The 72089-nt window shown below is 36.2% G+C and overlaps 1 protein-coding gene and 1 long non-coding RNA gene across 3 annotated transcripts in view; both read left to right on the top strand.

Moving 5' to 3' along the window:
* LOC127561115 (class II histocompatibility antigen, M beta 1 chain) overlaps nucleotides 1–2529 on the top strand; it is a 5850-nt gene extending 3321 nt beyond the window's left edge. Inside the window, exons 5-6 of the mRNA XM_051996346.1 lie at nucleotides 108–143; nucleotides 558–2529. Of these exons, the coding sequence (XP_051852306.1) occupies nucleotides 108–143; nucleotides 558–574 (53 nt within the window). The 3' untranslated portion in view covers nucleotides 575–2529. The remainder of the gene's footprint in view (nucleotides 1–107; nucleotides 144–557) is intronic.
* A 17643-nt stretch (nucleotides 2530–20172) lies between these two features.
* LOC127561113 (uncharacterized) lies at nucleotides 20173–55216 on the top strand. 2 transcript variants are annotated; one of them, XR_007953460.1, is made up of 3 exons: nucleotides 20173–20317; nucleotides 48360–48443; nucleotides 50716–55216. It is a non-coding gene; the product is annotated as an uncharacterized LOC127561113 (long non-coding RNA). The 2 variants fall into 2 exon arrangements; XR_007953459.1 differs by lacking the exon at nucleotides 20173–20317 and adding an exon at nucleotides 21913–23122.
* Nucleotides 55217–72089: the final 16873 nt, after the last annotated feature.

Genomic DNA, 72089 nt, shown 5'->3' with positions numbered 1-72089 from the left:
GAAGTGCTATCCCTAATGCTCATGCCAAAATGTGGTTCTTATCTCATTCCCTCTCACTATGACATCCCCACAGATCCTTTTCTAACAATGTCTTTCTTCTTTTGTAGACTACACTCCTCTCTCGGGGTCCAATTATCCTGAAGGTAATTCCCATTTCTATGTGTGAATATTGATCTAGCTTTCATTCTCTTGGCTGGTGACACTGAGACTAAAGAAGTATTCCTATCTTCGGGAAGTTGTAAAGTGTTTTTGCCAATTACCCTGGAACAGGGTTTGTAGCAGAGGTCATCCTCTGAGAACTTGAAACTGATATTTATCATCCAAGCAGATATTACAAAATTTAGGAGCCTCCAGGGCATTTGACAAGATTTTTTTTTTTTTTGAACATGGGGAGGGAGAAAGTATAGGGTTTACTTTTTAGGGTTTTGTTTTGGGTTTTGGTTTTTTGAGAAGATGTCATCAGTTTGGTACTTTGGCCTGGAGGTAGACAGGATTATGTCTAAGATGAACTCCTTAACAGTAGATCCCTTGCTATCTTCCTTCTTTTTCTACTGCAGGTAGGAACTTCTCATAAAGGCTGACACTCCATAACCTCTACTCAGTGCTGAGCCTGGGAGCAAGAAGACTTGAGTTCAAATGTGGCCTCAGACATGAGCTGTGGGAGCCTGGGCAAGTCACTTGACTTAGCTGCCTCAATTTTCTTATCTGTAAAATGGGACTAATAACAGCACCTACTTCCCAAGGTTGCTGTGAGGCTCAAATTAGAATTGTAAAGTGTTTGGCATAATGTAAATATTAGTTTTTATTATTATCCTTTCCAATTAGGAATAGGAACGCAACTCTAGTTGGTTACCAGCTAACTTCTACATCTTCCTATACTCTTCTTATTACCCAAAATGTTCCCTCCTTAATTGTCCCCCCCCCCCCTTCTTAGGTTCTGTTCACTTTTCCCTTGAATACCTTACTAAACCATCCCTCTTCACCTTGGGTTACTGAGGGGAAACTCATTCTTGATGCTATTTAAAAACAGGAGGTAGGTGGAAAGTACCTGTCTATAAAATTGAAATAAAGGAAAAGGATGCCATTCTGACTCCTATCTTATTATTAGGGGCCAGATTATTACTAGTCAGTAGTAATCTTTATGGAATAAATCTTAGAGCTTTTTGTGTCTAATTACTTTTCATTCCTGAGACATAGGAAGGGAAGAAAAATGGCTCTGGAATCTAGCATCCTAATTAAAAAACACAAAATATCTAGTTTGTGCAATGTTTGAGGATACAAAGATAAATTCAACAAATTTATTAAGTATTTATTATAATCAGATACTATATTAAGCATTGGGACTATAAAGACAAAAACGAAACATTCCCTGGCCTCAATGAGCTTATAGTTGACTGGAAATTTACACAAATAACAAATTCATTTCATGAGCATTGACAACAGTGGGCAACAGGAAAGGTCTCATCTAGAAGGTAGTACCGAGCTGAGAGAACTTTGAATTAAGCTAGGGATTAATCCATTAAGAGGTGGAGGTGAGAAGGAAGTGCATTTAGAATTAGTGCAGCTGTGCAAGGAGACAAAGGTGAGACATGGAATGTTATATACAGGAAATAGCTAGTAGGCCAGTTGATTAGAATAGTTTGTGAAGAGGAAGAATGAAATGAATGGAAAGATAAGGGAGGGCTGTATTTTGGGAAGCTTTAAGTGCTAAGCTGAATGTGCTATTTTATTCTAATGGGAGCCACTGAAGATTTTTGACTAGAGTATTTTAGAAACAACAATTTGGCACTTGTGTGTGGGGAATGAAGAAGGGAGAATGGCAGTTGGGAAACTAATTGGGAGGCTGTAGTATAGGTAATGGCAGTAAACTAGAAGATAGCTTTGTGAATGTACAGAACTGAATAGAGATAAGAGAAATTCGGGGAATCTGTAAAACAGCAATTAACTGGATGCTTACATCTAGTGGTGAGAGGGAAAAATAAAGTCAACCTGGGTGACTAGGATAACAGTGCTAGTAATAGAAATAAGAAAGTTTGTAGGAAGGGATGTGTTCGGGGATAAATATGAGGTCTGTTTTGGACATGAATTTGAGATGCCTATTAGACATTTAAGTAGAAATGTCCAGCAGGCAACTGATAATGCAGAACAGGAATTCAATAGAGATATTAAGGCCGGATAAACAAATTTTGGAGTCATCTGAATAGAAATGATAACTGAAGCACTAGAAACTACTGAGTTTACCAAGGGACTGGTGGGGGGGAAAAGTCTTCGGGGAAGATCATGCCCAGTAGGCAGGAGCTGATTTAGCAGGGTGTCAGAAGTTTACAAATCAGTGACTGGGAGGAGATGAGATGTATACAAATGAGTATAATACAAATTAGAATATAAAGTCTTAGAGGAGGCCTATTTTTACCTTTCTAGATGCTTAGATTCCTTTTTCTTGTAAATGTTTATGTACTTTATATAGAGCACTTACTTTTCTGTGACTATGTTGTTTTCTCTTGTTAGAATAAAAGTTTTTTGAGGCAAGTATTTTGTGGCTATATGTATGTGCTCGCATCTAGCATAGAGCCTGGCATATATAGTTATCCTTTACACATTATGACTTTTCCCATCATGAATCTGATATATGGTCAGCATAAAAAATTAAATAGGAATTTTTGGAAGTTTGTGGAAGCCTCAGATGACACAAGAAGATCAGCAAATAACACAGAGCCTGTGACCAAATACTTAACCAAATTTTACAGTAAGGTACTATAACCACACCATACATGAAAAAGAAAAAAAAATTCAGCTTGCTCTGATACAAAAGGAAGGCCAAAATTTTTTACATTGATTTTCTAGATCAAGGTTGTACTATGCTTCTAATGCCAGAGATGTGGAAAGAATAACTGTAGTAATGCTTGTTGAATAAAGGGAGTGATCAAAGAGAGTGCTGGAGATTATAAGAAACAGGGATCACTTTTGATAGGCGGAAATAAAGGGAAAGCCTCCTGGAGGTGGCAGCACTTGAATAGGTCTTGAAGATTTTAACAGGAGTTGGGAAAATAGACTGTTTAGGCCTGAGGATGGGGAGGGGAGGAGAAAAATATGAGTACAAATGTATAGAGGTGGGAGAGGGTAAGCTGAAATTTCGGAATATTCTCAATAAGTATTTATTGAGCACTTGCTATGCACCAGGAACTGTGCTAGGTACTGGGAATACAAAGAAAGGCAGAAGATAGTTCCTGCTGTGGAAGAGTTCACAATCTAATGGGAAAGAACAAGTAAGTAAATATGTTCAAACAAGCTCTATGTAGGATAAGTTGGAAATAACAGATGGAAGGCTAGAATTAAAGAGGATTGAGAAAGGCTTCTTGTAGAAAAATGGAGAGTGTCCAGAAAGGAATACATACCTGAAATAAAGCTGTAAAAATGGATAGGAATCAAATTGTGGTGGGCCTTGGATGTTAAACTGAAGAATTTACATTCATATTATTATGTAGGCAATGAAAGGGTTTTTTGGAGTGGAGGAGTTTGAGGGAGGTAGTGATTTTTAATTAGGTGGATAAGATTGCATTGTCAATGGTTTTAAAGGATTGAACTGGGACACTTGAATTCAGAAGAATTAGGAGTTATGCTTCTATCAGGTTATAGAAATAATCAGAATTAGAAATCACAGTAAAGTTTGTGATAGATGAAAAGAAATTTCAGAAGTAGGATCTGAATTTGGTCACTAATTGGAATGGAGATGAATCAAGAGAACACCTAAGATTTCAAGATCAACATGAGTTCTATTTTGGACATGTTGAGTTTGAGATATTGGTTTTAGAGAGATATAGGTAGTTAATAAATGTCTCACTTCTCTTGAGTTTCCATGCCAGCAGCATGGGGTAAGGATACATTTTTCTCCTATTCTCTCTCTCTTTTTTTTTTTTTTTAATTTAATAATAACTTTGTATTGACAGAATCCATGCCAGGATAATTTTTACACAGCATTATCCCTTGCAATCACTTATGTTTCATTTTTCTCCTATTCTCAACAATAAATATAAAAGGTGCAAGTTTATAGAGAGTAACACATTTTGATACAAGAATATACAATAAAGGGTTCCTGAAGGTGGTTTTAGACTGGGAGATTAAACTTTTCTGACAGAAAGGAATGAAAAAGGTTGCTGAAAGAATAAGAATTCTGTTGTAAGCAATGCTAACATTTCAGGTTTGATACTGGGACAGAAGGAAGCACTCAGGAGTAATTGAATAAAGTTTACTTTGTCCAAATACAGCAAGGATACAGGGGCACTTGGTTTTTCTGGATGTGACTTTGTTTTCATTTGGAAACATTTCTGGTCATTATATCATCATGATATGGCAACTCTATGTTCTCAGATATCCATCAATTGTGACAGGTAGTGAATATATGTAGCTGGGACTTTTTCTGCTTCTAAGCCAGAAAGCTTTGCCAGGGAGGCTAGGTCTAATCAGGTGGTGAGGGAGAAGGAAGGCAGAGAAGCTGTATCAGGAAAATGCTGATCCAATCATAATTTCAAGGAGGAGAGAGTGGGAGAGGGTGTGGTGTGTATTTGTTTGAGAGAAAGTTCATGAAGTAATGGGATGTAAGATTTGATAAGGGAGAATCTGTAAAAGGAAGAAAACCTTGAGAGTCCGTTTATATAGGGGAATGAGTAATGAGTAGCCCAAGAAGGAGTTGAAAGTAATGGAAAAATTCTTTTTGAAGAAGATAACATTTTAGACAAAGTTAAAGGGACAACAATAGGCAGTAGAACTCCTGGTTTATGACATTTCAGGCATCGCTTCCTATTTCTAGGACTCTGTGCTTAACTTTTCTTTTTTGCAATATAACCTAGAGAGACTCAGGAAAAGGAGCAGAAATCTTCTATATATGTACATCCCCAACTGCATTGCATGGTCGGCCTCTACATTATGTTCACAACTAGAGAAGTCAGTCCCAGGTGTCTTCAGAGAACATCTTGTCATCCCTAAGGTTCTTAATTCACCAAATCCTGGTCTTTTGAGAAGATTAGGTGTTAACTTTCTCCTCTCAGCTCCCAAGAATGGATTTATTGGTTAATAGTAGAACATAAATTATAAAGGAGATTGGAGATATGTTCTATGAAGGCCATTTTTCTACCTCAGAGTTTCAGTTAAGATTAAGCCTTTTTTTGGTTCTAAGTTCCTTTTCTGACTATTCACAACTGATTGAACTGGTCAAAATGTGAACAGGTCTCAATCAAAAGTTCCCACAGCTCTTAGCATTTTTCACATCCTCTCCAGAGTTTTTCAGACAACTTTCAGACGAATAGCTCCAGCCCTTTAGATTGTAAACTCCTTGTGAGATGGGATTGCTTGTTATAGTTGTAACCCCAGAACTCTCAGCATAGTGGCTAGTAAATAAATTTAACCTTAATGCTTGTTGATTGACTTGGGAGAAGGAACTATTGTCTCATCTCATCTTTTTTCCCTTTCCTTTTATCAGTTACTGCACACTTAGGTGGAACTTAACAAATACTTATTGAGTTTAACTGAATCTCCAGGGACATGGCAAGCCTTCTGGATACTCAGCTTCTAGGAGTGAGATTAGCTATGGCCCACCTGGGAAGAGAAAGGGAAGCTTCCTTCCGTGTGTATGTGTGTGTAAATCCCCTCTCTTCTACATGTGTGTGAGAAATCTGCGCTTCGGTGCTTGTTGGGTCATTTCAGTCTCGTCGGGTTTTTTGTGACCTCATTTGGGGTTTTCTTGGCGAAGATACTGGAGTGCTTTGCAAGTTTCTGCTCCCGCTCATTTTTACAGATGAATTATTGAGGCAAACAATTAAAAGACACATCCAGTCACATTGCCAGTAAGTAAGCATCTGGCTCCCTAATGCCTTATGGGGGAATCTACCTCCTCTTGAAGTAGGGAGGGGGAGAAACCCACCCCACGTAGCTAAGGCTCCAAAGTGGGGTAACCCCGCCTCCTCCAGGCCCAGGCGGGATCTCAGCTGGGACCCACATCCAGTCTCCTTCCCACTGAGGTCCGGAGTTTCCCTTGGACTCTCGCTTAGGGGAACACGTCGGAAGTGGTTTCTTCCCTAGCTCTCCTTACGGGGCCTCAGATTAAGGTTCGAGAAGTAGAGCTCTCTTACACTGTTACCCCCGTAGTCCCCTACCTTTTCCAGTTCAAACCGCCCTTGGGTAACTGTGACTAGCCAATCCCGGGGCTGCTCTGGTTTGCCAGCCGAGGCCGCCCCGCCCCGCCCCGCCCCGCCTCCAGCGGGTGTCTTCCGAGCCACACTCGTTTCCCAACTCCTCTCCGCTATCCCGGTCTACGAGTGCGCGTGCGCCAAAGGGTCCGGGGTGGGGCTGTTGGGGCTGTGGTGCCGTTGCATGCTTCTGTACAGTGCTAGTGCTGTTATGTGCTTGTGGTATGTAGGAGTCAGGATCTGGTCGGGGGCTTTTCTCCGAGTTTCCGGTCGGCGTGGAGCTCCTGCTTTGGCTGGCTGCGAGACTTTGGAAGCATGATTGTTACCGGCCCTCTGTAAAAGGGAAAGCCGTTGCTTTTCCTGGAGGCTGAGAGAGGGACCCTTTATAAACAGCAGTATCAGGATCTTGGGGAATAACTGTGTAACATTTGCCAATGACTGAAGGTATAAATGGTAACGCTGAAAGTTTAACAATCGGTTCCCCCAAACGGGTACTAGCTGACTAAAGCACATCCCTGGCTACACTCTCACCAATGTGCAGTTTTACTATAATAATTTCATCTACTCATTCATCGAACTTCATCCTTTTGTTTTGCAAAAGTTGGATTGAATCCCAGATTTTCCTGTCCTCACTTCCTATACACTCTCTGAAAGGTTTCCAGTTCATGCCCCCCATGGAAGCGGAATTGGGGGAGGAGGATCAGGAAGCAGAGGATACCCCAAAGGCACAGGCCGAGAAACAGAGAAGTTCCATGCCCCTCAAACTTCCAGTGCAGTCCCTATCTCTGTCCCTACTCCATGCACCGTACCCTCTGGGACTGTGGGCGCCATCCCCTGATGTGTTCTTGTACTTCCTTGTTTGACACTCCATGCTAAAAACTTTCTTTTTCTTACATGTGGGATTTCTTAAAGCCAATTTTATTACATTGTACATAAGGAACGTGTCCTTGGGGAGTGAGCCAGGACCCACAGCCTTGTAATATTCAGTTAATTGCTGTCCCACTACCTTCCAAACCTCTTGTTCCAACCCGGAGATTGGAGCCCTAGAAAGCCATGGAGAAGTGTTAGGGACCAGAACTCTGAAACAAGCATTCTTACCAGGTGCTAACTCAATGGAATTGATAAAGACAATGGTTGTTCAGCATGGTGCTTAAAAGTTCTCTAGTTCAGTACAAGTACTTAGTGCTTAATAGAATCCACAAGATTCACACCTGTGATAAGAGAGCATATAAGCTCAGACAAACGCAGCCAGAATCAGAATGGAAGACAGAGACTGTGGTGGTTCTCCCGCCTCCCCACAGAAACCGAGACACATTCAGGAGGACCTCGAGAAGCTGGCAGAAGCAGAGAAGACAAAGGACTGGGGGCAGGAGCTCAAGCTCTCAGAACCAAGCGGAGAGATAGGCCTTTAAGAAAACTAACTGGGCCCAGGGAAAGGAGACAAGACTTTGAAAAAGATAATAAAGGATTTGGACTTTAATTCCTGGCTGCTCATGCGGTGATTACTGAACTGAAACAAAGGCTGCCTCCAGAGACCCCAAGAAAACTCCAATAGAGAACATTACATTTTAGAGAGAACATTACAGAGAAATGCACTCTACAACATCCAAAACCTCAATGATCTGCTTCTGAGTCTCTAAAAAACTTTTCTCTTTCATTAACCTAACTGAACATTCTTCTTATTTCCCCTCAAGAGGGAGGCTCTTTTGTTTGCGCTTGCCCCATTCTGGCTGAAAAATGAAAGTGACTAGATTAGTCTTTACTCAATCTTCCCACATGCCTGGTTTTTTTTGGTTGTTTTTTTTTTTAAACTTAGCCTGTTCCTGCATCCCTGGGACCCATGATCTGAGTTCCCACTGTTCTTGTTAGTTGAGGTTCTGTGCCCTGTTCTCCAGGGCCCTGTGTTGAATGCTAATTGTCTGGACGTGCTCACTAGAGGAGGTACTAGCCAAAATTCTGATCATGGGTGAGGAGTGAAGGGGTGGAACTCATGAAGAGGTCACACAGGAGTCTGTTTATTCAAAATTTTCTCAGCCTTATATACCCTAATACACTGCATATGTGCTATCTATAGGATATGGTCACAAATGAGACCACAAAAACAACTTGCTATTGTGTGCAGATGTTTTCCTTGCCACTTTATTATAACTCTGCTTTAATTACAACATGGTTGTCATGCCCCTTGACTTCTCAGGAAGGCCAAGATGCCCCTAGGGGCAATGGGGAGCCAAATCAGACATATTAGTAGGGTTCCTTTTACTGGACTAAAGGGTCTTATACCTCTCCCAGGGTTCCCCACTATCTGTGACCCTCTACAAAATGAGGTAATATGTAAATAACTATGTACATGATATGCTTAAAAAATAGCAGAATGTATATGTTATAAACAAGTTTGTTTACTTATTACTGGAACCAACTCTGGATGATTTCTAATACCTTTGCTCCACTTGATCCTCAATGAAGTCATCAGATTGTGTCACTTATGTTTTGTCCCTCATGTCAGTTGTCAGTTATTAGTATTCTATTTCCTTGATTTTCTGCCAAAATAATTTCATCTTTGACCAAACATTGCTATACAAAGTCTGTTTTTCAAGTATTAACTACTGCTTCTCTAGAATCATCCACTATTTTTGAAAGATCAGAATAGTTTATTTTATACAAAATCCTGGATTCACAATAATAATGTTGATACCTTTATTGATTAGGGGGGCAAACTTACAACTTCTGCATTTTGCCATCGCATGATATGCATTTCATGAACAATCTCCTAGCCTGGAATACCCTAGGATAGTGCCATAGTATTCACTTCACAATTATACTTATGCAAGAAAGAATGATCCAGAGTTCACTCTTCATTCAACATAGTACCCCGCCTCAATTCACATAGGACAATCCCTTTCCTTTCATAATATCATCCTAGATGTGATCCTTGAAGTCATAAAAGTAGTTAGTCATTAACAGATTGTGGAAAAAAGCTGAGGACAGAGCTTGGGGGACATCAGAGATGTAGTACTTAGACAAGGTAAGAACAAAGCAGGGTGCTATGTCAAAGAATCTAAAGAAGTAAGGGGTAGAAAAAAGAATTGTCAATAGTGTTCCATGCTGTACTGAAGTCAAGGAGCATTTACACTGAAAAAGGACCTTTGTATTTCATCTGAAATAGAGAAACTAAGTGATTCAGTGGACTCCAAGCCTGGAGTCAGAAAGACTCATCATCCTAAATTCAAATCTGGCCTCAGACACCTACTAACTGTGTGACTTTGGACAAGTCATTGAATCCTGCTTACCTCAATTTCCTCATTTGTAAAAATAAGCTGGATAAGGAAATGACAAACTATTTTGGCATCTCTGCTAAGAAAACTCCAAATGGAGTCACAAAGAGATGGAAATTACTAAACAATAAAATTTCATTAGTCAGCCAGCAAGAATTCATTAAGCATTGACTGGGTGCTGGCTACTGTGCCAAGCTCTGGGAAGAAGTATCTATATCATTTATATGTACATGGCAAAACCACATTCCCTCCCCTGAGAGAGCTCATATTCTTATGAGGAAGCAATATACCCAAACCAAAATGAATAATGGTCATTCATGACCATAAACAGAATTGTTTCAGCACAGTGATGCAGACAAAGCTGGACTGCAGGGGCTTGAATCAGTAACTGATGGATGTATTCAGTTGGCTCTTCAGATTTTATCAATGAACTAGAGAAAATCCCCTAGGAGCATCTTGGCCTTCCTGAGAAGTCAAGGGGCATGACAACCGTGTTGTAATTAAAGCAGAGTTATATTAAAGTGTCAAGGAAAACATCTGCACACAAATAGCATAATAACCTGAGAGTAGAAGGACCAAGAAAAAGGTTTTTTTTGGTCTTGTTTTTAGAATAGGACAGACATCATATTTGTAAAAAGGCCTTAGCACAATTTATGGCACATAATTAACACTACAAAAATAATTATTCCTTTCCTCTTCCCCTTTACATCCCTAAAATTCTGAGATCTCTTCCTATTTCCAAACATTTTGATGATGCTCTCAGCCCAAATAAGAGCATTGGGTTTGGTAGTACTCTAGATCTTGTAGATGACAAAATTCTGTATCTTGATCTTTGAAAAGAAATGTAAATGTTGTGTTTTGTTGTTGTTGTTTTTCCTGCCACCCCTTCTGGTGGTCAGGAGTCATCAAACCACAGAGGAGGTCTAGACCTAGTCCTCTGTACTTTATTTTACAATGTAAAAACCATTCTGAAATAAACTGCTAAAATTTGACCCCACAGTTATAGTCTGTGGAATTAGTTAATCACCATCATCTGGTTTCCTATATAAAAGAAGAAAATTAGTGATTAATCATCAGTGGTAGTACCCTTTATCTAGCATGTTGCTATACAAATCATTGATTAACCAGCAAATTTTTTTATTAAGTGCCTACTAAGTGACAGTCTCCATGCTATGTGCTGGAGACATGGAGACAAAATAATATTTTTCTTTCAGGAGCTTACAACCTATACACAAGACATATGTATAATATACATATATATTTTGTTTATTCAGTGCATCCATGTAATGTACATGGGATATGTGTACACATACGGCGGCACACACATGTACATTGCACGTATGTACCAAAACACAAAGCAACAGGTATCCATATACATATGATGTATGTTATATTTATGTATACATATATGTTACACATGGGTGGTGGTGGTGGTGTTACTGCTGCTGCTGCTATTGCTATTTTTATTGTTGAGTTGTTTCAGTTCTGTCTGATTCCTTGTGACCATGATTGGGACTTTTTTGGCAAAGATACTGGAATGTCTTTTCCTGCCATTTCCTTCTGCAGTTCATTTTACCGATGAGGAAATTGAGGCAAACAAGTGACTTGCTCAAGCTCACACAGCTAGTAAGTGTCTGAGACTGGATTTGAACTCAGGAAGATAAGTTTTCCACATATACATATACATTAGATAACTATGTTTGTGTATATGTATGTGTATGTGTGTATATATACACATACGACAGTCTCCAAATTGATAATGCCATGTCTCTATCTGGAAACAACTTTGTATACATTTTTGAGTATATACATATTTGTTGCATGTTTGTATATGCTCATATACAATTTTGCATATACACAAAATGTGTTCAAAGAGAATTTAGCAATATTTATACATATACACAGATGAAGATATACATACAATGTAAATATGTATATACAAATAAATACAAAATAGTTTCAGGGTAAGAGACAGGCAGTAGTAAGGGATAAGGAAAGGCCTCATGTAGGAGGTGGCATTTGAGGAAGGCATTAAAGGAAGCAGACTTTGATGCGAACTACAAGTGAGAAGGAAGAACATATCAGGCAAGAGGGACAATCTGGGCAAAGGCATGGATACAGGGATGGCTAATCTGTTTGGATTGTAGAGCATGTGGAAGGAAGTAATAGATAATAAGCCTAGAAGGGTCATCTGATGCCGGGTGGTAAAAATGTTTTGACTATCAAATTGAAGAATATGTATTTTATTACATTCTAGAAGTAAAAAGAAGCCAATGAAAGTTCTTGATTAAGGGACTGTCTAACATGGTTAAGTCTGTGCTTTAGGAGTATACTTTTGGTAACCATGGGAAGCATGATTGGCAATAAGAGAGAATTTAGGAGACAGACTAAGAGATTTTTGTAATTGTGTAGTCAAGAGGGCATTGAAAGTTCAGATTTAGAGCTGGAATCTTAGAAACCATTTAATTTAGGCCTTTCATTTTGTAAATAGAGAAAGTTAGTCTCAGAAAGGCCTAATGTATTTCCCAAGATCACACAAATGCTAAGTGACAACCAGGATTTAAACCCAGTCTCTTACTTCAAATCCAGGATTCTTTGCTGTTGTGGATTCCACCTCCCACAGGAACAAGGTCTGAAGGATGGTTGTAGGCAGCTGTTAGAGTAGAATAAAGGGGATGGAATGGAGAGAAATTGTGAATTGTGTAAAATATCTATATATATTATAATATTGTAATAATTGTGAACGAATTAATAAGACTACGGCAATCATTAGCTATTTGAAGTTAAGAAGAGTAAAAAAATTAAGTTGCAAACCCAGGTAACTGAAAGAATAGTTAGTGACTGACACAGATAGAGAGTGTTTTCCCTCTCTAAGGGGCAGGGGATGTAAGACACACATTGAATATAAGATGTCTATGGTATACAACAGTGATGCAACATTGGAGTCTTGCAAGAATCTAAGGATCAGTAGTTAGGAGTTTTATGGGAGCTGATGAAGTTAATAGCAGTGATCATTGTCACATTGGAGAGAAAAGAGAAGGTCTAAGATAGAGCTTTGTCATATACCCACAGAGAAACAATAGGCTATGGATGATGATTCAACAAAGAAGACTGAGGAGGAGTGGTCATATATATAGGAAGAGGACCAAGAAAAAGGAATCAGAGATGTCATGGAGACTCAGAGAGTAGAGAGTATCACCCAATCTTTGGTGCTATAAATCTCTTGGATTATCTGAGAATTACTACCTCTTGCCCAGCACCAGGTCTTCTGAAATTGTAGGTCTCTTTGTTACTAGGATCTTTGGTGGAGGCCTAACTCAAGACCCATAGGAACTACAGCAGTATCTTCCTATTTCTAGTCTTTTCTTAACCTGTGCTAGTTACAAAGAGATTTTTTTGGGAGGTGAAGCCAAGATGGCAGAGATGAGCCAGGAAATTGCCTGAGCTTTCCTCACTTTTCTTCAGAAACAACACTAAGGTAAGCCTCTAAACATATTCCCAAGTGACAGCACCCACAAAAATTCAGACTGAAGTACTTTTCTAGCTTAAGAGAACATAGAAAGATTTTAGGAAAGATCTGTCTCACCTGGATGGAGAGCTAGATTTCTTTCTTTCTTTCTCTTTTTCTCTTTCTTTCTTTCGTTTTTCTTCCTTCCTTCCTTTTTTCCTTCCTTCCTTCCTTCCTTCCTTCCTTCCTTCCTTCCTTCCTTCCTTCCTTCCTTCCTTCTTCCTTCCTTTCTTTCTTTCCTTCTTCCTTCCTTCCTTCCTTCCTTCCTTTTTTTCTTTTTTTCTTTTTTTCTTTCTTCCTTCCTTCCTTCCTTTCTTTTTTTCTTTTTTTCTTCCTTCCTTCCTTCCTTCCTTCCTTCCTTCCTTCCTTCCTTCCTTCCTTCCTTCCTTCCTTCCTTCCTTCCTTCCTTCTTCCTTCCTTCTTTCTTCTTTCTTTCTTTCTTTCTTTTTTTCTTTCTTTCTTTCTTTCTTTCTTTCTTTCTTCTTTCTTTCTTTCTTTCTTTCTTTCTTGTTTTTATCATTTTATTTTTTATAATAGCCTTTTATTTTTCCAAATGCATGCAAAGATAGTTTGCAAAACCTTGTGTTCCAAAATCGTCTCCCTCCCTTCCCCCTTTCCCCTCTCTCAGACAGCAAGTCATTCAATATAGGTTGAACACATGCAATTCTTCTGAACATATTTCCATATTCATCATGTTGCACAAGAAAAATCACATCTAAAGGGAAAAATATGACAAAGAGAAAAAAAACAAGCAAGCAAATAACAACAAAGGGGATTTTCAGTCATTTCTGATGAAGAGACTAGAGCTAAACAGAAAATGTGGTCTTCAAATGCAAGATTCAAGAGAAACATAAAAAGGTAAACAGGAAAGAAAAAATGTTATTTAAAGGTTTGACTGTTTACATCCCTGGTGGGAAAATGATACTTATAATTCTTTTTTTATTTATATACAAATTCCATTTAAAATTCATAGATTTATTTTAAAATATTTCATATATACTAATTCTGTATCCTTAATTTATATATTTATTTTCTAATAATTTTATTCTTTCATTTTGTTTTTACATTCAGCTTTTCCTTAGCCATCCCCCAATTTATGCTCTTCCTCACAATAACAGAAAATGTAACCATTTCAGCAAAGTCAACCTACACAGTAATCATGTCTGACAGCTTTTACAAAATACTACATCCATGGTTCCTAATGAGAGGAGGAAGGCTGACATGTGTGCTAATAAAGAGCTTTAAAAAAAATTAATATATTGTATCTTCTCATTAGCAATTATTTTTTATGTACATATATTTATACACTTGTCTTGCTACACAAGAACATCAGATTTAGAAAGAAGGTAAAAATAATTTGGGAAGAAAAACAAAAATGCAAGCAAACAACAAGAGAAAGAGTGTAAATGCTATGTTGTGGTCCACACTCATTTCCCAGTGTTCATTCATTGGGTGTAGCTGGTTCTGTTCATTACTGATCAATTGGAACTGATTTGGATCCTCTCATTGTTGAAGAGAGCCACTTCCATCAGAATTGATCCTTATATAATATTGTTGTTGAATTGTATAATGATCGCCTGGTTCTACTGATTTCACTTAGCATCAATTTATGTAAGTCGTTCCAAGCCTCTCTTGCATTCATCCTGCTGGTCATTTCTTATAGAACAATAATATTCCATAACATTCATATACCACAATTTACCCAACCATTCTCCAATTGATGGGCATCCATTCAATTTTCCAGTTTCTACCCACTACAAAAAGGACTGTCACAAACATTTTTTGCACATACAGATCCCTTTCCCTTCTTTAATATCTCTTTGAGAGATAAGCCCAGTAGAAACACTGCTGGATCAAAGGGTATGCACAGTTTGACAACTTTTTGAGTATAGTTCCAAATTGCTCTCCAGAATGGCTGGATCTGTCCACAACTCCACCAAAAATGCATGTGTCCCAGTTCTCCCACATCCCCTCCAAAATTCCTCATTATCTTTTTCTGTCATCTTAGCCAATCTGACAGGTGTGTAGTAGTATTTTAGAGTTGTCTTAATTTGCATTTTTCTGATCAATAATGATTTGAAACACCTTTTCATATGACTAGAAATAGTTTCAGTTTCATCATCTGAAAATTGTCTTTTCATATCCTTTGACCATTTATCAGTTGGATCACTCCTGATTTTATTGGGAATGGTTACAGTTTATCACCATTACATATGATGCTTACTGATGGTTTTAAATAGATGCTCCTGAGCTATTTTAAGGAAAAGTCCATTTATTCCTATGGGTGTTGGATTTTTTCAAATGCTTTTTTTGTATCTATTGAGATGACCATATGGTTTTTGTTAATGTGGTTATTGATATAGTCAATTATGTTAATAGTTTTACTAATATTTTACTATTTACTAATATTGAACCAACCCTGAATTCCTAGTATGAATCCTACTTGGTCATGTTTTTCTATAATCTTTTTGCTATTATTTTATTTAAGATTTTGGCATCAATGTTCATTAGGGAGATTGATCTATAATTTTCTTTTTCTGATTGCATCCTACCATGGTATCAATACCATGTCTGTGTCATAAAAAGAATTTGGTAGGACTCCTTCATTTCCTATTTTTTTCAAATAGTTTATATAGCATTGGAATTAATTGTTTTTTAAATGTTTGGTAGAATTCACATGTAAATCCATCTGGTCCTGGGGATTTTTTCTTAGGGAGTTGATTAATAGCTTGTTCCATGTCATGGTCTCTTTGAGCAGGGCAGAGAGATCTTTTCCACTGCTCGTTGATAACAGTATATCATTCATTTAATGTAGTATCATGGCATGAAGCCACGCCTTCCTAATTGTCTCTAGCACTTGCACTACATTCGCCTGACACAAGGTGGGGCTACAACACATCCTTTGGGGGAGAACTTTCCATTGGTAGCACAGATCAGATCCTGCATTATTCATGGAGGGAATGGTAAAAACAAATCTTTTCTTATCCTCTGGAGCCAGAGGGATGGAGAAGAAACAGTCTTGTATGTCTATTATGTAACTGACAGCTGGTGGGTACTAGATTAGGATGTAGGGCTCCCATAGGTTCAATAAATAGCATTAATGGCCCGAAGGTCTGCTAGCATTCTAAATTGTCCAGATTTTTCTTTATGATAAATACAGGACTATTCCATGGGCTGGACATTGGTTCTACATGTCCGGCCTTCCATGTTGCACAATTTCACGTAAGGTTTGGGCTTTGTCCACTAGGAGGGCCAATTGATATAGTAAGCCCCCATTCTACATGCTTATTCCTTCCCTTGCTGTCCCACATTCTGGAACAGGCCTCTTGTTAGACAATTGTTGATGAGCCTGTGCAAGGCACAGATGTCTTTACTGATGCCACTAAGAACCACAAGGCCTAAATTTATCATGAGCACTCAAATTGGTGCCCAAACCAGTTTACAATCTTCATTTGTTTTATGACTCTCTGTCCATAATTATCTATTTTTAATGGATTGTGGCTTGCACCTCTTAAAATGCTTCTGATCACTTGATAAATGAAGTGATGCCATTCTGGGATGGCTCCGCTCATTTCTTTATCATAGGAAGCCATCTGATTATTTACTACCTCTCACTTTTAAAAATCAATTTCCAATCCTGTTTGCTTTACTATTCTATAAACTTATTTCTCTAGCACCCCCTGGTCTGGGACCCTATTTTGTTCTATCCCTAACTTTCTACTCTCTAGAGCAGAGTTCTGTCTCTCTTCCCAACCTGTAGGCCTGCTGCCTTTTACGTGGTGAGGTCCTAGCTGCAGAGTTCCTGTTTGGGTACCACTTGTAGCATCCCCTTTGGGCTACTCTAACCTAGTAGCATCTCCTTTGAGCTACCCTAACTGCCCACCCATCAGTGGTACGACTAGGCCAGCTTATCTGCCTTCAAGTTCCAACCTGGATTACATAGAGACAGACCAACCAGGAGGTGCAAGCATTCTATATTTATTCAGTCATTCTCTCAGTTGGGGGTAGCAGGAAGCAGGAGCACAAGAAAAAGAGCGAGCTCTGCTCAGGACTGTCTATTTATGCTGCCTCTCTTCTGGCAGCACTTGTCCCTCAGAAGGGAGTCTTCTGGATTTAGTTCTGGGTTCCAGGAGGAGATCTAGCAAGAGAACACACCCCTTGCCATCTCAAGAAACCTATAGCAGTTTCTTTACCTCCTTCCTGCCTCAGAGGCCAAGACCCTTTTTACTTTCTAGGCCTGCCCTACCAGCTGACGTGGAGTACAGGCTCCCTGACATATCTCAAAGAGAGAGCAGTGCTTCATTGCCCCTTACATTTTGCTTCCCACTCACCAGATTGGCAAAGAAGATAAAAATGGAAAATGATCAAAGTTTGAGGGGTTGTGAACAAAACAGGCACACTAATGTCCATTGGTGGAGCTAAGAATTAATTCAGCTTCTGGAAACCAACTTGGCATTATACTAGAAAAGCCAGAAAACTGTGCAAAACTTTTGATGTAGTAATATCACTAGATAGATAAGCATTTATTAAAGTACTTATTATGTCAGGGACTGCGCTAAACATCAGAGTTATAAGCAGAAACAAAAAAAAAATATTACTAGATGGATATTTTTGAAGGTTTCAGAGAAGAGGAAAATATTCCATACATATATAAAATACTTATGGCAGTACTTTTCTTGTGCTAACAAAGAATGAGAAAGAAAATGGATTTTACTAATTGGATAGTTGTGTGAGTAGCTTGTGCTATGTAAGTGTAGTGGGATATCATGTTGTGAGAAATGATGACCCTATGGAGCAGACTTGAGACATGAGACTAATTAAGAATTAAGAGGGTATTGTAATGATTTAGTAAAAGGTAAAAAGGGCCTGAAATAAAATGGCAACTATGTAAGTAGAGAGGAAGGATCAGATGTGAGAAGTTTTTGGTTTTGGAGGGCAGAGGGGGAAGAAAGGCAAATTGGAATTAGGTGATTTGCCCAGAGTTGCAAAGCTGGTGAGTGTCTGAGTTAGGATTAGATCTCAGATGTTGATTGCAGGATCTGTACTCTGTTGCCACCTAGCTGCCCCAAAAGATGTAGAGATTGCAATGTTAAGCAACTGAATGAGTATGTAAGAGAGAGGGAGGAATTGAGTATAGATCAAGATTATGCTTGGGAAATTAGAAGAATGGTGATAATTTTGACAGAAATAGGGACATTTAGAAGATACATGGGATTTGTTGGGGGAAGGTAAGGACTATTGGATGGACTGAGTTTGAAATGTGTCAAGGAGCTTTAGTTTGATAGTTGGCCAGAGACAATTGGTGATGTAGAATTGAGACTCAGAAAAAAGAATGGGGGTTAGATATATAGAATCACTGACACAGGTATTATAATTACATCTGTGGAAGCAGATGAGATCACCGGAGAGAAAGCAAGACAGTCTTGAGTTGGGGGGGGGGGGGCTTAGATGCCCCACTCCCTCATCTTCCATCTGGCTCCTGGCCCTGTTTGGGGCTGTGGAAGCGTGGCCACCCTCCTCTGACCATTGCTGTCTCTGCCTCTTCATACTCAACTCCCTGCTGCCACTTCTGTTCTGCTCATCGGCCACAGCAATAGCCGCAGTGGGTGTTTCTGCCACACTTGGCCACAGTCCAGTCCCTGCGCAGGGTCTGTCCTGTCTCTCCCCCTGCCCCTGTTCGACTCTTGTTCTTCCTACTCCTGTCCCCCCTCCATCAAGTGGACTTATAGCAATGACTTGGACAGCCTGTTCCAGCTCCAGTCAGCAGACCAGCCTTGTCTCCACACCATATCCCAAAACTTAGAATTTTCAACCTCGGCCAAACCTGAGTCTACATTTCCATTAGGCATCTCCAACCTCTCCAAGGGAGCACAGCAGTGTTAGTTTGATCTGAGTTTTCATTAAGGAACTACTCTAAATATCGAAGGAAAATAAATGTTGCTTCATCATCCATAACAATGCACTTTCTAATGATTTAGATGAAATTGTATTCACTGCAACAGGTGACACCTCTTTACTATGATTATAAAAGAAGGAAATTTCTTTACATCTGATGTGCTTTTGATATCTAATCACTACCAACTTCCCTCATGAGTCACTCAATGGAAACAAAATACTGGAGGATCAGAATGTAGGAATTTTTAGTGGAAAATAACAATGCAGAAACTGTGTATAGACTTAATATCTTACACTGTGTACCAAAGTAAGGTCAAAATGGATACGTTTTAAACATAAAAGGGAATAAACGTTATAGAAGATAGGGGAGCATAAAATAGTTTATTTGTCAAAATAGTTAAATTGTCAAAATTTGTCAGTTTGGATAAGGAAAGAATTTAAGATCAAAAAAGCATACAAGGCATTAACAAATGTAAAATGGATACTTTTAATTATATGAAATTAAAAATTTTTTGCACAAACTAAATGCAATCAAAATTATAGTGAAAGCAAAAAAATGTGGAAAATTTTTTTGCAACAAGTATTTCTGATAAAAGCCTTATTTCTCAACTATATAGAAAATGGAGTCAAATTTATAAAAATATAAGTCATTCCAATTAGTAAATGGTCAGAGGATATGAACAGGCAATTTTCAGAAGAAGAAATCAAGTTATCTATATTTATATAAAAATGCTCTAAATCATAATTGATTAGAGAAATGCAGATTAAAACAACTCTGAGGTACCACCTCACATTTCTCAAAGGCTAAGATAACAAGGAAAATAATGGATATTGGAAGGGATGTGGGAAAACTGGAATATTGATGCGTTGTTGATAGAACTATAAACTGATCCAACTATTCTGGAGAGCAATTTTTAGCCTAAAGAGTTATAAAACTGGGCATAGCCTTTGATTCAGCAATACACTACTAGATATTGTGCCTCTCCAGGACAATGCACCTGCATAACTGAAGGACTCAAGACCATCTTAACCTGTTTTTGACCCCTTCTAAGTGCCAGCCATCAGATCGACAAAGACTGAGGAGAAGCAGGAAAAGTGCACTGGGTGCGTCCTGGAAATGGGAAGGCTAGGGGGTGAGGTTGTATCACTGCAGGATGTCAGGTTTTTCCTTGAACATTATCCTTTCATGTACTGTTTGATTTAAGTGCCTTTTGTTTCCTGAGTGTATTGTGGTTTCAGAGCTTAAATAGAGAGTGCTTAGCTACAGTACATGTCTTGACCATAAACACCAGTGTCTTTCTCTTTTCTTGTTTCCAGGGTCACTGTGAGAGCCGATATAGCTAGCCTGTCTTTGGCATTTCACAGACTGACACCCGAACAGGGACCCAAGTCTTGCCAGTTCTGCATAGTCCATCCCTGGCCCAGGATTCTTCGACAAACACACACTGTTGGTGAGCAGGGTGAGTTTCTTATTCTGCTTTTCCTCTCTCATTTATTTTTTATTTTTGGTTTATACAATGGGGTAGGCTGAAGTCAAACAGACATGCAGAGAAGTGGATGAGATTACACCCCTTTGCCCATGAGTGTCCTTAAGGAATTAAAGGGTGAATTGAAAAATTATGGTCCCACATCTGCACAGGTTAAGAGTCTTTTAGAACAGGTTCAGCACTCTGTCTTACCATCCCCTTCTCCCCATAATTGGCATACCCTTGCTCATGTCTGGGGATTTTCTAACTTGGTCCATACCTTTCAGGACTTCAGGCAGTGGACAACCAGGCTCATCATATCACCCAGAAACAATTAGCTGAGATGGGTCAGTACACTCAATTAGTGAGACAATTGTATTATACTATGCAAGCATACCAACAGATTGCTGCCTGTGCTTTAAGGGCTTGGCAAAAGCTCCCCTCTGGAAAAGATCAGAATGTATCCTGTACATAAATCAAATAAGGACCCACTGATTCTTTCAGTGAATTCCTTGCTCGACTCATGACAGTGGTGATCAGAACTATAGGAAAAGGACAGTCTGCTGATATTATTATTGGCTAAGGAAAATTGTAATAAAGATTGTAAAAAAGCTCTCTTGGGTGGATCTCCTGACATGTATTTTGAGGAAATGATTGAGCATTGTTTTCCCATGGGCACTCAGACGGTTTACATTGATTTGCTGTCAGAGGCCATGGCAGCTCTGTCTGGCCCTAGGGGTTAAGTGACTTGCCCAGGGTTACAGAACTAGGAAGTGTTAAGTGTTTGAGCTCAGGTCCTCCTGACTTCAGGGTTGGTGAAAAACTTTAGTTTTCAAAGATACCCAAGATAAAGCCATGTTCACCATGGCATCATTTCCACTTTTGGTAGCCAATCCTGCCTGTATCTGACCTTTTTCTACTTCCCAGATCAGTATACTAAAGAACCCGACTCTCCCTCTGTCTACCTTAGTTATTACTGTTGGCAGAGGATACAGCCTTTAGAGGATATATTATACTTGAAATAGAAGAGATGCCCATCAGTTAAGGAATAGTTGAAAAATTATGATATTTTAATGTAATGGAATCCTCTACTATAATTACAATGTATTAATATATATACATGTGGCTATAATTGTAACGTTATTACAATATATCAAAATACATTTATGACAGATAAGAAAACTTAGGATTCACTAGTCACACAGGTAGATGGCAGAGAGGGAAGTAGATCGCAGGTTTCCTGAATAGCAACTCCCCAAATCTTAACTTTAGGACTTTTCTTGCTGTCTTTCTTGGGCAGTTATTCTGCATTGGTTCTTTTAAAACAACTAGTAAAAGGAGGCAGAGTTCACATTCAGAAGTGGGGAAAGGAGGCGTTTCTCTTTTAACCGACTACTTCTTTGATTTTGAAATTGTCGTCCAGCATAGACCTCAGCCAATGAGTTTCCGAGATGCTGAAACGTCACTGGTTACTAACTGGTCTGGTTGGGGAAGGTTTCTATTCTAGGAAAAAGAAACTCAAGCTTTCCTTTAAATCTGGTGACTTCCCAATTTCGTGTCCAGTTTTGTGATACAGCCTGGCCTGAGATCCCATAGGTCTTGGATTTTTCTTATCCTTGAGCTGGAGGTGGCAGGATGGGAGGTAAAGTGTAGAAAGGGTTGCTTAACCATTTTTTATGTCCTTGCTGCGATCTGACTAGTGGGGGATTCCTCTTCTGAGAAGAATGCTTTTTTTAAATGAACAAATAAAATACAAAGAGATCTATCTTTAAAGCTATGATTTCCCACCACAACCCCACCCCAAGTTTAAGGACTCCATGAAATCTATCCATGGACCTCTGGGGAGAGGGAGAAGGTTTTGGATTTCAGGTTAAAAACCCTTGCAGCAAGTAATAGAGAAGTAACTGCGATGCCCATTCCTGTTTCTGGAGCCCTCCAGGCATCTATCCGTTGTCCAAATTTATAAGATCAAGCCTAGACACACGGGAGGAGATTTGTGAAAAAGTTCCAGTGCCCTCTGAGGAATGGAGCTAGACATGAAAAACAAGGGAGGGGGCAGTGGCTTAGACATCTTCCAGGTTGATGTAAAAATTTGCCTAAGGATATTTTTGTGTGTGCTTCCGCTGCATATGAAGCCTCTTCATCAGATAAGAAAGGTTCTAGCATAATATTTCTTTATCTTGTCCCTTTTTCGCCCCGCCCCCCTCCACCTCCAGGCTTCCATTCTTCCATTTCTCTTAAACTCTCCCGCCTAATGTCTTCTGGGACAAAATTTACAAATCAGGCTATTTGGTAAAGATACAGAAGTAGCTGAGTAGTGAAATCGACCAAGATTTCATTCATCATTCTAGAAAGAATCTTCATCTTCTGCCGTTTCCCTCTCTCCTACCTACCTTTTTGTTTCCCTTTATTTCTCCACACAATCACCGCCTGTTACACCGTATTTTACAAATGAGGGAACTGAGGCTCGGAGAAAGGAAGTAGCCTGCCCAAGGTCACACCACAATGACCTCAGGTCTCTTGCCTCCAAGGGCAGTGTTTTTCTCTACTATTCCCTTCACCTTTTTGCAGCCTTTTTCTTGTTACAAGGGGAAGGACTTCTGGTTAGAGGGATGAAAGAGGTTGAGAAGTGAGGAGAGGGAGGTGAATCTCACCTTCCAATTAAGGACCTCACCAAACTTCCACTCCCAAGAGGAAGCAAAAGTTGGAATTATTGACTTTTATTGCCTTACAACGGGATGAGAAGAGGGCTAAACTGATCGGGAAAGCTTACATGGAATTTTGCTGTTTAAAGACTAGGTGAGTAGACAATTGTTTGAATTTGGTGCCATCTTCTGGTCAAAGAAAATCTATCGTCGTGATCTCTACCCTTATTCAGACAGATAACTTGGTCCTCTGCTTCTCAAGATAGAAGGGAAAGTACCAGTAGTAGGACCAAACAATATTTCCCTTATCCTTTTGCATTCATTTTACTTATGCAGAAGTTTTTCTGTCTCGTGCAATGAAAATTATTAATTTTGTCTTTTGTAATTGTCTCTATCCCTTCTTTGGTTAAGAATGCATTTCCTACCCAAGGTCTTTGAAAAAAAGATAATTTTCTCTCTATCTCTGTCTCTGTGTGTCTCTTTCTCTTTCTCTGTGTGTCTCTGTCTCTCTTTTCCCTTCCACAGAAAAAAGGGAGATATGACTTTTAGCATTCAGATCAATTTATTTTGAGCTTATTGTGGAATATGGTGTAAGCTGATGGTCTAAGACATTTCTGCTAAACTGTTTTCTATTTCCCCCTGTACTTCTTATCAAATATGGTGTTCATTCCAAGATAATGTATAGTTTTAGGTTGATCATGTGACAAACTAATTGATGTAAATTTCCACAGAATAGGTAAAATTAAATTCTTCAGAAACCTTGAGCAGACAATGAGAAATATTGAAAAGCTAAGTTTCCACAGAATATTGTAAGCTTTAAGATAATGTATCACAAGTTTAAACTGACCAGGGTCAATGATAAGGAGAAAGCTTTTTCATTATTGCCCTTGCTTAATGAGGCTCATGCATAGTATCTTTTCTGCTGGGGTGAGAGTAATAACACAAATCTAGAGGCAAAAGAATGGGGAAGAAGGCATTCCTAGGGCACATCAGGAACTGTTCCTCTAGCCAATTAAAAGTTACGTAGAAGGGGATGGAGAAAGGACTAAGAAAAGCTTTTTCTTGCTTTTGAATCAGTGCACTCGCTTGAGGGAGATGTGCCCATTTCTCTGTGTCCGTCAATCTCTCTCTTTCAATAAAATATCACACTTTGAAATTGAGTTTGGGGTCTTGTTTCTAGCACTGGGTTACACAGGTCCACTGAAGGAGGTGAGATCTAAGTGTGCTGGGAAGAGTGCCCCTGTTGATTTCAAGGTCCTGGTTTTGGGGTTTCACTTCCTTCAGGGATCTCTTAAGTTTGAAAGACAGCAGCAATTGCTACAAAGAGAGGTTGAACAGAAGCAATTCAAGTAGACAGGGGGAGAAATCTCACTGTCAGACTAGGGTTAAGAAATATTCTTTGAAGTTCCTTCCCTGGGGAAGTCTTTGCAGACAGCTTTAGACTATGCCAAGCTTGCCAAATTGGAAAATGAGTGGGGTGGTTTCCTAGGCATAGGAGGAGGAGGCATTTATGGAAAGAAAATTGGGAGGATGTTCCCAGGACTAATTGAGTATGTCAGGCTTTAAGTCTGTATATGAATTCTGGAAACACTGTGTATGGGTGTCAGCTTTGCACTCTGTGTTCTATGTTAAAAGTTAACAAACTTGTGAGAGATAGGAATTCAGCCTCTGTTGCTGACTTGGAGAAATATCAGGCTGAATTACTGGAATTCATTCAGAGTAGTAATTCTTTTAGAATGGCTCAAAATAAGATCTTTAGAAGTTTCAAATCATCCTGTTGTTCTAGTGTCAGGGTTTTAATCTTTGACTCAAAATCCTAAATTCCTACCAGACTTGTTTGCTGAAGGAAGTGGCTTTCTTAATTCCCTTTAAATAGAAGACTGTCCTAGGTTTGGGAAGTGCAGAAGAGTAAGAAAATGTAGAAGAATAGATTGGAATGTCAGATAACTTTGAGAATGGGAGCCTGCACTTTTTGAAATGAGAACTAGCAGGCTCAGTATCTCTCCTGTTTCATGGAATGATAGAGATCTATTCCAAGGCGACAGCTTTGTGATTAATTGTAAACTGAAAATCTTACTGTGGAATGTATGAAACTGAAGTTACTTTGGATGGGTGAGTGTATTGGTCTTTGACCTTGGTAAGATAATTTGGGCGCTAATTTTGGGCCCCTGGGGATTGGTATGTTACAAAGGAAAGAGAATCTTTTTCTCTTTCTCTTCCTATGCCTGATTGCAGTAGCTTTGCAGAAGAGAGGAAAAGAAGGGAAAATATAGTCAGTACAATGAAAATGATAGAGCAAGTAGAAGAGGGTCGGAAAAGCATCAGGTCAAAGTGAGAAAGAAATGCAGTGTGAAGTTTTATTTATTTTATGTTTTATTGTATTATTATTATTATTATTTACTATTTCCTTATTTTTTTTTTTAAATAACTTTTTATTGATAGAACCCATGCCAGGGTAATTTTTTACAGCATTATCCTTTACATTCATGAAGTATGAAGTTTTAAAAGGGCTTTAATTAAAGTCCACAAAGGAATATGTACTTTGTAAGTGACAAAGTTTAATGTATAGGAATAAAAAGAACATGCACTGAAAGGAATTAGAGAGTTTCGGAACTTTTGGGAAAATGGAAAAGCAGTGTGCTACTACTTTAAAAACTTCTACATGCAAGGAGCTTGTAACTTTGTTATCAGAACTCAGGCTTGTGTAACCACGTCAGGAAGAATCTCAAGGTAAAAGCCCATTTGAAGCACAAAACAAAACAAAACACACACATACAAAACCCTGACACTTACCCCTTTCCTGGCTTACAAAAGAGAAAAGGTTTATGTGAATTGGGAAAAAACAACTAATAGATAATTTTGTTTGAATGAAACATCTAGGTAGAATTTAGGGAATCTCACAAACTAAAGTACTGGTTAATTTTAAAATAACTTTTAAATTAATATGTGTGTTAAAATTGAAAACTTATTTGTTTGTGATGGATTCTGTTCAATTTGAATTTTTAAAATTGTCTTGTTTTCTCCAGGAAAAGGGAAACATGTTTAAGGCAACAAGTAGGGAAGTCTTCAGAAAACTCCATTAGGGGTCTTGTTGAAGGCTTAGCCTAAGAAAATGAGAAAATACCAAGCTGGGCTAGTGCAGGGTCAACTTATCAGGTTAATAGATAGCATCATTGAATAAGAATGGGTTCAAGCAGGACTGTTGTTGGTATTTACAAATTCTATTGTGTAAGACTTAAACATATACTGAAACTATGATTGTTGACCATTGCTGAGGACGTCAGAGTGTTTGCTGTCATATGTGAGAATACCTTGACATGTAAGAATGCACAGGAGTGAGTATAAAGATCTGAGGAAACCCTCCCCAGATTTAACTTGGCTGCAGTTCTTTAGGCTTATACGTGGCACTGAGAGCTATAGGGTATAAAAAAGGAGGCAGGAAGAGAGGCAGAGAGAGGAGTTCTTGAACATGTAACAGACTGGCAATAAAGCTGTCTTCTATTTCCCGCTCCTCTGGCTCCTGTCTCTTCTTCTCAAGATAACAGCTGACCATATCTAGTAGAACTCTGAAGACTAGTAATGGTAAGACCCTTGGCTGCCCTTGGTGATAGGATCCCGACACTTCCAGAGTTGTAATAGCTTGGAGCAAGAAAATACTACCTCTTGAGTCCATTATTGAAAGATGAGACACAGTGAACGCTAACTGATAAGTTATGGGTTCTTTCTGAGATTATAGAATCCAGATTTGCTTTATTATCCAGTACCCAGAATCTTATTAGGGTACCAATGGGACCTGAAACTTTAAGCTGAAAATTTAACAGGAGGTGGAAAAAATATGTCATTATTATCAGCTTTTGCTAACCTAGTAAATGTAGTTAGAAGATTAGGTATTTCCAGCTTTGCTTGTGAGTTAAGAGGAAATTACAGCTAATATCCTTTGGTTATTATTTATAAAAATTCTAAAATTGTTAACTAACTTATTTGTAGTTACTCTCATTGTGTTAAAACCTAAAATTGGTAATTATTATGTGTGGAACAAGACTGGTAGGTAAAGCAACATCAGGAGAAGTTCATAGTAGACTGACTTTTTTCTGGGGCTATATGCAATTTGGAGTTACTTAGTGTTTCTATGGTCTTTTGTAGACATGCTTCTAACATTTGTTCCTCAGGTGCAGATCCCAAGATATCATCTATGTGATGTAATAACATAACTTTTGGAAATGCTTTTCTTACTGGAGTAAGAGCAGCAGCAACATACATTTGATACATAGTAGGGCTGTTTTTCATTCTCTCTGGCTGAATTGTCTATTCATATTTTTAATAAGGCTCAGCTAAATTAATGCTGGGCACTGAAAAGGCAAATCTTTTCATATCCTCCTTATCTAGAGGGATAGAATAGAAACAATCCTTAATGTCTATAACCCAAAAAGGCCATTCTCTAGGCAATTGAGTAGGAGTCCAGGCTGAAGAGTTCCCATAGTTTCCATCTGTTCATTTACTTTTCTTAAATCAGCCAACATCCTCCATTTTCCAGATTTCTTTTTTATAACAAATACAGGGGAATTCCAAGGACTTAAAGAAGGTTATAAGTGTCCTTGGTCAAGTTGCTCTTGTACTATATCTAATGAGACCTGAATTTTATCACTTGTTAAGGGTCACTGTTCTATCCACACTAGCGTATCAGTTTTCCATTGAATGGGGACAGGTGAGAGTGCAGGCAGGCCTTCAACAGCAGCCCTGCCTAAAAAGTGGAAGTACTCAACTGTAATCCTAAATGTTATAAGATGTCTCTTCCCCACAGATTGATGGGGATTTTTTCAACTACAAAAGGAGTAAAAACTCCTGTTTCATCTTCAAATGTCTATCTCATAGAAGCAGCACTAACTTCAGCTGCTATTGATCCTCCTATGCCAGACATATAGGTGTTTGCCTTAATCTTTGGCCAATGACTGGGCCAATTGGCATCTCTAATGACTATATGATCTGCACCTGTGTCTATCAACTTCTCCAGTGGTATGCCATTTACATAGATAGTGAGCTTAGGATGGTCAGCTGAAACTGCTGCAGTCAGAAATATTCCTGGATTCTGCTGCTTGACGTCAGGATCTGGACAACTATCACCAGATTGCCTACTAGGAGTCTGTATCATTAAACCTGATGCTACTACTTCTTCTGGTTGATAAGTCATATATTGTCTACCTGTATTAGTGACTGGGATATTAGCTACACATTCTCCAGTTTCCCACATCGGTGTACGAATGAACACTGTTTTATAAGTACTCTCAGGAGGTGAAAGTACTCTTAGGAGGTCAAGCCTCCTATGCCTGGAAGTAAGGGATTCGTAGCTGGAGAGGAACAGATTTCACCTCTCCAGGGGGTATCTCAGTAATCCCAGCTGCATAGAACTCTATTTTTTCCTAATTGCAATCCCTTTTTCCAATCTGATTACTTCTTGGCTGATAGATTATATAATCCCTTTCTTCCATCAGATTGCTTTTTGGCTGATTGATCATGTCTGTTTATTGAATTTCTAAAGACACTCTCTGGGTGTAACCTCAGCTGCCATCATGTCCCAGATGTTTTTTGCATTGTGCCCTGGAGCTGGACCCCGCCTCTCATTTCCCTGAATCAATCTACATTCTGAGGTCCAATGGAAGCCTCTGTTGGTTTTTGGTCTTGTTCTCCCACCCTGTGCTCTCACTCTATCTCTATGCCAACACTGAGCTTTCTGATGCCCTACTTTACTACAATGAAAGCATTGATGAGTCTCCCTGGAAGTCCCTTGCCACAAGGGACCCTGTCTTCCCATGTTCTACATCATAGGCTGGATATAAAAGGCATTTGTGCCCACTGTGGCACAGCGTCTTATGATCTCTAAAGGAGCATCTTTGTGTAGTCCTAGCATAATTCTTCAACAAACGTCATTAGCATTTTCTCTAAAAGTTGTTTTATCATTATTCCTGTCACTGCATTTTCACCAATAGTGAGTATGACAGTTGTCTTCAGACATCCCACGAAATCAACAAAGGGTTCATTTGGACCTTGTTCTATTTTTGTGAAGGCTTCCCCTCTATCTTTTTTCCTGGGTGTCCCATGCTTTGATAGCGGCAACTACAAAAGGAGTAAAAACTCCTGTTTCACCTTCAAATGTCTATCTCATAGAAGCAGCACTAACTTCTATTTGCTCATATCAAAGGGTAATTAATCTGTGCTAAATCGTCTGCATAATGATATATCTGCTAGTTGGTCACAGATGATTGGAGTATTAACTCCAATTTGCCTATTTCGTTGGTCTTGTATTCTACAAAATTCACTATACTCAGAAGTCCACAGCAAGTTTTGTCCAGGTTCTAAACATGTCCTTGCTATATATTTCCAATCACTAGGAGTTAAAATTTCATAAGCCAAATTCTCTAATAACATCTTAACACAAGGCGATGTGGCCCCATAAAGAGTGCAACCCTTTTTCAGATTTTTGATAATCTCCAGATCAAAAGGAGTGTATCTTCTCCATTCTTGACCTGAAGAGTCAAACTCTTGAATAACAATGTATGCTTCTATTCTTAAATCAGATATATCCTGTCCCTTTTTTAGCTTAAACTAGTGCCTTTTGTAATTTTGTCATAGGGGATGGACAAAGTTCTGGCATGGATGGTGCTGATGATGTCACTGCCCCTCCCCCTCCTCCTTTTTCTTCCACCCCTGAAGAGTTAATTGAGAGGGGTAGGTCAGGGGATGGGGAATGCCCTAATGGCTCCTGCAGTGAAGCACCACATTCATTAATTTCATCAGCATTGTACTTAACTCCTTTTTTGTCTAATTCTTCATGCTTTTCAGCTGTTTTATCAGTACCCTCCCCCTTCTGCTCTTTCTTCTTTTTTTCTTATTCTAATACTTATGTAATTCCTTAAAGCCAATTGTATTAAGTTATATGTTATAGAATGTTTCTTTGGGAATTGAATCATTGTAATATTCTATTAGTTGCTACTCCTACTTTCCACTTACCTGGCTCTAATTCTTCTTCCTTAGAGAACCATGGAGATGTGTATTTTAATATTTCAAAGAGTTCAATGATTTGCTTCCAAGTTACAATCAAACCTTGGTTTTTTATTAGCTTAACTATCAACTCTACACACTTCTCTTGGGGTGAGGAAGGCTCTTTTCTAAATAATTGTCCCATTTCAAATGAAAGATTAGTTTAGCCCTTAATAAAGTTTCCCGCTTGTCTATTTCTGTACTCATCCTATTTCCAGGTCACAGATATAGGTCCTTAGTCCCTGTTTGGGTGCCAAAATGTAATATTCTGATTTAGCTTTCTTGGGATCAGCTTTCATTTTAGTAATTACCAGGAGAACAGTCAGGAATAAAGTCCAAAGTCTTTATTATCTTCTTCACAGTCTATCTCAGTCTGGGGAGTCTGGAGCCTGGGGCCTCCAGAATGGATCTTGGTTTCAGTGCAGGAGGCAGAAGAGCCATCAGGAGGCTGGTCAAGTCTTCTCTGTCTCTGGCTGAGTTTGTCTCCAGTTTATATACTCTATTACAATTACATCATTACACTATACTGAGTATAAACCAATCATTATATCACTAAGGAACCATTATTTGTTGTAAAATTAAATCAATTATACTTAACTAGAGAACTCACAAGCTGAACTAGAAACCATTGTGTTGTCAATTCCACTGAGTTAACACCTTGTTGTAGAATTAACTCAATCATACAGATTTCCTGCCCTTTATAGCTCTCCTTGTTTTTCTTGGCTTGGTTTTTAAAAATATTTTATCTCAATCTCTCTCATTTGATTTTTTAAAGCCTTTTTTGAATTCTTCTATGAATTTTGTTGAAGTAGGTAACCATTTAACATTAATCTTTGGGGTGGGAGAGACTTTTTTTGCTTCAGTGTTGCCCTCTGAAGATGAATCCCCAGGTTTCCTATTCTGAGATCACTTTTTATAGTTGGGTTCTTTCTCCTTTGTCAACTCTTTTTTTTTTTTTTTATAAAAGCTTGCCAGTATAATCATTCTGGAGTAGAGGATGTTATCTCTGGCTTCAGGTCTCTCTTCAGTTCTCCTGGCCTAGAACCCCAAACCAAGAATTCCATTCTCCTGTGAGTGCCCACTGTCTTCAAGGTACACATGAAGAATTCCTAATGGCTTTCTCTTTGCCAAAAAGTATTTTTATTTACAAAAAGAAGTTACAGGCAAAATGAAGGTTAAAACACCAAAAACTGAAGAGGAGTAATATGAAATAAATTTTGGAGAGCATATAATTAAAAAGGAAAGGGTTTTTAACAAATACCAGGGGAAAAACAAGTTTCCTAATGGAACTCACAATTAACCAGAAAGAGAATATGCTGTGAGATGGAGTATGCCATTAACTGGATTCGGTCTGTATTCAGTCTCCATAGTATTCTCTCTGAATAAGGATGACATTTTCTATCCCAAATGTAATTAATTGCTTGGATCACTGCATTGCTGAGAAGATCTAAGTTTATCATAGTTGATCATCACACAATCTTGCTGTTATTGTGTTTAAGGTTCTCCTAGTTCTGCTGACTTCATTCAGCTTCAGTTCAAATAAGTCTTTCCAGGCTTTTCTGAATTAGCCTGTTAATCCTTTGTTATAGAAAAATAATATTCTGTTACATTCATATACCATAACTTATCCAGCTATTCCCCAACTGATAGGCATCCTCTCAATTTCTAATTTCTTTCCACCACAAAAAAGCTACTACAAATGTTTTTGCAAATGTATGTTCTTTCTCTTCTTTTATGATCTCTGTGGGATACTGACCCAATTGTGTCAATTGACTTCTTTATGCTCTAAGTTATTCTTTATGAGGGACAAATTGTATATCTTGATAATTACCTCATGGAAAAATTCTCTATAATAAATAAAGTTTGGTCTCTATCCCTTCAAAGTATATAAGAGAGAAGGATGGAAAAGAGAGAGAGACAGAGATAGAGAGACAGAGATAGAGACAGAGAGAAACAGAGAGACAGAGAAAGAGAGAAAATAGATTTTTTAAATTTAGGCATCAACCACCTTTATGCTCAATAGCATATTGAATAGAATATGTATCATGATTACACGAAGTATAGAATACAATTATATATTTTAACTGGCACCAAAATGGACAATCGCATGAAAACCATATATGAAAGAAAAATATACCTATCTATCCTATAATTTTCATCATAAAAATAGCTATGACTTCTGACAAATGGATTCTTTTAGCTTGAAACAAAAGTGAAAAGTGTCATGTAACTTTTTAAATACTCACACAGACTTGTAGTATGTAAGAATGCAAAAGTTGCTTAATTATTACATATGACCAAGAATCAGTTCCCTGTGGTTTCTAACAGCTTAAATCAAATAATTGTTTTTAGCTGCTGTCTGATGAAGTGTGAAAATTAATTCTTATGCCTTCTCATTTAAGACTTTTAATAGAAAGATATATTAACTATTTCACAAAGAAGAGAGTAGGTTGCTGTGCTATCCACCAAATGTTGTTGTAGGTCACAATATCTTCTAAAATTTTTAAAAATTTTATTATTTATTTAATATTTTATTTTCCCTAGTTACATGCAAAACTTTTTTACATATATTTTTAAAAAAACTTTGAGTTTCAGAATCACTCCTTTTCTCCCCACACTTCCCACCTTGAGAAGGTAATGCCACAAAAATTTTTGCATATTTTCTTTGGAATATAGACCCAATAGAAACACTGCTGGATCAAAGGATATGCAGTTTGACAATTTTTCGAGCATAGTTCCACATTGCTCTCCAGAATGACTGGATCCATTCACAGTTCCACCGACAATGTATTAGTGTTCTGCTTTTCTCATATCCCATCCAATAGTTTTCATTATCTTTCCTGTCATATTAGCCACAGATTGGCTGTTTTTCCCCAAGGAGGCATTTTCCATTTTTTCCATTCTTCTTAATTTGTTTGATTTTGATGTTTCATATAGTCATTTGCTTTCATTTGCCCAGATCTAGTTTTTACCTGAGCAAACTGTCTTACATGAGACTGAGGACGGATCCTTGGAGCAACCTTTGATCCATCTTTAAAATAAAGGAACTAATGCAGTGGGCATGAAAAGTCAATTTTATGTCAAGTTTATACAATTGATATAATCTCTAAAGTCATTAAGAGAAGAAGAAGTATGAAAACTGGCAATGTATTGCTTGTGTCTACCAAGTGAATCCAAAGGATAGTAAAGACAATGACAGGTGTAATTACATAAAAATGAGCACAGCATCTTCATGCTTAAAAATATCTGTTCAGGAGGTTGGCATCCACTGTTTTATATTCAGGTTTTCTTTGTTGAGTTCTATTTGATCATTCTACTGCACCAAAAAATGCTTTCTTACGTAGGGAAAAATGCTTCTGTTTGCATGGAGAAATGCTTTTTTATGCAGAAAATGTTCGATTGTGTATGCATCAAATTCTTAATTAAGATGGCTCATTCATTACATTGCACTCACTACATCACTGGAATATTACTGAAAATTGAATGTCTACCATTCTTTCTTTTATAAAAACCAAAAAATGCATGTGATGGAATTGGAATCCTTCATATCAAAACAAACAAGAAACACTTTCATAAAAAGTGAGACTAAACTCAACAGAATGGCAAGTAGAGAGAAAAAGACAAGAGTCATCGATATTTAGAAAGGGAAGAATGGAAAGGTTACTCAGCACTTTGATGGACTCCACTGGAAACTAATCTTTGGAGCAACCTTTGATCCAGCTTAAAAATAAAGGAAATAATGCAGGGGGCATGAAATGTCAATTTTATGTAAATTTTATAAAATTGACATAATATCTAAAGTCATTAAAAGAACGAGAAACTTTGAAAACTGGCAATGAATTACTTGTGTCTCCCAAGTTAAACCAAAGGATCATAAAGACAATGACAGATGTAATTACAGGAAAATGAGCAAAGCAAGTTCATGCTTAAAAATATCTGTGCAGGAGGGTGTCATCCACTGCTTTGTATTCAGGTTTTCTTATCATTGTTGAAGTCTATTTGATCATTCTATTGCACTGAAAAATGCTTTCTTATGTAGCAAAAAATGCTTTCGTATGCATCGACAAATGCTTTTTTATGCAGAAAATGTTCGATTGTGTGTGCATCAAATTCTTACTTAAGATGGCTCATTTATTACATTGCACTCATTACAACACAGGAAGTATTACTGAAAATTGAATGTCTACCATTTTTTCTTTTATAAATCCCAAGAATGCATGTTCTGGAATTGGAATCCTTCACATCAAACCAAACAAGAAACACTTTCATAAAAATGAGACTAAACTCAACAGAATGGCAAGTAGAGAGAAAATGACGAGAGTAATCGATACTTAGAAAGGGAAGAATGGAAAGATGACTGCACTTTGATGAATTCCACCTGAAACAAATCCTCGGAGCAACGTTTGATCCAGCTTTAAAGATAAAGGAAATAATGCAGTGGGCATGAAAAGTCAATTTTATGTCAATTTTACAAAATTGACATAATATCTATAGTCATTAAAAGAAGAAGGAAGTATGAAAACTCGCAATGTATTGTGTCTACCAAGTGAAACCAAAGGATTGTAAAGACAATGACAGATGTTATTATATGAAAATGAGCAAAGCTCCTTCATGCTTGAAAATATCTGTGCAAGAGGTTGGCATCCACTGCTTTGTATTCAGGTTTTCTTATCATTGTCTTATCATTTTCTTATCATTTATTCTATGGAAAATGAGTACTGTTGTGAAATCTTTGATCTAGCTTTAAATATAAAGAAAATAATGCATTGGGCAGGGAGAGTTAATTTTACGCAAATAAAATAGTATTCACATAAATATCTAAAGTCAGTAAAAGCACAAGAAACAATGGGAAAATGTGAGTGAAGCCTGAAATTGCTTTCCTTACCAACTGTTGTTGGATACATCTCCATACTTTTTGCCTTCCATTGGTTTCACTTTGTATTCCAATGACTAAATAAAGAAATATGCTGTGCAAAGATTCAGCTTCATTTTCATTGCTGCCAATGTGATTGGGAACATGCATTTTGATAGAAATTTTCTGTCAATATTACCTAGGTATATTTATAACTCTGCTTTGTAAGTTTTTAAAAACATTGCAAATCGTTTAGAAAAAATCTTGTTTTGTCCTTTAAGAAAATGAGAAATTTTGATTTTTCAAAATGGAAATTATATCCCTGCAGTATCTTCTATCCCATTGAAACTAGAACAAAGCTTTGCAAACATAAAACCTTGCACAATCAACCACAACATTTACAATGAAATCTTGAATCTTCCTCTAGCCTAACATTTGCTTCAGTGTTTTCCTTTCTTCTCAACTGTAAAATGGGCTTAAATGGAGAGTTGAGGCAATGAATAAATGAGACCATTCATTTGTTTTCCTGAACAGGAGCAACTTGTTTCTGAGAAATGGATTTCACACATGCCTGGGGTAAAAATGGTATACTCCAATGAAAGCAAATCCAATCTTCTTAGTTGCACATGGCTCCCCCAAAATTAAATACTTTCATTATCAGATGAATTAAAATGCCATCAAACACTCTTTTTTGCCATATTTATTCACCAGCTTTCTTTAACAAATACAATTGCATTGAATTACATGCACGTGAAGATCAGGGAACAAGTTTCAAACATTGTACTTGTGAAATTTTTTTCAGAATATTTTCATTGATGACAGAAATCCTTTTGCTGATCAAGGTTTTGATACATTTTCCATACTTTTTGTCTTCCATTGGATTTACTTTGTATTCCTACATGTAATTGAAGAAATAATATTTACTAAGATTCACGTTCATTTCTTTTGCTCCTAATGTGATCGAGAACATGCATATTGATAGAGGATTTCCACTGTAGTCAATGTTACCCATTCTAATATTTGCAATGGTGTTAGCCTTTCTTCTTTATTGTAAAATTAGTTTCAATGAAGTCTTCAACTAATGAATAAAGGTGACAATTCATTTGGTTTCTTTAACAGGATTAACTCATTTCCAAGAAATGAATTTAGCACATGCCTGGGAAAAAAACGATGTATTCCATGAAAACAAATCCAATCATCCTGGTGTCAAATGGCTTTCAAAAAATGGATACTTTCATTCTGAGATGAATTGAAGTACCATTGAATTCTTTTTTTGGGGGCATATTTATTAACCTAATTTTCTTCCATGAAGACAATTACGCTGAGGATCAAGTGAAGAGGCTGCAAATTTTTATTTGTTAAATTTTTTTCTAATGTTTTGATTGAAACCTGAAATCGCATTTCTTACCAACATTTGGATACATGTCTATACTTATTGGCTTCCACTGGTTTCACTTTGTATTCACAGGACTAAATGGAGAAATAAGCTATGCAAATATTATGATTCATTTCCATTGCTGCTAAAGTGATTGAGAACACACATTTTGATAGAAGATTTCCACTGCTGTCAATTTGTTACCTAGATAACAAATTGTTTTGTAAGTTTTGTAAGTTTTAAAAACCATTGCAAAACGTTTAGAAAAAATCTCGTTTTATCCTTTCAAAGAATGAGAAAATTCAAATTTTCAAAACTTAATTTATATCACTGCAATATCTTTTATACCATGAAACTAGAACAAAGCTTTGCAAGCAACGACAGCATTTGCAATGAAATCTTGAATCTTTCTTTATTCTAAGATTTGCTTTGGTGTTTTCATTTTTTCTCTCTTTTATGTAGGTTTGAATGTAGATTCAACCAATGAATAAATGAGATCATTCATTTGTTTTCCTGAATAGGAATAAATCATTTTTTAAAAATGCATTTTGCATATGCCTGGAGCAAAAACGATGTACTCCTGTGAAAGCAAATCCAATCCTCTTAGTTGCACATGGCTTTCAAAAAACTGAATACTTTCATTCTCAGACAAATTAAAATGCCATCAAACTCTGTTTTTTGGGCGTATTTATTCACTTACTTTCTTTAATGAAGACAACTGCATTGAAATACATTTGCTTGAAGATCGGGGGAACAAGCTTCAAAGATTGTGCTTGTGAAATTTTTTTCCAATATTTTTACTGATGACAAAAATCACTTTTCTAACCAAGATTGTGATACATATCCATACTTATTGGCTTCCTTTGGATTTATTTTGTATTCTTACATGTAAGTGAAGAAATAATATTTGCAAAAACTCACATTCATTTCCATTGCCGCTAAAGTCATTGAAAACACACATTTTTCAAAGAGTATTTTCATTGTTTTCAAAGTTACCTAGGTAACTTTGAAAAAAGTATACTTATAATTTTGCTTTGTAAATTTTCAAAAGCATTGCAAACTGTTTAGAAAAAAAAATCTCATTTTATCCTTTCAAAGTATGAGAAAATGTGAATTTTCAAAACAGAATAGAAATATTTATAATATATAAAATATATAAAATATATAATATTTTCTATACCATTTAAACTAGAACAAAGTTTTGCAAGCATAAAACCTTACCAAATAAACCACTGCATTGGCAATGAAATCTTCAATCTTTATCAATTATAATGTGTGCTTAGGCATTTGCCTTTCTTCTCTTTTACAAAATTAGCTTCAATGGAGACTTCTGCTACTGAATAAAAGTGAGGATTTGTTTGTTTTTTTGAATAAGAATAAGATTATAAGAATAATTTTTTGAATAAGAATAAGATCTTCCAAGAAATGTATTTTCACATGCCTGGGAGAAAAATGATGTATTCCATGATAGCAAATCTAATCATCTTGGTGGCACATGGCTTCCAAAAAAAATGAACATTTTCATTCAGAGACAAATCCATGTGCCATAAAACTCTCTTTGTTGGCGTATTTATTCACCTATTTTCTTTCCATGAAGACAATCACGCTGAATTACATGCATGTGAGGATGAAATGAAGAAACTGCAAAATTTATATTTGTTAAAAATTTTTCTAATGTCTTGATTGAAGCCTGAAATCGCATTTCTTATCAACAGTTGGAGACACCTCCATACTCATTCCCTTCCATTGGTTTTACTTTGTATTTGCAGAACTAAATGGAGAAATAAACTGTGCAAAGATTCAGATTAATTTCCATTGCTGCTAAAGTGATTGAGCACACGCATTTTGATAGAGGATTTTCACTGCTGTCAATGTCACCTAGGTATACTTATAACTCTGCTTTTTATGTTTCCAAAAGCATTGAAAACCATTTAGAAAAAAAAATCTTGGTTTTATGCTTTCAGAGAATGAGGAAATTTGATTTTTCAAAATGGAATTTATATCACTGAATTATCTTCTAAACCATTGAAACTAGAACAAAGCTTTGCAAGCATAAAACTTTGTGCAATCAACCACAGCATTTGCAATGAAATCTTCAATTTTTCTCAATTTTAACATTTGCTTTGGTGTTTGCCTTTTCTCTCTATTTGTAAAATGGGCTTGAATGGAGTGTTCAGCCAATGAATAAATGAGACCATTCATTTGTTTTCCTGAACAGGAATACCTCATTTTCGAGAAATAAATTTCTCACATGCCTGGGAGGAAAACGATGTACTCCATGAAAGCAAATCCAATTATCTTGGTGGCACATGGCTTTTTAAAAAATGAATACTTTCATTTTAAGATGAATTGAAGTGTTATCGAGCTCTTTTTGTTGGCTTCACTTACTTTCTTTATCTTAATCATGTTCAATTACAAGCATATGAGGATCAAGAGAATAAGCTTCACAGTGTGTACTTGTTTAAATTTTTTCTAATGTTTTGATTGAAGGTCGAAATCGCATTTCTTACCAACATTTTAATACATCCCCCTTGCTTATTGGCTTCCATTAGTTTCACTTTGTATTTGCAAGATTAAATAAAGGGATAAGCTGTGCAATGATTCAGATTCATTTCGATTGCTTTGAAAGTGATTGAGAACATGCATTTTGGTAGAGGATTTCTGTTGCTATCAATGTTACCTAGGTATTCTTTTAACTCTGCTTTATATGTTTCAAAATGCATTGCCAACTGTTTAGGAAAAAAAAATCTCATTTTATCATTACAGAGAATGAGAAAATTTGATTATTCAAAATAAAATTTATATCATTACATTATCTTCTATATCTTTCAAACTAGAACAAAGCAATGAATTCTTCAATCTTTCTCTATTCTAACATGAGCTTTGGTATCTGCCTTTCTTCTCTATTGTAAAATTGGCTTGAATGGAGAGTATAGCCAATGAATAAAGGTGATCATTCATTTGTTTTCCTGAACAAGAATAACACATTTCTGAGAAATGCATTTGGCACATGCTTGGCGAAAAAACAAAGTACTCCATAAAAGCAAATCCAATTATCTTGCTGGCACATGGCTTCCAAAAAAATGAATGTTTTCATTCTGAATTGAATTGAAATGCCATTTAACTCTCTTTTTTGGCTTATTTATTCACCTACTTTTTTTTAACCTGAAGACAGTCATGTTCTATTATATGCATCTGAGTATCAGGGTAACAAGCTGCAAAGATTGTGTTTGTTAAAAAATTTTTCTGATGTTTTAATTGAAGGCTGAACTCACATTTCTTACCAACATTTCGATACATCTCCATTCTAATTGGCTTCAATTGGTTTCACTTTGTATTTATAGGACTAAATGGAGAAATAAGCTGTGCAAAGATTCAGATTCATTTTCATTGCTGCTGAAATGATTGAGAACACCCATTTTGATAGAGGCATTCCACTCCTGTCAATATTACCTACTTATACTTATAATTCTGCTTTGTAAGTTTTTATAAGCGTTGAAAATTGTTTAGAAAATATTCCATTTTATCCTTTCAAAGAATGAGAAAATTCGATTATTCAAAATGGAATTTATATCACTGCAATATCTTTTATACCATTCAAATTAGAACAAAGCTTTGCAAACAGAGGACCTTGGCCAATGAACCACAGTATTTGCAATGAAATCTTCAGTCTTTCTCTAGTCTAACATTTGCTTTGCTGTTTGCCTTTCTTCTCCATTGTAAAATTAGCTTGATGGAGAATTCAGCTATTTAATAAAGGTGATCATTGATTTGTTTTCCTGAAAGGGAATAACTCATTTTCCAGAAATGCAGTTGCCTCATGCCCTGAGGAAAATATGATGTACTCCATAAAAGCAAATCCAATCATCTTGGCGGCAAATGATTTCCAAAAAAATTAATATTTTCATTCTGAGATGAATTGAAATACCATTGAGCCCTCTTTTTTAGCATATTTATTCACCTTCTTTCTTTAATGAAGACAATCACATTGAATTACATGCACATGAAGATTGGGTGAATAAGCTTCAAATATTGTACTTGTGAAATTTTTTCCAATATTTTGATTGATGAATGAAAACAACTATCTAACCAACACTTTGATACATTTGCATACTTATTGGCTTTCATTTGATTTACTTTGTATTCCCACATCAAAGTGAAGAAATCATATTTGCAAACATTTAGATTCATTTCCATTGCTGCTAATGTGATTGAGAACACACATTTTGATAGAAGATTTCCACTGCTGTCAATTTGTTACCTAGATAACAAATTGTTTTGTAAGTTTTGTAAGTTTTAAAAACCATTGCAAAACGTTTAGAAAAAATCTCGTTTTATCCTTTCAAAGAATGAGAAAATTCAAATTTTCAAAACTTAATTTATATCACTGCAATATCTTTTATACCATGAAACTAGAACAAAGCTTTGCAAGCAACGACAGCATTTGCAATGAAATCTTGAATCTTTCTTTATTCTAAGATTTGCTTTGGTGTTTTCATTTTTTCTCTCTTTTATATAGGTTTGAATGTAGATTCAACCAATGAATAAATGAGATCATTCATTTGTTTTCCTGAATAGGAATAAATCATTTTTTAAAAATGCATTTTGCATATGCCTGGAGCAAAAACGATGTACTCCTGTGAAAGCAAATCCAATCCTCTTAGTTGCACATGGCTTTCAAAAAACTGAATACTTTCATTCTCAGACAAATTAAAATGCCATCAAACTCTGTTTTTTGGGCGTATTTATTCACTTACTTTCTTTAATGAAGACAACTGCATTGAAATACATTTGCTTGAAGATCGGGGGAACAAGCTTCAAAGATTGTGCTTGTGAAATTTTTTTCCAATATTTTTACTGATGACAAAAATCACTTTTCTAACCAAGATTGTGATACATATCCATACTTATTGGCTTCCTTTGGATTTATTTTGTATTCTTACATGTAAGTGAAGAAATAATATTTGCAAAAACTCACATTCATTTCCATTGCCGCTAAAGTCATTGAAAACACACATTTTGATAGAAGATTTCCACTGCTGTCAATTTGTTACCTAGATAACAAATTGTTTTGTAAGTTTTGTAAGTTTTAAAAACCATTGCAAAACGTTTAGAAAAAATCTCGTTTTATCCTTTCAAAGAATGAGAAAATTCAAATTTTCAAAACTTAATTTATATCACTGCAATATCTTTTATACCATGAAACTAGAACAAAGCTTTGCAAGCAACGACAGCATTTGCAATGAAATCTTGAATCTTTCTTTATTCTAAGATTTGCTTTGGTGTTTTCATTTTTTCTCTCTTTTATATAGGTTTGAATGTAGATTCAACCAATGAATAAATGAGATCATTCATTTGTTTTCCTGAATAGGAATAAATCATTTTTTAAAAATGTATTTTGCATATGCCTGGAGCAAAAACGATGTACTCCTGTGAAAGCAAATCCAATCCTCTTAGTTGCACATGGCTTTCAAAAAACTGAATACTTTCATTCTCAGACAAATTAAAATGCCATCAAACTCTGTTTTTTGGGCGTATTTATTCACTTACTTTCTTTAATGAAGACAACTGCATTGAAATACATTTGCTTGAAGATCGGGGGAACAAGCTTCAAAGATTGTGCTTGTGAAATTTTTTTCCAATATTTTTACTGATGACAAAAATCACTTTTCTAACCAAGATTGTGATACATATCCATACTTATTGGCTTCCTTTGGATTTATTTTGTATTCTTACATGTAAGTGAAGAAATAATATTTGCAAACACTCACATTCATTTCCATTGCCGCTAAAGTCATTGAAAACACACATTTTTCAAAGAGTATTTTCATTGTTTTCAAAGTTACCTAGGTAACTTTGAAAAAAGTATACTTACTTATAATTTTGCTTTGTAAATTTTCAAAAGCATTGCAAACTGTTTAGAAAAAAAAATCTCATTTTATCCTTTCAAAGTATGAGAAAATGTGAATTTTCAAAACAGAATAGAAATATTTATAATATATAAATATATAAAATATATAATATTTTCTATACCATTTAAACTAGAACAAAGTTTTGCAAGCATAAAACCTTACCAAATAAACCACTGCATTGGCAATGAAATCTTCAATCTTTATCAATTATAATGTGTGCTTAGGCATTTGCCTTTCTTCTCTTTTACAAAATTAGCTTCAATGGAGACTTCTGCTACTGAATAAAAGTGAGGATTTGTTTGTTTTTTTGAATAAGAATAAGATTATAAGAATAATTTTTTGAATAAGAATAAGATCTTCCAAGAAATGTATTTTCACATGCCTGGGAGAAAAATGATGTATTCCATGATAGCAAATCTAATCATCTTGGTGGCACATGGCTTCCAAAAAAAATGAACATTTTCATTCAGAGACAAATCCATGTGCCATAAAACTCTCTTTGTTGGCGTATTTATTCACCTATTTTCTTCCATGAAGACAATCACGCTGAATTACATGCATGTGAGGATGAAATGAAGAAACTGCAAAATTTATATTTGTTAAAAATTTTTCTAATGTCTTGATTGAAGCCTGAAATTGCTTTCCTTACCAACTGTTGTTGGATACATCTCCATACTTTTTGCCTTCCATTGGTTTTACTTTGTATTTGCAGAACTAAATGGAGAAATAAACTGTGCAAAGATTCAGATTAATTTCCATTGCTGCTAAAGTGATTGAGCACACGCATTTTGATAGAGGATTTTCACTGCTGTCAATGTCACCTAGGTATACTTATAACTCTGCTTTTTATGTTTCCAAAAGCATTGAAAACCATTTAGAAAAAAAAATCTTGGTTTTATGCTTTCAGAGAATGAGGAAATTTGATTTTTCAAAATGGAATTTATATCACTGAATTATCTTCTAAACCATTGAAACTAGAACAAAGCTTTGCAAGCATAAAACTTTGTGCAATCAACCACAGCATTTGCAATGAAATCTTCAATTTTTCTCAATTTTAACATTTGCTTTGGTGTTTGCCTTTTCTCTCTATTTGTAAAATGGGCTTGAATGGAGTGTTCAGCCAATGAATAAATGAGACCATTCATTTGTTTTCCTGAACAGGAATACCTCATTTTTGAGAAATAAATTTCTCACATGCCTGGGAGGAAAATGATGTACTCCATGAAAGCAAATCCAATTATCTTGGTGGCACATGGCTTTTTAAAAAATGATTTTAAAATCATTTTAAGATGAATTGAAGTGTTATCGAGCTCTTTTTGTTGGCTTCACTTACTTTCTTTATCTTAATCATGTTCAATTACAAGCATATGAGGATCAAGAGAATAAGCTTCACAGTGTGTACTTGTTTAAATTTTTTCTAATGTTTTGATTGAAGGTCGAAATCGCATTTCTTACCAACATTTTAATACATCCCCCTTGCTTATTGGCTTCCATTAGTTTCACTTTGTATTTGCAAGATTAAATAAAGGAATAAGCTGTGCAATGATTGAGATTCATTTCGATTGCTTCGAAAGTGATTGAGAACATGCATTTTGGTAGAGGATTTCTGTTGCTTTCAATGTTACCTAGGTATTCTTTTAACTCTGCTTTATATGTTTCAAAATGCATTGCCAACTGTTTAGAAAAAAAAATGAGATTTTATCATTACAGAGAATGAGAAAATTTGATTATTCAAAATAAAATTTATATCATTACATTATCTTCTATATCTTTCAAACTAGAACAAAGCAATGAATTCTTCAATCTTTCTCTATTCTAACATGAGCTTTGGTATCTGCCTTTCTTCTCTATTGTAAAATTGGCTTGAATGGAGAGTATAGCCAATGAATATTTTTTTTATTTTAATTTTTATTTTTTATTTAATGATTACTTTATATTGACAACATTATTCCTTGCACTCGTTTCTTTTCCGATTTTTTTCCCCCCCTCCCTCCCTCCACCCCCTCCCCTAGATGGTAAGCAGTCCTTTATATGTTGGATATGTTGTATAGCCAATGAATAAAGGTGATCATTCATTTGTTTTCCTGAACAAGAATCACACATTTCTGAGAAATGCATTTGGCACATGCTTGGCGAAAAACAAAGTACTCCATAAAAGCAAATCCAATTATCTTGCTGGCACATGGCTTCCAAAAAAATGAATGTTTTCATTCTGAATTGAATTGAAATGCCATTTAACTCTCTTTTTTGGCTTATTTATTCACCTACTTTTTTTTTTACCTGAAGACAGTCATGTTCTATTATATGCATCTGAGTATCAGGGTAACAAGCTGCAAAGATTGTGTTTGTTAAAAAAATTTTTCTGATGTTTTAATTGAAGGCTGAACTCACATTTCTTACCAACATTTCGATACATCTCCATTCTAATTGGCTTCAATTGGTTTCACTTTGTATTTATAGGACTAAACGGAGAAATAAGCTGTGCAAAGATTCAGATTCATTTTCATTGCTGCTGAAATGATTGAGAACACCCATTTTGATAGAGGCATTCCACTCCTGTCAATATTACCTACTTATACTTGTAATTCTGCTTTGTAAGTTTTTATAAGCGTTGAAAATTGTTTAGAAAATATTCCATTTTATCCTTTCAAAGAATGAGAAAATTCGATTATTCAAAATGGAATTTATATCACTGCAATATCTTTTATACCATTCAAATTAGAACAAAGCTTTGCAAACAAAGGACCTTGGCCAATGAACTACAGCATTTGCAATGAAATCTTCAGTCTTTCTCTAGTCTAACATTTGCTTTGCTGTTTGCCTTTCTTCTCCATTGTAAAATTAGCTTGATGGAGAATTCAGCTATTTAATAAAGGTGATCATTGATTTGTTTTCCTGAAAGGGAATAACTCATTTTCCAGAAATTCAGTTGCCTCATGCCCTGAGGAAAATATGATGTACTCCATAAAAGCAAATCCAATCATCTTGGCGGCAAATGATTTCCAAAAAAATTAATATTTTCATTCTGAGATGAATTGAAATACCATTGAGCCCTCTTTTTTAGCATATTTATTCACCTTCTTTCTTTAATGAAGACAATCACATTGAATTACATGCACATGAAGATTGGGTGAATAAGCTTCGAATATTGTACTTGTGAAATTTTTTCCCAATATTTTGATTGATGAATGAAAACAACTATCTAACCAACACTTTGATACATTTGCATACTTATTGGCTTTCATTTGATTTACTTTGTATTCCCACATCAAAGTGAAGAAATCATATTTGCAAACATTTAGATTCATTTCCATTGCTGCTAATGTGATTGAGAACATGCATTTGATCAGAGGTGTTTCGCTGCTGTCATTGTTATATAGGTATATTTATTCCTCTGCCTTCTATGTTTCCCAACACATTGCCAGCAGTACAGAAAATTTCGATTTTTCCCTTTTGAGAGAATGAGAAAATTTGATCATTCAAAATGGAATTTATATTACTGCAATATCTTCTATGTCTTTCAAACCAGAACAAACTTTTGCAAGCATAAAACCTTACTTAATTAACCAGTATTTTTACAATGAAATCTTCAATCTTTTTCTATTCTAACATTTGCTTTGCTGTCTGCCTTTCATCTCTATTGTAAAATTGATTTGAATCGAAAGTTTAGCCAATGAATAATGGTGATCATTCATTTGTTTTCCTGAGCAGGAATAACTCATTTCTGAGAAATGCATTTGGCACAGGCTTGGTGGAAAAAAGAAGTACTCCATAAAAGCAAATACAATCATCTTGTTTGTACATGGTTTCCATAAAAACGATTACTTTCACTCTAAGACAAATCGAAATGCCATCGGACTCTTTTTTGGCTTATTTATTCACCTAGTTTCTTTAATTTAATACAATCTTGTTGAATTACTTGCATGTGGGGATTGGGTGAACAAGCTTCAAAGATTGTGCTTATTAAAATTTTTTCTAATGTTTTGATTGAAGGCTGAACTCACTTTTCTAACCAACATTTTGATACATCTCCATACTTATTGGCTTCCATTGATTTCACTTTGTATTTGCATGACTAAATGGAGAAATAAGCTGTACAAAGATTGAGATTTATTTTCATTGCTGCTAAAGTGATTGAGAACACCCATTTTGATAGAAGAGTTCCACTACTGTCAATGTTACCTAGGTATACTTATACCTCTGTTTTCCAAGTTTCCAAAAACATTGCCAAACTTTTAGGAAATATCTCATTTTATCCTTTCAGAGAATGAGAAAATTTGATTTTATATGGATTTTAAAATGGATTTTATATCACGGCAATATCTTCTATACCATTCAAACTAGAACAAAGCTTTGCAACCATAGGACCTTGCCCAAAGAACCACTGCATTTGCAATGAAATCTTCAATCTTTCTCTCTTCTAACATTTGCTTTGGTTTTTGCCTTTCTTCTTTATTGTAAAATTGGTTTGAATGGAGAGTCCAGCCAATGAATAAAGGTGATCATTCATTTGTTTTCTGAACAAGAATAACTCATTTCCAAGAAATGCATTTGGCACATTCCCAAGGGAAAAACTATGTACTCCATAAAAGCAAATCCAATCCTCTTGATGGCATATGGCTTCCAAAAAAATGAATATTTTTATTCTGAGATGAATTAAAATGACATCAAACTCTATTTGGGGGTTTATTTATTCACCTACTTTCTTTAAATGAAGAAAATCACGTTGAATTACATATTACATGCATGGTCAGATCAAGGGAACAAGCTGCAAAGATTGTATTAGTTAAATTTTTTTCTAATGTTTTGATTGACTGCAGAAATCACCATTCTAAACAACATTTTGATACATCTCTAGAGGTGTTTCACTGCCTTCAATGTTACCTAGGTGATGAAGTTCAACTCAGGATAGGGAGTTGTGGGAACCCTTTTCTGGTCAGGCAGGTCCTTTGTAAGTGAATTTACAAACACGAAAAGTTAAACTGGCAAAAGAAGTTTATTATTGGAACTGACAAGCCAACTTTTGCAGGCTTACTTTCTTAGTGGCATGTCCCAACAGAGAAGTAAAGATCTAGCAGAGAAGTCCTGACAGAAAGGTAAACAGGGTCCTATTCGGGAAATAGGTAAGAGACATAAAGAGGGAGTAATGCTGAAAAGAGAATATCTTTTCAGTGGGCAGAGGGCTGCAGTTATGCCAAGGGGAGAGAAGTTCCTTGGCATGATTAGGTCCTCTGCAAGAAGTTGGGTTCAAGGAAGCTTGTTATATGGGTAGTTCTTGCTGGGAGCTGGGAGCAGTTTGAGTGTAAATCAAAACAGAGAATCTTGGAATTTAATGAGTGTTTCTGAACTAATCTCCTACTCAATAGAGTTGGTTAGAAATCTGGATCTCCAGCCTAGGGCTAAGTAGTAGTGGTCCTGGACTCAACTAGTCTCACCCAGGTAACAGAATGAAACCACTTCATCTTGATTCCCTGGGGCAGGTCTCTCAGGGGAGAGCTTCTCTGAGGGAGTTTCCCAAGCTTTCCCCCCAAAGTCCAAGAGAGAGAAAGAGAAAGAGAGAGAGAGAAAAAGAAAGAGAGAGAGAGAGAGAGAAGTGTGAATAGAGAGAGAGAGTTTGGGGGCTCCTCTTGTCATTTCCCCCCCTAGTCACCCCCAAATTCATTTGGGGCAAAGGGATCTACTTTTTCTGTAATTGCTTCAAGCTGGCAAGGGTCACAGAGATATCCCTAGTTTATTTGAGAGGTCATGCCAGGAGGTGTGAGGTCTGAAAATGGCAGCAGGGCATCTAAGGGGTATTTGTCCCAATCAATTGTCCCATGTTCTCCAGGCTGAAAGGCAATTGAAAATCCCAAGCTTGAAGCCTAGAGAAAACAGATCTCAGGAGCAGATTAAAAGTAAACTGTCATCCAATGTTGAGATGATGATGTTTGGGAATGGGGTCTTTTGCAGAAAATGCATTAGGTCCTGTCTGAGGGCTGCCTTTAAGAATGCTGATAGCCCATCTAACAATACTGAATGCCCCCACTGCTACCCAATTGAAAGTAGTTAAGGAGTTAATTGCTGGCAGGGGTATAGAATGCCAATCAAAGAAAAGTAGGAGAGAAAATGCTAGGAACAAAAAGTTCTCATCTATAGTAAAAGTGTTAAGTAGCCTAGAGTCTAGGGTGTCATTGAGAATCACCACAGAATAAGTCACCCTTTTCTTTCCCTTTTTCAGGAAAGCTAATTTCTTCCAGTTGGGTGAAGTCAGGAAGCTGGATGGCCGGATTAAGGGTGTGACGGGCCCAGAGAGTCAGGTCAGGTAGGAATCTTTGATAGATATCAAATCTTGGAATTGAATGAGTGTACCTAGACTAATCTCCAACTCAATAGAGTTGGATAGAAATCTTAATCTCCAGCTTCAGCTAAGTAGGAGTGGTCCTGGACTCAGTTCCCCCCAGATAACAGAATGAAACCACTTTATCTTGATTCCGTGGGGCGGGTCTTTCAGAGGAGATCTTCTCTAAAGGAGTTCCCAAAGCTTTTCCTCTAAAGCCTGAGTTAGAGAGAGTTTCAGGGCTCCCCTCATCACAGGTATCCTTATACTTCTGCTTTGTAAGTTTCCAAATGCATTTGCAACAGTTTAGGGGAAAAAAAATCTCATTTTCTCCATTGGAAAGAATGACAAAATTTGATTATTCAAAATGGAATTTATATCATTGAAATATCTTTTATATCTTTCAAGCTAGAACAAAGCTTTGCAAGCATAGGACTCAAAGAACCACTGCATTTGCAATGAAATCTTCAATCTTTCTCTATTCTAACATTTGTTTTGGTGTTTGCCTTTCTTCTGTCTATTATAAAATTGGCTTGAATGGAGCATTCATCCAAAAAAAGAAAGTGATCATTCATTTGTTAACCTGATCAGAAATAACTCACTTCCAAGAAACTCATTTGGCACATGCCCTTAAAGAAAAATGATATACTCAATAAAAGCAAATCAATTCATATCAGTGGCACATGCCTTCCAAAACAATGAATACTTTCATTCTGAGAAGTAGTCTGATGCCATCCCAACTCTGACTTTGGTTTATTAATTCACCTACTTTTACCTTACATGAAAACAACTGCATTGAATTACATGCAAGTGAGGATCAGGCGAAGAAGCTGCAAAGATTGTACTTGTTAAAATTTTTTCTAATGTTTTGATGACTGTAATCACCTCACTAACCAACATTTCGATACATCTGCACACTTATTGGCTTCCATTGATTTCACTTTGTATCTCCCCTTCAATATAAGAAATAATCTCTGCAACAATTCAGATTCATTGACATTGATGCTAAAGTTATTAAGAACCTGTATTTTGACAGAGGTGTTTGTCTGCCTTCTTTGTTACCTAAGTATCTTTATTTCTCTGGTTTCTATATTTTCAAATGCATTACCAACAGTTTAGAAAAAGTCTTGTATTGTCATTTGGAAGGTATGAGAAAATTTCATTATTCAAACTGCAATTTATATCACTGCAATTCTGCCTTCAATGTTACCTAGGTATTTATATACCTCTGCTTTCTACATTTCCAAATGCATTTGCATATAGTCCAGAAAAATTTTTGTTTCCTACCTTGCAGAGAATGAGAAATATCATCATTCAAAATATAATTTATGTCACTACAATATCTTTACCTTTCAAACTAGGACAAAGCTTTGCACTTTGCTCAATGAACCAATAAGTTTGCAATGAATTCTTCACTCTCTTTTCTAATATTTGCTTTGGCATTTGCCTTTATTATCTCTGTTGTAAAATTGGCTTCAATGGTGCTTTCATCCAAAAAAGAAGGTGATCATTCACTTGTTTTCCTGATCAAAAATAACTCACTTCCAAGAAATGCATTTGGCACATATCCAGGGGAAAAACGACGTACTCAATAAAAGCAAATCCAATCATCTTCCAAAACAAGGAATACTTTCATTCTGAGATGAATTGTGATGCCATCAAACTTTTTGGTTTATTAATTCACCTACTGTCTTTACATGAATACAATCACATTGAATTACATGCATGGGTGGGTGAGGAAGCTGCAAAGATTATATTTGTTAAAATGCTTTCTAATGTTTTGATTGACAGCAGAAATCGCCTTTCCAATCAACATTTCAATAATCTGTATATTCATTGGTTTCACTTTGTATTCCCTCTTCAAAATGAAGAAATAATCTCTGCAATGATTCAGATTCATTGCCATTGCTGCTAAAGTGACTGAGAACCCACATTTTTATTCCTCTGCTTTTTAGGTTTCCAAATGCATTGCCAACAGTTTAGAAAAAATCTTTTTCTATCCATTGCAGAGAATGAGAAAATTTCATTATTCAAAATGGAGTTTATATCACTGCAATATCTTCAATATCTTTCAAACTAAAACAAAACTTTGCAAGAATGCCACCTTGCTCAATGAACCAATGCATTTGCAATGAAATTTTCAATCTTTCTCCTTTTTAACATTTGCTTCAGTGATTGCCTTTCTTCTGTCTATTGTAAAATTGGCTTGAATGGTGCTTTCATCCAATAAAAGGTGATCATTCACTTGTTCTTATAGGAATAACTCACCTCCAAGAAACTCATGGGACACATGCCTTAAAGAAAAATGATGGGGGGACTTCTGGCCAAGATGGCAGAGAGGACACACACATCTACTCAAGCTCTGCATTTTCTCTCAGAATTTATTTCATGACAAGCCTCGGAATCAATGCTTGACTGGAAAAAAAAAAAAAAAGCACAAATAATTACCAAGAGAAGACATCCTTGAAATTCGCCAGAAAAGGTTTGTTTTTGCTCAAGGGTGGGGACGGTTTTAGATTGGGTGCAGGCTGAGGGCAGGCAGCTGCAGTGAGAGCACTACAGGCAGCTCACAGCTGAGCAGACCAGAGTGGAGTAGGGTGTAATCTCAGCCATCATTGCAGGGAGAGTTTTACTACAGTATTAGATACTATGCCCTGGCAGCAAGCCAGTAGACAAGCAGAGAAGCTAAAAACACAATGGGTAAAGAGACCCCAAAAAGCTAGGGTCTCTTGGGACCTGGCCACACCCACCCACAGTGTCTCAACATGCTCTCAGAGTTTCAGAGCACAGGCGCAGCACAACCATTGCTGTCCTGCTAGTGCCTCGCTGCTGCCCCCTGCAGTCCATAGAGTAAGCTCGACCACTCCCCCCAAAAAGCAGACCATTTATTTTTCTTGTTAGTTTGTTTTCTTTAACTCTTCTTTGACAAAATGAGCAAAAAATTCTCTCAGAATTAGATAAATCAAACCACAAAATAATAAGAAAGATGTCAAAGAGGTAAACAAAATACTAGAAAAGTTAGATATGATAGATCTTTGGAGAAAACTAAATGAAGACAGAAAGGAGTACACTTTCTTTTCAGCAGTTCATGGAACCTATCAAACATTGACCATATATTAGGACATAAAAACCTCAGACTCAAATGCAGTAAGGCAGAAATAGTAAATGCATTCTTTTCAGACCACAATGCAATGAAAATTACATTCAATAAAACGCCAGGGGAAAATAGACCAAAAAATAATTAGAAACTAAATAATCTCATACTAAAGAAGATTGGGTGAAACAGCAAATCATAGACATAATTAATAACTTCACCCAAGAAAATAACAATAATGAGACCTCATACCAAAATTTGTAGGATGCAGCCAAAGTGGTAATAAGGGGAAATTTCATATCTCTAGAGGCCTACTTGCATAAAATAAAGAGAAGATCAATGAATTGGGTTTGCAACTAAAAATGCTAGAAAAGGAACAAATTAAAACCCCCCAGTCAAACACTAAATTTGAAATTCTAAAAATAAAAGGAGAGATCAATAAAATTGAAAGTAAAAAATTATTGAATTAATTACTAAAACTGAGTTGGTTCTATGAAAAAAACAACAAAATATACAAACCCTTAGTAAATCTGATTAAAAAAAGGAAAGAGGAAAATCAGATTGTTAGTCTTAAAAATGAAAAGGGAGAACTCGCCACTAATGAAGAGGAAATTAGAGCAATAATTAAGAGTTACTCTGCCCAACTTTATGCCAATAAATTTAATAACTTAGATGAAATAGAAGAATACCTTCAAAAATATAGCTTGCCCAGATTAACAGAGGAAGAAGTAAATAGACTAAACAGTCCCATTTTAGAAAAAGAAATAGAATGAGCTATTAACCAACAACTTAAGAAAAAAATCCCCAGGACCAGATGGATTTACATGTGAATTCTACCAAACATTTAAAGAACAATTAACTCCAATGCCATATAAACTATTATTTAAAATAGGGATTGAAGGAGTACTACCAAATTCCTTTTATGACACAGACATAGTACTGATATCTAAACCAGGTAGGTTGAAAACAGAGAAAGAAAATTATAGACCAATTTCCCTAATGAATACTGATGCTAAAATCTTAAATAAAATATTAGCTAAAAGATTACAGAAAATCATCCCCATAATAATACATTATGACCAACTAAGTTTTATACCAGGAATGCAGAGCTAGTTCAATATTAGGAAAACTATTAGCATAATTGACTATATCAATAACCAACTTAACAAAAACCATATCTCAATAGATGCAGAAAAAGCATTTGATAAAATTCAACATCCATTCCTAATAAAAACACTTGAGAGGATAGGAATAAATGGACTTTTCCTTAAAATAGTCAGGAACATATATTTAAAACCATCCGTAAGCATCATATGCAATGGGGGAAAACTGGAATCTTTCCCAGTAAGATCAGGAGTGAAACAAGGTTGCCCACTATCACCATTATAATTCAATATTATATAAAAAGCTATTAGAAATAATGCATAACTTTAGCAAAGTTGCAGGATACAAAATAAATCCACATAAATCCTCAGCATTTTTATACATCACCAACAAAATCCAACAGCAAGAGATACAAAGAGAAATTCCATTCAAAATAACCATCGATAGCATAAAATATTTGGAAATCTATCTACCAAAGGAAAGTTAGGAATCATATGGGCAAAATTACAAAACACTTTCACACAAATAAAGTCAGATTTTAAAAATTGGAAAAATATTAAGTGCTCTTGGACAGGCCGAGCGAATATAATAAAGATGATAATACTACCTAGCCTAATCTATAGTGCTATACCAATCAGACTCCCAAGAAATTATTTTAATGATCTAGAAAAATTAACAACAAAATTCATATGGAAGAACAAAACATCGAGAATCTCAAGGGAATTAATGGGAAAAAAAATCAAATGAAGGTGGCCTAGCTGTATTTGATCTAAAACTATCTAAAACTATATTATAAAGCAAAATCATTTGGTATTGGCCAAGAAATAGATTAGCTGATCAGTGGAATAGGGTAGGTTCACAAGACAAAATAGACAATAACTATAGCAATCTAGTGTTTGACAAACCCAAAGATCCCAACTTTTGGTATAAGAATTCATTATTTGACAAAAATTGCTTAGAAAACTGGAAATTCATATGGCAGAAATTAGGCATGGACCCACACTTAATATCGTACACCAAGATAAGATCAAAATGGATCCATGATTTAGGCATAAAAAACAAAATTATAAATAAATTAGAGGAACATAGGATAGATTACCTCTCAGATTTGTGGGGGAAGAAGGAATTTGTGACCAAAGATGAACTAGAGACCATTGTTGATCACAAAATAGAAAATTTTAATTATATCAAATTAAAAAGCCTTTGTACAAACAAAATTAATGCAAACAAGATTAGAAGGGAAGCAACAAACTGGGAAAACATTTTCACAGTTAAAGGTTCGGATAAAGGCCCCATTTCCAAAATATATAGAGAATTAACTCTAATTTATAAGAAATCAAGCCATTCTCCAATTGATAAATGCTCAAAGGATATGAACAGACAATTTTCAGAAATTGAAACTATTTCCACTCAAATGAAAGTGTTCCAAATCACTATTGATCAGAGAAATGCAAATTAAGACAACTCTGAGATACCACTACACACCTGTCAGATTGGCTAGAATGACAGAGAAAGATAATGCAGAATGTTGGAGGGGATGTGGGAAAACTGGGACAGTGATGCATTGTTGGTAGAGTTGTGAACTAATCCAACCATTCTGGAGAGCAATCTGGAATTATGCCCAAAAAGTTATCAAACTGTGCATACCCTTTGATCCAGCAGTGCTACTACTGGACTTATATCCCAAAAAGACACTAAAGAAGGGAGAGGGACCCACATGTGTAAAAAGAACATTTTTGTTTGTGACAGTCTTTTTTGTAGTGGCAAGAAACTGGAAACTGATTGGATGTCCATCAATTGGAGAATGGCTTAATAAATCATGGTATATGAATGCTATGAAACACTATTGTTCTGTAAGAAATGACCAGCAGGATGAATACAGAGAGGCTTGGAGAGACTTAGATGAACTGATGCTAAGTGAAATGAGCAGACCAGGAGATCATTATATACTTCAACAATGATACTCTATGAGGATGTATTCTGATGGAAGTGGATTTCTTCAACAAAGAGAAGATCTAACTCATTTTCAATTGATCAATGACAGACAGAAGCAGCTACACCCAAAGAAGGAACACTGGGAAATGAATGCAAGCTGTGTGCATTTTTGTTTTTCTTCCCAGTTATTTCTACCTTCCGAATCCAACTCTTCCTGTACAACAAGAGAACTGTTTGGTTCTGCACACATATATTGTATCTAGGAAATACTGTGACATATTTAACACATATAGGACTGCTTGCCATCTGGAGGAGGGGATAGAGGGAGGGAGGGGAAAAGTTGGAATAGAAGTGAGTGCAAGGGATAATGTTGTAAAAAATTACCCAGGAATGGGTTCTGTCAATAAAAAGTCATAATTATTAAATAAATAAAACACTAAAAAAGAAAAAAAGAAAAAAAAGAAAGTATAGTGCCAAAATAAGTGAACTTTTCCACAGAATGTAAAACTTCTCCATTTGCTGTAACCCATTTGCTGTGCATTGTTTGGATGGAGTACCTGTGTTTTTGTGCTGTTAATTGTTAAATTAAAATTAACACAAGCAACAAAGAAAAAAAAAAGAAAAATGATGTACTTAATAAAAGCAAATAAATTCATCTTAGTGATGCATGTCTTCCAAAACAATGAATACTTTTATTCTGAGAAGTATTGTGATGCCATCCCAACTCTGATTTTGGCTTAATAACGCACCTACTTTCTTTAAATGAAAACCATCACATTGAATTACATGTAAGTGAGGATAGAGTGAAGAAGCTGCAAAGACTGTGCTTGCTAAAAAAATTTCTAATGTTTTGATTGATGGCTAACTCATATTTCGATACATCTGCACACTTATTGGTTTCCATTGGTATCACTTTGTACTCCCCCTTCAAAATAAGAAATCCTGAAACGATTCGGATTCATTGACAATACTGCTAAAGTGATTGAGAACCTGCATTTTGACAGAAGTGTTTAGCTGCCTTCTTTGTTACCTAAGTATCTTTATTCCTCTGCTTTCTACATTTTCAAATGCATTAACAACAGTTTAGAAAAATTCTTGTTTTTCCCATTGGAGAGAATGAGAAAATTTCATTATTCAAAATGGAATTTATATCATTGCAATATCTTTATCTTTTAAACTAGAAAAAAGCTTTGCAAACATAACACTTTGCCCAAAGAACCAATGCATTTGCAGTGAAATATTCATTCTTTCTCCTTTCAAACATTGCTTTGGTGTTTGCCTTTCTTCTCTCTATTGTAAAATTGTCTTGAATGGGATGTTCATCCAATAAAAGAAGGTGATCATTCGCTTGTTTTCCTGATCATGAATAACTCACCTCTAAGAAATGCATTTGGCACGTGCCCGGGGAAAAACGATGTATAAAAGCAAATCCAATCGTCTCCGTGGCATGTGGCTTCCCAAACTATGAATACTTTCATTCTGAAAAGAATATGATGCCATCCCTGTAATGTTCTTGTTTGATTTTCTGGAGGTCTTGGAGCAGTCTTTCGTTTCAGTGCAGCAATCACCACAAGAGTAGATAGGTGTTAAGATCCAAAAGTCTTTATTGTCTTCTTCACCCGCTGCTTAGCTAGCTTTCTTGTGGCCTTCAGAGGGGACTTGTTTTCAGTGGAGAAAATGCAAGAGGACAAGCCAGCCACTACAAGGCAGATGAAGACGGAAATGAATTTCTCCCTCCTTGGCTCCAAGAATTTGAGCTCCCACCTCCAATCTGCTTGTCTTCTCTGTCTCTGAGTCCTAGCTTATATGCTCTATACTGAGTATAAACCAATCATTATATCACTAGGAAACCATTATTTGTTGTACGATTAAATCAATCATACTGAACTTAGAGAACTATTAATCACCATGCTAAACTAGATAACCATTGTCTCATCAATTCTACTGACTTACCTTGTAAGAATCCTTGTTTCAGAATTCTAGCCCATAACATCTCCTGCTTTCTTTTGTTTTAGAACATAAGGTGGTCACACTCTTCCTGACTTTTCAAGGAGGTGAGAACCCCAAAAAGGAGGTGATCACTTCTTCCTTGACTCCTCAAAAAAGGGGTGAAAATACTAAAAGGAGGTAATCATGCCCTCCCTGACATCTCAGAAAGGGAGATGAAAATCAAAGGAAAATGGGGAATCAAACAAGATTAGTGAGTTTCTGAAGGGTCTCCCTTGAGACAGGTATACATAAATCCATCAACATGTGAGTTATTACATAAGAACATAGCAATATAACACAGGCTAGTAGTGATGTAACAAATAACATGAGTTAACATGAGGAATTATATAAGTCCTAGAAATTGGTCCAAAACCAATCTATTGTCCATTACTTAATGTTTCAGGAATCCAGTAATTCCTGCAATAGTTTCATCTTGTGTTAGGGAATCCAATAATTCCTGCAAGGTTTTGAAATCCTGCAATACTCTCATCATGTATCAAGGAATCTAATGATTACTGCTGATTTTGAAGTTCTCTAACAGTCTCATTATCAGCCATGCTCTTTCAGTGTCAGATGTTTCTTAGGTTTTCTCCTTTGTTTCAAGGTTTTTTTTTTTTTTCTCTTCTTCTGTTTCTCTCTGATGGACAAGGTGCATACAGCTTGTTGGCACTCATCTGATTCCTTCTTCATCGGTAGAGATACAAGCAAACTCTTTGCCCCAAGCAGTTAACCTATCCATTCCCTTCCATCCACCACTTTCTGGATTTCTCCATATCATCTGGCAATTACATTGGAGCTGCTCGCACTGGACACTGCCCTCCTGTTGGGTTAAAAAGGCTATATTCTCCCCAATTGTAATCCCTTTCCCCATTTGATTGCTTTTTGGCTGATTGATCATGTAATCCCTTTTTTCCATCTGATTGTTTTTTGGTTGATTGATCATGTAATACCTTTCTCCCATCTGATTGCTTCTCTGCTGATTAATCATATCAGAGTCTTGAACTTCTAAAAACTCTCTGGGTGTAACCTCAGCTGCCATCATGCCCCACCTGTTTTTTGTTTGAGGTTTTGGAGCTGGGCCCCACCTCTCATTTCCCTGGATCAATCTACATTTTGGGGCCCAGTGGAAGCCTCTTGGACACAGAGTTTTGGGTCTTATTTTCTCACCCTGTTTTCTCACTCTATCTCTATGCCTACATTGAGCTTTCAGATGCCCTACTTTACCACACTGAAAGCATTGAAAAGTCTCTCTGGAAGTCCCTTGCCAAGAGAGACTTTGTCTTCCCATGTTATGCATTATAGCATGGGTATAAAAGCCATTTGTGCTCACTGTAGCATAGCATCTTATGATATTCTCTAAAGGAGCATCCTTGTCTAGTCCCAGAATAATTCTTCTACAAACCTCATTAGTGTTTTCTCTAGCAAGTTGTTTGATCATTATTCCTATTGCTGAATTTTCTCCAATAGTTCTTGTGATGGCTGTCTGCAGACATCCCACACAATCAGCAAACGGTTCATTTGGACCTTGCTCTATTTTCGTGAAGACTTCCCTTCCATCTTTTTCTGGAAGGGAGCCCCATGCTTTGATAGCAGCAGTAGCAATTTGCTCATATGCTATCAAAGGGTAATTAATTTGTGCTGAAGTGCCTTCATACTGACCTTTACCTGCTAGTTGGTCAAAGGTGATCTGTATATTAACTCCAGTTTGCCTATTTTGTTGGGCTTGTATTTCACATAATTTACTACTCTGAAAGCCACAACAAATTTTGTCCAGGTTCTAAACATGTCCTTGCTATAGATTTCCAATCTCTAGGGGTTAAAATTTCATAAGCCAAATTCTCTAATACCATCTTAACATAAGATGATGTAGCCCCATAAAGAGTGCAACCCTTTTTCAACTCCTTGATTTTTTCCAGATCAAAAGGAGTATATCTTCTCCTGGCTTGACCTGAAGAATCAAATTTATCAATCACAGGGTATGCATTTATCAAATCAGATAGATCCTGTCCTTCCTTTTTAGCTTTACCTAGAGCCTTTTATAATCTTGTCATAGGGGGTGAACAAAGCTCCTGCATAGGTGGTGCTGATGGTGTCACTGCCCCTTCCCCTCCTCCTTCTTCCTCCACCCATGAAGGGTTAATTGGGGGGGAAGGAGGGGTAGATCACGGGATAGGGAATACCCTAATGGCTCCTGCTGTGAAGTACCACATTCCTTAATTTCAACAGAATTGTACTTAACTCCATTTTTGTCTAATTCTTTTATGTTTTTCACCTAGTTTGTCAGTATTCTTCCCTCCTGCACGTTCTTCTTTTTCCTTATTCTAATACTTATATAATTTACTAAAGCCAGTTGCATTAAGTTATATGTATAGAGGGTTTCTTTAGGAATCGAATTAGTACTATTATCATTGTAATATTCACTTAATTGTTCTCCTACTAATTTCCACTCCTCTGGATCTAATTCTTTTTCCTTTGAGAACCAAAGAGATATGTACTGTAAAGTCAATGATCTGCTCCCAAGTTACAATTAAAACCTGATTTTTTTATGAGTCTAACCATGCTCTCTACACATTTTCTTTGAGATAGAAAAGGCTCCTTTATAAACATTTGTCCCATTTCTGCTGAAACTCTACTTTAGCCCTTAACAAAGTTTCTTTCTTGTCTATTTTTTTTACTTACCCTAATTTCTGGGTCACAGATGTAGGTTCTTAGCCCGACATTCTGGTGCCAAAATGTAATGTTCTCATTTGGTTTTCTGGAGGTCCTGGAGCAGCATTCATTTCAGTTCAGTAATCACTACAAGAGTAGACAGATGTTAAAATCCAAAAGTCTTTATTGTCTCCTTCGCCTGGTGCTTAGCTAGCTTTCTCATGGCCTTCAGTGGCGACTTGGTTTCAGTGGAGAAAATGCAGGAGGACAAGCCAGCCACCACAAGGCTTATGAAGATGGAAATGAATCTCTCTGTCTCCTTGTCTCTAAGAGCTTGAGTTTCCGCCTTTATTCTGCTTGTCTTCTCTGTCTCTGAGTCCCAGCTTATATGCTCTACACTGAGTATAAACCAATCATTATATCACCAGGAAACCATTATTTGTTGTAAGATTAAATCAATCATACTGAACTTTGACAACTTTTAATCATCATGTTAAACTAGATTGATTTTGGCTTATTAATTCACCTACTTTTCTTCACATGAAGACAATCACTTTGAACTACATGCATACTGATCCTCAATCAGGCAAAGAACCTGCAAAGACTGTACTTTTAAAAAATTTTTTCTAATGTTTTGATTGATGGCAGAAATCATCTTTCTAGCCAGATTTTCATTACGTCTGCATATTTAATGGCTTTCATTGGTTTCCCTTTGTATTCCCTCTTCAAAATGAAAAAATAAGCTCTGCAATGATTCAGATTCATGTCCATTGCTGTGAAACTGATTGAGAACCTGCCTTTTGATAGAAGTGTTCTGCTGCCTTCAATGTTACCTAGGTATCTTTATTCCTCTGCTTTCTGCTTTTCCAAATGCATTGTCAACTCTTTAGAAAAATTCTTGTTTTGTTCTGTGGAGAAAATGAAAAAAATATCATTTTTCAAAATGGAATTTATATCACTGCAATATCTTTCTATCTGGAACAAAGCTTTGCAAGCAAAGCAACTTGTCCAATGAATCAATGTATTTGCAATGAAGTCTTCAGTCTTTCTCCTTTCTAACATTTGCTTTGGCATTTGTCTTTCTTCTCTCTATTGTAAAATTGTTTGAATGGAGCATTCATGCAAAAAAAAAGTGATCATTCATTTGTTAGTCTGATCAGAAATAACTCACTTCCAAGAAACTCATTGGCACATGCCCTTAAAGAAAAATGATGTACACAATAAAAGCAAATCAATTCATGTCAGTGGCACATGCCTTCCAAAATAATTAATACTTTCATTTTGAGAAGTATTGTGATGCCATCCCAGCTCTGATTTAGGCTTATTAATTCACCTACTTACTTTACATGAAAACAACTACATTGAATTATATGCAATGAGGATCAGGCGAAGAAGCTACAAAGATTGTATTTGTTAAAATTTTTTCTAATGTTTTGATTGATGGCTGTAATCACCTTACTAACCAACATTTTGATACATCTGCACACTTATTGACTTCCATTAATTTCACTTTGTATCTCTCATTCAACATAAGAAATAATCTCTGCAACAATTCAGATTCATTGACATTGCTGCTAAAGTTATTAAGAACCCGTATTTTGACAGAGGTGTTTGGCTGCCTTCGTTGTTATCTAGGTATCTTTATTCCTCTGCTTTCTACATTTTCAAATGCATTATGAACAGTTTAGAAAAAGTCTTGTTTTGTCCTTTGGAGAGTATGAGAAAATTTCATTATTCAAACTGGATTTTATATCATTGCAATATCTTCTATATCTTTCAAACTAGAACAAATCTTTGCAAGCATAGCACATTGCTCAATGAAGCACTGCATTTGCAATGAACCGTCAATCTTTCTCCTTTCTAACATTCACTTCCTGGTTTTACTTTCTTGTATATATTCTCCAATTGGCTTGAATTGAGATTTCATCCAATATACCTAAGTTATCATTATCTTGTTTTTCATCTTGGGAATAACTCAATTTCAGGAAATGCATACAGACAATGTCAGGGGAAAAATGTAGTACTCAATAAAAGAAAATCCACTCATCTCAGTAGTTCCAGGATTCCAATGCAATAAATAATGTCATTTTGTGTACAAATGTGATGCGATCCCAACTCTTGTCTTTTAGCCTAGTAATACACTTCTTTCCTTTACATGAAGACATAGCCCTTGAGAGACTTGCTTGGGAGGAAATGGCAAGGAAACTGCACTGATTATAATTTTTACCACTTTCAATCATGTTTTTATTGAAGGCTGAAACTGCCTTTCTGAACATTTCAGTGCATATTCCCTATTTCATTACTTTGGTTTCACTGTGTATATGCACATAAATATGAAGAAATATTCTCTGCAATGATTCAGATTAATTTCCATTGTTGCCAAGGTATTTGAGAACAATCCAATTTTACATGAGTGTTGCCATGGCTTAATTATTATATTGGTAGAAAGGCTGGGTTTTTTGCATTTCCAAGTGTATTTCAAAAAATTTAGAAAAAGTCTTGCTTTGTCCATTGGAGAGAATTAGAATAGTTCATTATTTAAACTGGAATTTATTTCACTACAATATATTCTATATCTTTCAAAGAACAAAGATTTCCAACATTAGCACATTGTTCAATAAATCAATACATATGCAATGAAATCTTCAAATTTTTCTTTTCTTTTTTTTTTTTTAAACATTTGCTTCCTCATCTTCCATTCTTGTCCATATTGTGCAACTGGCTTGAATTGAGCCTTCAGCCAATATACTTAAGATATCATTTACTTGTTTTCCTGCTCAGGAATAGCTCAACTCCAAAAAAGGCATACAACCAATACTAGAAGAAAAAATGAAGTACTCAATTAAAGAAAATATAATCATCTTGGTAATGCAACTATTCCAATACAATGAATACTTTGCCAAAATTTCATTGTTCAGACTGAAGTTATTTCAATGCAGTATCTTCTATATCTTTAAAACTCAGAACAAATTTTTCCAAGCATAGCACCTTGCCCAATGAACCAGTGTTTTTGCAATAAAAGCTTCACTCTTTCCTCATTTTAACTTTTGCTTCCTGGTCCTACTTTCTTCTCCATATTTTCCATATCCATATCCATATTTGGATAGAATTGAGCCTTCATCCTATATATGTAGGTTATCATTTAGTTGTCTTCCTGAATAGGAATAACTCAGCTAGTGGAAACTCACATAGCTAAAGCTGGGGGAAAAATGTAGTACATAATAAAAGAAAATCTAATCATAGTGCCATGATTACAATACAATGAATAATTTCATTTTGAGTCAAAATGTGATGTCATCTCAATGCTGTTTTTTAGTCTAGTAATGCACTTCTTTACATAAAGATGTAGGTATTGAATGAAATGTATGAGATGAAAAGGCAAAAAACCTGAGCAGATTATAGTTGTTACCATTTTTACTAATGTTTTATTTAAGGCTTAAATCACCTATCTGATCATCATTCCAATTCATCTGCTCTATTCATTTCATTCCATTGGTTTCACTGTGTATACATGCATGAAAATGAAGAAATAAGCTCTGCAATGATTCAGATCCATTTCCATTGCTGCCAAAGTATTTGAGAACAACTCCATTTTATATGGATGTTGCCATGCCTTCATTGAAATAGAGGCATAAAGGTTATTTATTTATTTTTTTTTACGTTTCCAAGTGCATTTCCAAAAGTTTAGGAAAAGTTTTGCTTTCTCTATTGGAAATAATGAGACAATTTCATTATTCACACTGGAATTCATTTCACTACAATATCTTCTGTATCTTTTAAATCGGAACAAAGATTTCCAAGCATAGCACCTTGCCAAATGAATCAATTCATTTGCAATGAAAGCTTCAATCTTTCCCCTGTCTAACATTTGCTTCCTGGTGTTATTATCTCTTCCATTTCTCCAATTGGCTTGAATTGCGTTATCATCTAATTTATGTAGGTTATGATTAATTTGTTTTTCCTGATTGGGAATAACTCAAATGGCCATTGCTAGGGAAAAAAATGAAGCACATAATAAAAGAAAATCCAATCATCTTGGTACTGCTATGCCATCCCAGTTCTGTTTCTTAGGATACTAATATACTTCTTTTCTTTTCTTTTTTTTATTAAAGCTTTTTATTCACAAAGCCTATGTATGGGTAATTTTTCCAACACTGACCCCTGCATAACCCCCTCCCACAAATTTTCCCCTTCTTACCCCCCATCCTCTCCCCCACCCAGTAGACAGTCCCATACATGCCAAATATGCCAAAATGCATGCCAGATCCAATATGTGTATACATATTTACACAGCCATCTGGTTGCACAAGAAAAATCAGATCAAGAAGGAAGAAAAAGAAAAACAGGAAAAAACAAAAACAAAAACAAAATGCAAGCAAGTAATAACAAAGAGAATGAGAATGCTTTGTTGTGTTCCACCCTCTGTTCCCATGGTTATCTTTTTGGGTGGAGATGGTTCTCTTCATCACTGCACAAGTGGAACTGGTTGGAATCATCTCAATGTTAAAAAGAGGAATGTCCATCAGAATTCATCATCATATAGTCTTCTTGTTGCTGTGTATAATGATCTCCTGGTTCTGCTTACTTCACTATGCATCAGTTCATGTAGGAATCTCCAAACCTCTCTGAAATCATCCTGCTGGTCATTTCTTACAGAACAATAGTATTCCATAGCATTCATATACCATAATTTATTCAGCGATTCTCCAGTTGATGGGCATCCATTCAATTTCTAGTTTCTTGTCACTATGAAAAGGGCTGCTACAAACATTTGTGCACATGTGAGTTCCTTTCCCTCTTTTAAAATCTCTTTGGGATATAAGCTCAGTAGTAACACTGCTGGATCAAAGGGTATGCACAGTTTGATAACTTTTTGAGCATAGTTCCAAACTGTTCTCCAGAATGATTGGATCCATTCAGTTCCAACAACAATGTATCAGTGTCTCAGTTTTCCCACATTCCCTTCAACATTTGTCACTATCTTTTCCTGCCTTCTTAGCCAATATGACAAGTGTAATATCATAGAGTTGTCTTGATTTGCATTTCTCTGATCCATAGTTATTTGGAGCATCTTTTCATGTGGCTACAAATATTTTCAATTTCTTCATCTGAAAATTGTCTATTCACATCCTTTGACCATTTGTCAACTGGAGAATGGCTTGAACTATTATACACTTGAGTCAGTTCTCTATATATTTTAAAAATGAGGTCATTATCAGATCCTCTGGATGTAAAAATGTTTTTTCAGTTTATTGCTTCCCTTCTAATCTTGTCTGCATTAGTTTTGTTTGTGCAAAAACTTTTTAACTTAACATAAAAATTGTCTATTTTATGATCAATAATGATCTCTAGTTCTTCTTTGGTCAAAAATTTCTTCTTCCTCCACAAATCTGAGAGTAAACTATCCTATGTTCTTCTAATTTATTTATAGTATCATTCTTTATGTTTAGATCATGAACCCATTTCAACCTTATCTTGGCATATGGTATTAGGTATAGGTCTACACCTACTTTCTGCCATACTAGTGTCCAATTTTCCCAGCAGTTTTTGTCAAATAATGAATTTTTATCCCAAAAGGTGGGGTTTTTTGGTTTGTCAAATATTAGATAGTCATTGGCTATTTTGTTCTGTGAGCCTAACCTATTCAACCTGATCAACTACTCTATTTCTTAGACAGTACCAAATGGTTTTGATGACCGCTCCTTTATAATACAGTATTAGATCTGTTACAGCTAGGCCATCTTCATTTGCTTTTCTCTTCATTAATTCCTTTGAAATTCTTGGCCTTTTGTTCTTCCAAATTAATTTTGTTGTTATTTTCCTAGTTTAGTAAAATAGTTTCTTGGGAATTTGATTGTCTAGTACTAAATAAGTAGATTAGGTAGTATCGTCATCTTTATTATATTTGCTCTACCTATACAAGAGCACTTGATATTTTTTCAGTTGTTTAGATCTGATTTTATCTGTGTAGAAAGTGTTTTGTACTTTTGCTCATATAGTTGCTGACTCCCTTTTTTAATCCCTTTTTTATTATTATTCCCTTTTGTATATTATCAATGGTTATTTTTTAATGGAATTTCTTATATCTCACTGTTGGATTTTGTTAGTGATATATAAGAATGCTGATGATTTGTATGGATTTGTTTTGTATCCTGCAATTTTGCTGAAGTTGTGGATTATTTCTAATAGCTTTTTAGTAAGATAACATAACTTGTTGTCTTTGTCCTTGATGATAATTCAATTCCCATGATAATTTTAGGCAAGGATGAAGTCAGAGACACGAGCACTTGGATATTATTTTTCTTTTTTTTGCTATCCTTCATTGTGTCACAATGGTATGTGAAGGAGAGTTGGAGCCTCAAGTTTTAAAGTTTTAAACTCAATTTTCCCAATACTAATTACACAAATTAAAAGGAGAATGGGGAGTATGGCCTACTTTCCAGAGCCCAAAACAATCCTCCCAAAAAATGAAAGAAAAGGCCAAATGAGGTGGGGACTTCTGCATTCAGGGTACTTAGTCTTGCATTTTGCAGGTTTTATTTTGCTCTCCTTTGCTTTCTCAGCAAAGTGTCAGATGAGAAATGTCCTTCCTCAAAAAAAACCTAATAACCTCCTTTTTTGCTTTTTCTTATTTTGAAAGTCTCTTTGTTTTTGTGGTAAATCCCATACCCCCCAAAAGGAAACAATTGTAAAATAATAATCCACTTATAAATCTAAATCAAACTCTTCCACCAATTCATAAAAATATCTATGGGAAATATTAGGCACAAAGTTGCAGAAAACTAGGAAGGAGGCACATTTTTAAAAACTCACATGATTGAAGGCAACTCACAACTATTGACTTCTGCCTCCGATATTCTTGTGCATCACAATTCATCAGCTGGGCAGGATATTTTTCTACTGCTTGTTTCCCTCAAAAGTTCTTTGTAGGACTCTCTGAAGTTTACATCCCAACACTCCCTCCCCCCGCCCCCACCTTACTCCTCCACTCTCTGGCCGTTTTCATAAACCTAAGATCTCCATAGTTATTCAGAACCCCTCTTTTTATCATTATTATTATTATTAAAGCTTTTTATTTTCAAAACATATGCATAGATAATTTTCAACATTTACCCTTGCAAAACCTTGTGTTCCCATTTTTTTCTTTCCCTTTCCCCCTCCCCCCTCAGATGGCAGGTAATCAATAAATATTAAACATGTGCAATTCTTTTATACGTATTTCCACAATTATCATGCTGCACAAAAAAAAATCATATCAAAGAAGAAAAAATTAGAAAAAAGACAAAATGCAAACAGCATCAAAAAGAGTGAAAGTACTATGTTGTGATCCACACTCAATTCCCACAATGCTCTCTCTGGGTGCAGATGGATCTCTTCATCACAAGACCATTGGAACTGGCCTAAATCATCTTATTGTTGAAAAGAATCACATCCATCAGAATTGATCATCATAAAATCTTGCTGTTGCTGTGTACAATGACCTGCTGGTTCACTTAGCATCAGTTCATTTAAGTCTTTCCAATCCTCTCTGAAATCATCCTGTTGATCGTTTCTTATTGAACAATAATATTCCATAACATTCATATACCACAACTTTAGTCAACAATTTTTCAATTGATGGACATCCACTCAATTTCCAGCTTCTTGTCACTACAAAGAGGGCTGCCACAAACATTTTTGCATGTGGGTCCCTTTCCCTTCTTTATGATCTCTTTAGAATACAGACCCAGTAGAAACGCTGCTGAATCAAAGGGTATACACATCAGAACTGCTCTCTTGAATGGGTCAGAGGAGTTTCCATCTTTAAAACCATAAGTGACAGGAAAGAGTAAGGCAGAGAAACCTTTGAGGAAGCTCAAGCTAGGGGGGAAACCCAGAAAAAAACTCATCTCTTCCTATCCAGTTCTAACAAGGAGTATAAGATTCTATCACCTCCTAGAAGTAAAGTTTTTTCTCTAATCAACTCGGCTTCCCAGTAACATGTGCAAAACTGTCTTCCTTCTTTCAGGTATTCTGGGGAAAGGAGTTAGGAAATGCAAGCTTTAAGCTCTTCTTTCTGTTTTTATTTTGTCTGTTTTTCTGAGTCACTAGCCCACACAGATCAGGCAGAGCTTAGCTCCTTTCAAGCAGCAGGGGGCAATCAATCTTCACATTGATTCTATCTTTTTGTTTTGTTTTGTTTCCCTTCTTCTGTTATCGTCCTCTGGTGAGGGCAGTATCTGGCCACTGGACCCAGATAATTCTTTTTTTTTTTTTAATTAATTTATTTTTTAAATAGCTTTTTATTTACAAGTTATATGTAAGGCTAATTTTACAGCCTTGACAATTGCCAAACCTTTTGTTCCAATTTTTCCCCTCCTTCCCCTTACCTCCTCCCCTAGATGGCAGGGTGACCAGTAGACATTAAATATATTAAAATATAAATTAGATACATAATAAGTATACATGACCAAACCATTGTTTTGCTGTACAAAAAGAATCAGACTCTGAAATATTGTACAATTAGCCTATGAAGGAAATCCAAAATGCAGACAGGCAAAAATATAGGGATTGGGAATTCAATGTAATGGTTCCTAGTCTTCTCCCAGAGTTCTTTCACTGGGTGTAGCTGATTCCATTCATTACTGCTCCATTGGAACTGATTTGGTTCATCTCATTGCTGAAGATGGCCAGGTCCATCAGAATTGATCATCATATAGTATTGTTGTTGAAGTATATAATGATCTCCTGGCCTTGCTCGTTTCACTCAGCATCAGTTTGTGTAAGTCTCTCCAGGCCTTTCCTAAATCATCCTGTTGGTCATTTCTTACTGAACAATAATATTCCATAATATTCAGTTTATTCAGCCATTCTCCGATTGATGGGCATCTACTCAGTTTCTAGTTACTGGCCACTACAAAGAGGGCTACCAGAAACATCCATGCACATACAGGTCCCTTTCCCTTCTTTATCATCTCTTTTGGGATATAAGCCCAGTAGTAACACTGCTGGATCAAAGAGAATGCACAGTTTGATAACTTTTTGAGCATAGTTCCAAATTGCTCTCCAGAATGGTTGGATGTATTCACAATTCCACCAACAATGTATTAGTGTCCCTTTTTCCCCACATCCTCTCCAACATTCCACATTATTTTTTTCCTGTTATTCTAGCCAGTCTGACAGGTGTGTAGTAGTATCTCAGAGTTGTCTTTAATTTGCATTTCTCTGATTAATAATGACTTGGAGCATCTTTTCGTATGGCTAGAAATAGTTTCAATTTCTTTGTCTGAGAATTGTCTGTTCATATCCTTTGACCATTTATCAATTGGAGAATAAGATTTCTTATAAATTAGAGTCAATTCTTTATATATTTTGGAAATGAGTCCTTTATCAGAACCTTTGACTGTAAAAATATTTTCCCAGTTTATTGCTTCTCTTCTAATCTTGTCTGCATTAGTTTTGTTTGTACAAAAACTTTTCAATTTGATAAAATCAAAATTTTCTATTTTGTGATCAGTAATGATCTCTAGTTCTTCTTTGGTCATAATCCCTTCCTCTTCCACAGGTCTGAGAGGTAAACTATCCTGTGTGGGTCAATGCTTAGTTTCTGCCATACTAGTTTCCAATTTTCCCAGCAATTTTTGTCAAACAGTAAGTTCTTATTCCAAAAGCTGGGGTCTCCTTCTAAAGGAGAAAGTGAGGTTGATGATTTTGCACAGCTGTCTCTTTCTCACATCCAATTCGCTTGCATGTCATGGTATCACCTCCTTGATGTCATGTTTCTCTTCCAGAAGTATAAACAACAACAAATACAATAGCAGCAACAACCTTGCTCTGGTATTTTTTTCCTTCTTCCCCTACTTTGCTTTGTCTTGCTTCAAAGTGGGATCTCTTTGTAAAAAGCAAGTCATTTCTATCGTAAGGTGAGAAATCAAAATTCCTTTTGTTAGGTTGTTGGGGGCCAGGCCAGGTCACAGGAAAACGGGAAACCACAACAGAGACTGCCTCTTCCAGCTTCCCCGAGCCTGACGGGGCTTCGGACGTCTCCGGCCCTCCTCGTGGAGACGGGAGGAGGGAATTACCAGACAGAGAGCAGAGGTTGATAGAACAGTGATGTTTATTGATGCTACAAGTCAGCCGTGTCTCCTCGAACCATCCCGTGCCGCTCTTTTTTATAGCTCTTTTCCTTCCTCCTTGCTGTACACCAATCGGGATAGAGAGTCCTCCCCAATCCCTCCCCGAAAGGAGGAGCCCAACCTTACTGTGCCTCCCCTATCCCCCAACCAGTCCAGACTCCACCACGCCATCAGTGCCACCGTGGTAGTCCAGGGATCCGGGTTAGAGTGGGCCTGACACATAGGCTTCTCAACTCATTCCAGGAGGGTCAGGTCCAGAGCCTCTTACATTAGGTTTACCACAAAAATGCAGTATTTAATAGTTCCATATTAATCAAAAGTACTAGTTATCAAAAATTTCCTAGATAGCAACCATACAATACTCATAATATTCATAACTAAATCATCTGATGAAAAATAAGACATATTGGCCTTCAGTAAGTCTTTTTTTTTCTCTTAGCTCATCTCAGGACCAGTTGATTCTTTCATTGAAGGACATTCTTTCTTTTAAGGACTACTTTCTCAGAAGCTCACTCAGAACTGTCCCTGTTTCTATCCCTTTCCCCAAATAAAACTTAAATTTGAAATAATTCACCTCATATGAATGAGTCCCTTTTACAAAATATTCACTAGCTGGTGATCCAGATTTTGAAGATTTCCAGTGATTTTCCAAAAGATTCTTAAATACCACTCTTAAATACATTTTCCCCAAGCTATGTTTTTTCTCTTTCCTTTCCCCTTTGCCCCCTTTCTTTTCATCCCCAATGTTTTGCTTCTGACCACCACTTCCCTCAACCTGTCCTTTCTCTTTTCAGCTCCTCCTCTCTTTCTTATCCTTTTCCCCTTCTATTTCTGTTCTCCCTTTTATGAGCCTTCTCCTTTCCTTTCCCCTTTCCCTCTCAACTTCCCTAGGATGAGACAAGTTTCTATATCAAACTAAATATGCATGATAGTCCCTCTAGGAGCCAAATTCGATAAGATTAAGATGCTCATCCTCCTCCCTTCTTTCTCTTAACTATAAATGGTCTTTTTGCCTCTTCATATGATATAATTTTCCACATTTTACTCTCCTTTTCCACATTTTACCCTTCCTCTTCTTCCAGTACAATCCCTTTTTTACTCTTAATTTCATATAAGAGGCTTCTCATTTGGTGGTTTTGAATAGCCATATAGTAAAAGTATCCTAGTTGGAATATTTAATTTTCTTGTCAGCTCCATGAAGACATTTCTTAAGACACTTTATTTTATCCTGAACAAAAGATAGCTATATTAGCTAATGGTGATAGAAGTGCCAATTAGTTAAATATCCACAGGTTTGGAGCCCATAATGTAGAAGTATATGGTCAGCTGCTGTCCCCTGGCAGGGGCAGTGGGTAGAGAAGAGGAGAGGAAATAGTACTTTAGTGTTATGGAAGTTGGGTTACCCCTGGGAACTTGGCCAAGATTTTACTTTATTCCAAACTTTTTTCTTTTCTTTCCTTCTTTCTTTATTTTTTTTCTTTCCTTTCTTCCTTCCTTCCTTCCTTCCTTTTTTCCTTTCTTTTGCCAAGTAGAAAGAACTTTTTGCCAAAAACTAAGGCATTTAAAAAATAAGATTCTTGACTAAATTGTAAAATTTGGGACTCATCAGTCCTGAAATGCAAGTTTTTATTGGTCCCTGCATATGGCCAGAGGTCAATAACAAAGAGAAGTTAGGGGAAATGGTGAGAAGATTTAAAGTAATTAGTGGATAACAGAAAGGGCATGGCTCTGTAATTCTGTGGATTCCTTGATTCCCTTAAAGTCTCACTTAATGTTACTTTTCTTCACACATTAGCTTTAGCATTTCAGAACTACACCAGACTCTTAGATTAACTATTATTTTCCATTCCTTTTTGTACAGTTCTTTAAAAACAAAATCCAAATTGTTTTGCAAATTCTTTGTGCATCCACATCTTCTATCAACCAACTAACTTAGATTTTTAAAGAGAAATGTACATATAGAAGCAAGAACAGGTAACAAAGAATAAAAAGAACAAAGTACAATTCAATAAAAAAAGTTTTAGGAGTGCTAAATTCAGAATGAATGGAATCTGCTTAAGGAAACTAAGAAAAACAAAGATTTGTTTCAATCTCTATTGGAAAAAAGATATTTTTTAAAAGTATAGGCTCTCTGCATAGATCACCAAAGAAATAATTAATGAATATCCAGAAAGGGAAGTGGTAATTCCAAAAAACCCAACCTGGCATCACCACAAACTAGTCATGCCAAATTAATTTCATTTCCCTTTTTTTTTTGACATGATTACTCAACTAATGCATGAGGGGAGTGAATTAGAATTAATTTATCTAGACTTTAGCAAAGCATCTCATTCTTTTGTAACAAGGAATGAACAGAGTTTCCCTGTTTGCTTCTGAATCAGTGCTTGGACACTTTGGAATAAAATCCCTGTCTGCCATATGTAATACTACACTGAAGGATTTGGACTTTGGCTGGGCTGGGGGGATGGGGATGGGAGGGATGAGGGGGTGAAGGGAGGTAATGATAAACCAATCCTCTTGTTGGTCATTTAATAGGACAAAGTGGATCTTTAGCTGGTAATGCCACACTCTTATTTGTCTCTTTTCTTCCCAGCTATAGAACTTGTCAGATGCCGTTAGGTCTTTGTATAGTTGGAATTTATTTTTCATATGGAATGGATTAGATAGTTATTGAATTTCCTTTGAACTCTTAAATTCTGTGATTCTATCTATGGAGGAGTTGTACGTAGAGGGCTGGAACTCTGG

Source organism: Antechinus flavipes, chromosome 4 (assembly GCF_016432865.1).
Source record: "Antechinus flavipes isolate AdamAnt ecotype Samford, QLD, Australia chromosome 4, AdamAnt_v2, whole genome shotgun sequence".
NCBI lineage: Eukaryota > Metazoa > Chordata > Mammalia > Dasyuromorphia > Dasyuridae > Antechinus > Antechinus flavipes.
This window is presented reverse-complemented; position numbering and strand designations above follow the sequence as displayed.